This window comes from Corvus hawaiiensis, chromosome 27 (assembly GCF_020740725.1).
Source record: "Corvus hawaiiensis isolate bCorHaw1 chromosome 27, bCorHaw1.pri.cur, whole genome shotgun sequence".
Classification (NCBI taxonomy): Eukaryota; Metazoa; Chordata; class Aves; order Passeriformes; family Corvidae; genus Corvus; species Corvus hawaiiensis.
The window spans coordinates 3,701,361-3,771,053 of NC_063239.1; the positions used below are offsets into that span (position 1 = coordinate 3,701,361).

General features: G+C 50.9%; 2 protein-coding genes and 3 pseudogenes across 2 annotated transcripts; 2 read left to right on the plus strand and 3 right to left on the minus strand.

Annotated features, from left to right (window-relative positions):
* Positions 1-1,552: 1,552 nt before the first annotated feature.
* LOC125317501 lies at positions 1,553-9,356 on the minus strand (annotated as a pseudogene).
* Positions 9,357-13,322: 3,966 nt separating this feature from the next.
* LOC125317641 (spermatogenesis-associated protein 16-like) lies at positions 13,323-23,957 on the plus strand. The gene is made up of 11 exons (XM_048287517.1): positions 13,323-13,341; positions 13,728-14,114; positions 15,185-15,330; positions 16,035-16,124; positions 16,525-16,609; positions 16,776-16,923; positions 17,289-17,429; positions 17,663-17,775; positions 20,479-20,643; positions 21,920-21,997; positions 23,678-23,957. Exons 1-11 carry the CDS (start codon positions 13,339-13,341, stop codon positions 23,882-23,884), a joined length of 1,563 nt encoding a protein of 520 aa, XP_048143474.1. The 5' UTR covers positions 13,323-13,338; the 3' UTR covers positions 23,885-23,957.
* Positions 23,958-32,362: 8,405 nt separating this feature from the next.
* On the minus strand, positions 32,363-33,391 carry LOC125317607 (annotated as a pseudogene).
* A 10,742-nt stretch (positions 33,392-44,133) lies between these two features.
* Positions 44,134-54,778, plus strand: LOC125317637 (spermatogenesis-associated protein 16-like). Its single transcript, XM_048287513.1, has 11 exons — positions 44,134-44,152; positions 44,539-44,925; positions 45,996-46,141; positions 46,846-46,935; positions 47,347-47,431; positions 47,598-47,745; positions 48,111-48,251; positions 48,485-48,597; positions 51,300-51,464; positions 52,741-52,818; positions 54,499-54,778. Exons 1-11 carry the CDS (start codon positions 44,150-44,152, stop codon positions 54,703-54,705), a joined length of 1,563 nt encoding a protein of 520 aa, XP_048143470.1. The 5' UTR covers positions 44,134-44,149; the 3' UTR covers positions 54,706-54,778.
* Positions 54,779-63,183: 8,405 nt separating this feature from the next.
* Positions 63,184-64,212, minus strand: LOC125317612 (annotated as a pseudogene).
* Positions 64,213-69,693: the final 5,481 nt, after the last annotated feature.

A 69,693-nucleotide genomic window follows, 5' to 3' on the forward strand; every position in this document is an offset into this window, starting at 1 on the left:
CTTTATTTTTGTTCGGTTTTTTTCCTTTTCTTTAATTTCCCCATTAAATTGTTATTCTGACTTGGTGTCTCCCACTAGTTTCTTTTCAAACTAGTACACCTTCCCCGAGTATAAAATCCCTGGACCCTCTTCAAAAATCGGCTCTTCGTCCCTAGTCCCTTCACCTGTGAATAAACCTGCACGCGGAACCTATACGAAGAGTCCCCTCCTTCCTTCTCTGCCTCTGCTGTTGCACCGCGACAGCTTGCCCAGGACAAGCTCCTTTGGGTGAGGAGCTCCCTCTCTTCCTTGGAGCTGCGGACACAGAGGATGCAGCCAGACCTCTGGGCTTCTTGTTACCTGGCTAGCACGCCCCTCACCCGCCTGCCTGGGGAGCTGCTGCCTCCTGAGCCAGGGGCTCTGCTCTGCTGCCCTGGGTGCCCCGGGGCTCCTGAAACACCCCAGGGGCAGGGCAGGGCCCAGAGGTCACAATGTCCCCTTGGTTCCATGGGGCCCCGCAGTGTCACAGTGCTCCCTGCGCACCCTGAGGCCCCACATCAGCCAGCGCAGGCCATTGCCATGAAGACTCCCATGCCCAGACCCAGCTGGAACCAGCCTGAAGCAGCCCCTTCCAGCACAGCCACTCACGGCAACAGCCCCAAGTCTGGGCAGGGCACCTGGGCAGCCCCAAATGCCTGTCCCAGACTGGACAGAGCCCGTGTGTGTGTGCCCGCGGGTCTGTGCTGCAGGAGACACCTGCAGCACTTGTGACCTGCACACCAGAGCAGCCGCAGAGGGAACAGGAGGGGGCCATTAGTGTTGCTCCTGGGTTTGTGGGGGGTGATCTGCAGGTGTGCGGTGGCTGTCAAGGTTCCTTTCCCTGTTGGAGCTGCTCTGGGTATGGTTTGCTGTGTCCATCTGTGTTTCCTTGCAGATGCAGGGATTTAGTGCTTTCCCTCTGGGGGTCAATACCTTGGCTGATCTGTGCCTTGGTGGGGCTCCAGTCACTGCCCAGCCCAGGCTCACACAGGCCTGCAGATACTCTGGGCTGTCCAGGCAGCTCCAGTTTCTTGTCCTGGAGAACATTCTGTGCCCTGTGCCATGGGGGACAGTCTTGGGTATGTTCCTCAGTGACCTGTCACCATCTCCACTGTCACCATACAACAGTGGGTTTGTCCAAATCAAATTCTTGGGCTTTAGCAGCTACTCATGTGAGCACTTTCCCTCTCCAAAATCCATGGAGCTACAGAGCCTTGAGGTGGGGAAATTCTCTTGGCTTAAATTGACATGAGCTTGGAAGAAGAGCCAAACCTTCAGTCAGTGCACTGGGGAGATCCCACTTTATTCCCAAGATGCTATGAAAGCATCAGCTCTGGGCCCTTTTAGACACACTCTAAAGGCTCCAGGTGATGCAGAGCTGGTTCATCCTAAATCTAAATAGTCTAAATCTAAATAGTCATTTAGGAAAATAATAAACACAAATAACAATACAGTGAATGATAATAGTAATAAAAACCCAACAAACCCGGAGGTTCAGGTCTCCAGGGCCCTACTATGAGAGTCATTTGTGAAAAGAGATTAAAAGCTACCAGAAGAGGTTCCTAAAATCAGTTTCCTAATTGCCTCCTTGACTCCTGGTTCCTCAGGCTGTAGATGAGGGGGTTCAGTGCTGGAAGCACCACTGAGTACAGAACTGCCACCAGCAGATCCAGGCATGGCGAGGAGATGCAGGGGAGCTTCAGATGGGCAGACACAGTAGTGCTGACAAACAGAGAGACCACGGCCACACGAGGGATGCACATGGAAGAGGCTCCTGCTCAGAGGGGACCCTCAGCACAGCCCTGAAGATCTGCACATGGACACCACAGTGAACACAAAACAGCCAAAGTCTAAACAGGCACTAACCACAATAAGCCAAACTTCCCACAGGTAATGTGAGTGTGAGCAGGAGAGCTTGAAGATGTGTGGGATTTCACAGAAGAGCTGGCCCAGGGCATTGCCCTGGCCCAGGGGCAGGGAAAATGTATTGGCCGTGTGCATGAGAGCGTAGAGAAAGGCACTGGCCCAGGCAGCTGCTGCCATGTGGGCACAAGCTCTGCTGCCCAGGAGGGTCCCGTAGTGCAGGGCTTTGCAGATGGACACGTAGCGCTCGTAGCACATGATGGTGAGGAGGGAAACCTCTACTCCCATGAAGAAGACAAACAGAAACACCTGAGCAGCACATGCTGAGTAGGAGATGTGCCTGGTGCCCCAGAGGGAATTGTGCATGGCCTTGGGGACAGTGGTGCAGATGGAGCCCAGGTCGGGGAGGGCCAGGTTGAGCAGGAAGAAGAACATGGGGCTGTGCAGGTGCTGGCCGCAGGCTCCGGCGCTGATGATGAGGCCGTTGCCCAGGAGGGCAGCCAGGGAGATGCCCAGGAAGAGGCAGAAGTGCAGGAGCTGCAGCTGCCGCGTGTCTGCCAATGCCAGGACAAGTAACTGTCTGATGGAGCTGCTGTTGAACTTTTTGTCCCTCTTGGTAGGAAGGAGAAAAAACAGGGACAAGTTCCAGAGATTTCTCTGAGGAAAATGAGAGGCATTTCTCAGAGACCGTCCCCCTGCTACTCAGACCCACTTTCCCTTCGTAGGACTGCTGCCTTCAGCTCTGTGCCTGGAGCTCTGCTTGGTGCTGGATGAGTGTCCTGTGAGGAGCAGATCCTCTGCCCACAGCTGCTGAGGAATCAGCCCAGCTCTGCAGCATTGACTTCAGGGGAATTTGGGGAATAGCAGACAGTGCTCTGGCTTCACATTTGCACTTGCAACTGCTCCTAGCACAGAAGGGCTGGTCAGCACCTGCAATCCCAATGCTAAGCAAAGGGGATGGATGGGAAATTTGGATTTTTCTGCAGTTCTTCCCCCTCTACCTGAGTGTCCTTGCATGTCAGAAACACTCAGCATTTCTAGTGCAAAGAACAAAGTGAGTCCTGCAAGACAAGAGCATTATTGCCTGAGGCTCAGCATGCAGTGAGAGCTGCTCTGTCCCTCTGTCCTATCCCCAGATGCCTCACGGCTGCACCTTTCTTAAATGGAGTGCGATTATGCTCCCATGTCACACTGAAAAGCCACCAGACACTGCTGGGAGCAGAGAGGTCCACTGCAGACCAGGAAATGTCTCACCCTTCCTCAAGGTCTCAGCACCCCACTTCCAGCCAAGGACACACCCGGCTCAATTCACCAACCCACCACCACCTCCTCCATCACAGCGTCTCTGCTTCTTCGTGAGCCTTTCAGAGAACACAAAGATACTTGAGACAGGTTTGCACCTTGCAGGGCAGTTCAGAGCTTGGAAGGACACCCAAGAAGGATGTACAGGATTGCATCTCAGTAAGGGAGAATTGCTCATTCCCAAACAACAAACAGAATGATTGCCTACAGCCCCACAGTGTAGAAGAAAGTTGGGAAGCTTGTTGCCATGGACATGGCTGTAGAAAAGGACGGAAAGAATCAGAGTTGACTGTGCAGCTGAAAATCCCAACCCCAAGGAGAATGGGAGCGAGAACTCAGTAACAACAGCAAAGCCACAGACAGGTGGAGGAGCAAGGAAACACAAAGAGAGGTTGTGTGGCTACAAAAATGCTGCTAGCAAGAATTTTTCTTGCTATTTTCTAAGCCCGTGAGAGACTTTTCTCTCTCACAGAAGATAGTAGCAGAGTTCTATAAACTATGAACACCTGTGACCTTGCAAAAGCCTTGTTTATGGTACAGTAGAAAAATATTTTGACAACGGATGTTTTAGGATTTTAGCCAGTCACCCCCAAGGGGTGGCTGATCCTTTGTCCAATTAGACTCTGAAGAAAAGTCTATAAAAGAGTTTGTAAAATAATTAAATAAATCAATCTTGCTGCACAATTCCTGCCTGCTGGATCTCTCTCCTCTCCTTCCTACGGCTGTGGGATACAGTGGAGGAGCAAGGAAACACAAAGAGAGGTTGTGGCTGAGAGAGGCCAGGGCAGGGGCAGCCGGGCAGTGAGGGCAGCAAAAGCCTCACCCAGCTGTGCCACCACCGGTGCTGGGCGGCTGCTCCCAGCCCCGTGCTCTGCAGAAGGAACTGGGCCCGGGGCTGCAGAGCTGCCCCATGGCTCTGCTGCAGCTCTGCCTGCCCAGGAGGGGGATCTTGGCCTTGGCCCCACGGTATTGAGGGCAGAGGCTTGGCTGGGTGCAAGAGGAGGAGGCAAAGGGGGCTTGCTCAGAGGAAGGGCTCGGCATTGGAGTGGGTCACACAGAGTTCTCTGAAGTCTCCCCCACACAGCATTTCTGGTTATAGTTTCCCCTCACTCCATGATCTCTGCTGCCTGGGGTTTTTCCTCCAGGGAAGCTTTTTTCCCCTGTCAGCGTTCAGAGAACCCAGCACAAGATCCCTGCACTCACCGTGGCCCTCCGGAAACCTGCGTGTTGGCAGGGCGCTGGCTGGACACGTCTTCCCGTTTGCAGGTGGGAAAGGGCAGGACACAGCAACCTGATGGGCCCAGCAGAGGTGATGCCTGTGCTTCTATCAGCAGAGGAATGGCTGAAGGCACTTTCAGAGGCTTCAATCAGACCTACTGGTCACTCAAAGTTACAGCTCAGGGCTCTCAGTGACTTGTTCCAGAAGGAGAGCCCCTTTTGTATTTTCCATCCCCAATTCCCCAAGAATATGAAACTGAAATCACAGACTCAGGGAAGCTCCTTATCTTTATAGTAAACCCTCCCTTGACCTTTCCCTTGCAAAGTGCCCTCAGCAATGTCCTGGGGGTGATGTAGAGCTGGGAGAAGACCTCCTGAAAGCAGAAGCCCCCTCTCCTGCCTGGGCACCGCTGGCAGCACACGAAGCTCCACAGCCTGCAGCCGTGCCCACGCCAGGGAGCCCACACGCCCTGTGCCTCTGGCAGTGCAGCAGCGAAGCCGAAGGCTGGGGGCTGTGCCAGCTCTGGGATAGCATTCCAGGCAGCTGCACTGCCCTGCAGCCAGACACTGACCCTGGCAGGGGCTGCAAAGCCTTGGCTCCAAGGGAGCTCTTCTCTGTACTCCCAGCCCAGCCTGCCCTTCCCCTCTCTGTGCCTCCCTCCCGTGCCCTGGGTGCCTGCCGGCTGTGCCCCAGCCCTGCTGGGCTGTGCGGAGCAGCTGCTCCTGGGCAGAGCTGTCTCTCTGCGGCGCTGCTCTTGCCAGGAGCTGCCTCCAGCCCCGAGCCCAGCCCAGCTCGGCAGCGCAGCAACAGCCCCAGGCAGCACTTTCCCCTCACCTTCGAGGCTCCCGCCAGGTGTCCCTGGGGCTCCAGGGGAACCTGCTGTCAAACGGCCTGAAGCGAGCACTGAGGTCTCACTGCCTGCACTGGGGAGACTAACTTATTTCCAGAGGCATCATTCCTCCTCTCAGAGGCGAAGTTGCAACTCAATATCCTTTTTCATCTTGTTATTGCACAGGACACCCAGGCAGTGATCTCCCCAGGATGGGATCTCCTTTACCCCTGCTGAGGGAAGGGATCCAGACGGGCCAGTGGAGGCATCTCATCCTGGGTTTGTGTTCCCAGCATTTGAGGGACACCCAGTTCCCATCCTACACCTTCCACTAAGCCACAGCAGGTGAGTTTCTTCTTGCCTCTGTACATGTGTGCACGGAATAGACACCTGGGTGTGAGTGTCTTCTCTCAACTCCCGTAATTGCAATTGATGCAGACAGAAGGCAGGAGTGAGCTGGTCAGAGGTCAGGCACAAATGCCAGAGGTGGTCCCACATCTCCAGGAAAAGGAGCAGGTTCCTATGGAGGACTAGAATTGTCCTGGCATTCCCTGGCCAGGCAAAGCAATGGGGTGCCAACAGCCCTGAAGGAGTTTTGGACAGCTCCTTGGATGGGCTGCCAGGTGGGCTAAAAAAGGTGATACTCACTGGGACTTGGAGCTGACCAACAGGAGAAGCTGCTCAGGAATGGGGTCAGCAGTGTCCACCTTGGCTGACATGACAATGAAATCGGGGCGTCTCACATGCCAAAGGGCAGGGAGCAAGGGCAGCAGCAGGGCGTGGGCCAGGGCACTCCAGAGGAGAAGAATTCGATGTACTGGGAGACTGATCCAAGAGGTGCCATGGTAAAGGCAGCTCTGAAGGCTGAAGGAGCTCAGGAGATCTTACAGGCCTTGCAGGAAAGCTTCCTGCCAGGACAAGAAGGATTTCTCCACGTTCCCGTGAAATAAGCATCCTTCTCTGCTGGCTGAACAGACAGAACTCCAGCACAAAGAGGCAGCAAACAGGACATGGAAACAGGGCAAGTTGCAAAGCAGGAATTTAGCAAACCTTGCCCCAGGATGTACGGATAAAGCCAAAAGCAAAGCTCCCAGCATTTTGGGAGCCGCTGGGAAGGGTAGAGGAAGCCCAAGGAGCTGTTGCAGGAATAGAGGGTCCTGCTGAATGAGTCGCACCCATCCTGGAGGCCTGGCACAAGTGGGCACTGGGGCTGGTGGCCTCCTATGTGCATGTCAGCCTAGGAGATGGTCATACACCCTTCCTCTGGGAGGGACTGTGCCTGTCCATGCACATGGCTCTAGACTCTGCAGAATCTACTTGAAGACAGGCTGAGGAGCTAAATACGTTGGCATGAATGCAGAATTGGGTCTCCAAAACCCATGTGGTTGAATTTGTCTCTTTAGGTTGAAACCTCTTCATTTTGACTACATTCCTGAAGTCTCAGCTTAAGAGTTGAGGGATTAGGGAAAATCATCAGGATGTTTACATTGGCCAAATCCCTGAGCATGTCAAGGTCCCTCTGCACTCAAGGTCCCTTGTGCCAGCTGCCCAGGGATGGGTGAGGATGGCTCATCCTGAAGCGCAGTCGCTCACGGGATCATGGAATGATGGAATCATAGGATGGGCCGGGTTGGAAAGGGCCTTTAAAGGCCATCTAGTCCAACCAGCTGCCATGGGCAGGGACATCTTCAAGCAAAGCAAGCAGCTCAAAGCCCTGTCCAACATGGCTCTGGATGTTCCCAAGGATGAGGCACCCAACACCTCCCTGGGCAGCCTGTTCCTTGCTGTCACCACCCTCTGTGTAAAAAATCTCTTCCTCATGGTGGGATCTCTTGGATGACAGTGTGAGGAGCAGCAGGCCAGCAGAGCTCATGGAAGGAAGAGACTCATTTCATGGCACTGCTGGCCTGGGCAGAATTACCATGGCTCAGAAAGGCAGCAGCTGGTGCAAAGGAATCCAAACCTGGGGTGGTGGTGAAAGAGCAAACAGGACTGGGCTGAGTGCTTGAGAGAGGATGAGGCTTGTGGTGATGCGATACCTTTATTGTAGTTTTATGTAAGTTTTCTGTACCCCAATGGTTCATCCCTACCTTCCCCACTCCTATTTCCAGTTGGTTTCCCCCAGACCCAAGCCTCTCCCCTGGTGCTCCCTACATGGTTGTTCTCCTCCCCTTGTTCTAGCTCTTTCCCTATCAATCACCCAAACCCCTCCTGTTGTTCCCCAAGGTCCAGTGTCCATCATGTGAAACCTCCCAATTTACCCTTATATGGTCCCCATCAATCCCCCGAGACCCTACCCCTCTAGACACCTCCCCCTTTGGAAATCCCCTAAACCTCGCTGCCCCATTGGGGCATGTGATCCCTTTCCCCTCCTCCCCTTGGGGCTATTGGCCCAAGGAAATGTCTATCCTCGTCCACATCCCTCCCTTAGAGATTTCTATTGGTCCCCAGTTAAGCCATCCCCATTGTACCACCTCCCTTTATAAGGGGTTCCCTGGAGCTGCTGGAGGCTTGTCTCCAGGGGGTTGCCTGCAATAAACTTGGATTATCCCGTGTGGCAAGCCTCCTTGCTACTTTTTATCCTCTCCCTCGTCGGGACTGCTGACAGCCACTGTGCCGGGAGCTTCAGCTCCCGTGGGCAGAGCTGAGCTCCTGAGGAGCAGCTTTAAAGCCGAGAGCCTCCAGCTGCTCCCCACTCCTGTCGCACACCGCAGGAGCTAGCCTGGGCAGTGGTCAGTGGCGGTCATTGCGACAAGGCTGATGAGGAAAGAGGACTCCCCGTCCTGGCCTTCCCAGAGGGTCCTTCCCCAAGAGCTTTGAAGCTGCCTGCAAGGGCCTGAGCTCTTGGTGCCCTTGGCCATGGCAGTTGTCTGCACCAGTGAGGTCTGTGAGGAGACAAGTTGTCCTCGTGGCACTGGGGCTGTGTCCAGGCAGCCCTGGGGACGCTGGGCACCGTTACACTGCTGTCCTTCCCTGGGCACTGCCCTTCACAGCCCAGGCTGCCTCCAGGGAGAGCCCTGGGCTCAGAGAGGGACGGGATCTCCCGTCCCAGAGGCCGGGATTCAGGCCTTGGCCCTTCTGCTCCATCAAACAAAGGCTTTGCTCAGCACCAGAGCCACCTGCCCAGTGCCTCTGCCTGCCTGCAATCACAGCCTCCAGTGACTGGCTCGAACGAGGCCCTTGGGAGGCTCCATCAGAAAGGGCTTTCAGTGGCAACTCTGAATGCTCCAAGACACTTTGAGTTTCTCTTCTGACTTGGATTTCTTGAGGGACTGCTGCTATCTCCTCTCAGGACCTGAGGATCCTGGACTCAGAACACCAAATACACTGCAGGGCTCATTAAAATGAAGAAAGGCCTAATGAGTCGTTGCCTTCCCACCCACCCCCTTTGTCAAGTCCTCAAGGATTATACAGCTAATTAGACATTGGAGGATTAGAGAGAAAGATTCCAATGACCCCTTTGAAGACATGATAGCAGCACTGTGCAGCTGACCTTGATCCAGGGTTTCCTAAGGAGATCATGACCAATGGAGAAACAGTTCCTCGTGGCCCAACACAGGATGGACAGCTGTGCCCATCACCTCCAGCCCCCAGCCCTTTCTCTCAGTGGCTACCTGGGACCTGCCTCACTTTCTGTCACATGAGACTTCTGAATTCTGTAGTGAGGTCACAGCTCCTTTGCACCAACTTCCACCTCCTTTCACCCTAGATCTGGCTGCAAACAGGCAGGGAAGGGTTTCTGCTAATTAAAAACCTGCAAAGATATTAATTAAAAATAATAACAAAAGAACCACCTCCCCTCTACCCCTCCCAAAACTCAAAACTAAACCCACCAGCAATAAAATAAGTAAACAAATAACCACAAACCAAAAGCCCCACCAAACTCCGGAGGTGAAACACGATAAACAGTAAAACACAATAAATGAGTCCCACATCCTCCACGACCTCTGCAGACGGTGCCCGCTCGGGCAGGGAGGTGCTGCACAGGGCCAGGTCGGCCTGGTGCCCTGCCCAGGGCCCCCTCACAGCCCCACGGCTCCCGGTCCCGCTGAGGTTTCGGGGAGTGTCGGCTGTCTCTGCCTCGCCGTCCCGCAGCTGCCGGCACACCACGCTGGCCCTGCACATCCCCCTGCTCGTCCAGGACTCTGCCCCATGTCCAGCACTGCAGGATCTCCACGTGCCCATCGCACCAGCTCCCGCTGCCCACTAGCCACAGGGATACAGAGACAGCGGGGCCTGGGGACGGCAGAGATGTCACCAGCTGGCTCCACACTGAGCACTGGGGGTTCTGCAATGGGCGGGATATTCAGTTCGTGGCTTCCTGTTACCTTAGTTCAGATGTGCAAAACAGCTGCTGCTGAGAGAATCCTATCTCAGACTGACGGGTTCCCTCCCAAAATGCTGCGTTCAGTTCTGAGCCAGCACTAAGAAATCCAAGAGCAAAAGAGCAAGCTGATTACAGAATCTTGCAAAATGACATCCAAGAACATTTTGTTATAAAATCACAAATACTAACAGAAGCTGAGAAAACCAACAACATTAGAAAACAAGCTTCAAGCACCTGGACTGGAAGAGCTCAGGCAATAAATTTAATTGGAATGAAGTCTTCTTTCTAAAATGTGAGCACTGCCATCAAATTTCCAAAACCAGTGAAAGAGGGAACCCCAGAAGCAGAAGCCCAGAGGCTTCACACACAGCAATGACATAGAACAGGGCAGGGCAAGCAGCTGCAAAATTTGTAACTTCTCCATTGCAATGAAGGCCTTATTTTAATTTTACTGTAGCCACTATTAATAAAGTGCAAGATTTGAGAGTCTTGAAAAATAAAAATAAATAAATAATAAAAGACTCCCACCATACCAAAAAGACAAACCTCATTTTTTTTTACTGTCATTAGGCTGCTGAAAAAAGCAATCAAATTATCCTGCAAGTTCAGAGGTACAAAAGAAATCTGACTTGCATTTCTGCACCAAACCACAGGAGGGTTTGTCCAGTTGGACATTCAGATTAGGAACAAAAAAATTCATATTTTCTAAGATATTTTTCATGGTCATCCTCAATTTTTTCTAAGGCAGATTGAACCAAAGACCTATTATATTCTTGCTGGGAAGAAAGATGCTTTGAGTTATTTAAGCTTTGAGGTGCATTTAAAAATGACTTTAATGAAAGGCAGATACTCCCAGGCTTGAAAGTAAGGCACAAGTAAAATTGGTCACTTGCCTGCAATACTTGCAGGAAGAACACATTGAAACGCCCTTTCACACGAAAATCTAAAAAAATCTTCAATCTAATTATGGACAACAGCAGGCGGAGACAAGAGGAGAACTGTTACAAATTCTGAGTTTGGTTTTCAAAGTGATTGACAGCAAAGCCTGTGTTTAACTTCAGCAGAGTTGTGTTCAGCGGCTCTGAAAACCAGAGACACGCTGTCTGAAGTGACAGAGACATGTCCGCACCTGGGTCACATCCCTTTCAGCCACCAATTGCACAGTGACAGCTGCTCCCCCACAGGAAAATGGTCTTTGGGATCATTTTAAGCACAAGCACAAGCACAAGCCCAGCGCAGTGTCAGCCCCTGCCCAGCTGCAGGTGAAGCCCAGGAGGGGAAGGAGGGATTGATTTGGGAGCTCCTGACTGCCCTCAGTGGACCTGGGCCTGGAGCCGTTCCCCCCTTGCCGAGCAGCAGCTGCGGAGCAGGAGCGGTGCCCCATGTGCCCCATCGTGTTTGGGGTGGCCAGGCCGTGGGGCCTGGGGGGCTGGGGAAGGGCTGGGGGGGCAGGTGCTGGGGCAGGGAGCAGTTGGGCTGGGGCGGGGACTCTCCAACCGCCCTGGATGTGGAACTGGAGCCCAGCAACTGCCAGAACGGCTGATGGAGCCCCAGCAGGTGAGTGGGGAAGGGGCAGCTCTCCCTGGGCCAGGCCCAGAGGGGCTCTGCGTGGGCCAGGGCTGTCCCATGGGGAACAGTTCCCTTTGGGAACAACAGGGCATTCCCAGGGGGCTGTTCCAGAGCTGGCGGCAGCTTTGGTGCTGGCCTGGGGACAGGCCTGGCAGGGGACGGGGACTCCTGGCCATGCCAGGGCACACCCACATCTCCTCCTCCCATCACCACGGCCACTAACGAGGGAGCAGCTTTTCACTGCATTGCCAGCACCCCAGTTTACAGCCAGCCTCAGCACCTGCCAGAGGCTGCAATGGGTTTCTCCCAGTCCCCTCCCAGATGATTCCTTGCGGCCCAGAGGAGCCCACAGGAAGGATCAGAGGGTGCTCAGGGGGCTGGAGCACTTCTGCTATGGGAAAGGCTGGGACAGCTGGGACCACTCTGCCTGAAGAAGGCTTGGGAGAGACCTTAGAGCTCCTTCCAGCACCTGAAGGGACTCGGGAAGAGCCCGGGAGGGACTTTGCAAGGACCTGCAGGGACAGCACAAGGGGGAATGGCTTCCAACTGACAAAGGGCAGGGTTCAGTTGGATAGTGAGAAGAAATTCCTCCCTGGAGGAGGAATGGTGAGGAGGGTGGAGAGGCCCTGGCACAGGTTGCCCACAGCAAACAGGGGTCGCCCTGGAAATATTCAAGGTCAGGCTGGATGGGGCTCTGAACAACTTCCCTTCTGGTGTTCTAATCAGGTAAGACAGTTCCTGCAGGTTGTTTCATTTTCCAACTCTGGGGCTGAAAGGATTCCTAAGGAGGGGAGGAAGAGCTAAGCTGGAATTCCAAGCTGAGGAAGGCTGGGAAAACATTTAGGACCAACTGCCTCAGGGACAGCCATGCAAACGTGAGTGTGCTCATCCCTGTATTCTTCCAGGTGGTCCAGGAGCTTGGAGTGAGCCAGCAGTTCCCTTCTCACATGTCTTCTCAACAGGGATCTTCCTCAACAGCCTCTGAGGTGAGTACAACTCTGCTGAGCTGACTCAGGACCGTTTTGCAATGGGACTTAAGGGAAAGGAACTGCAGGAACCCTGCAAAGGGGAAGCTGCTCAGCCATGGCTCTCCTGTCCCTGAGTGGGGTTCATTTCTCCGTGCCTGACTTCTGGATCCCCACTGTACCTCAGAGGAGACTTCTTTCCTCTGCTTGGTCAGTTTAACAACGTCTTTGACAGTGAACATGTACAACTATAAGAGGAATCTGATCTCAGATGGCACTGTTTAATTCTGCTGTGGTCACAGGAATCCATGTCCTAAGCATATTCAACGTGCTCAGTGCAGAAATAGATTTCATAGGTTTAAGTAGATTTTGAAATTGGTTCTCCATCAGGGAACACCCATTCTTGTTGGGATCAGAAGAGGCATCTCAGGTGGTACTTTGGAATAGGTGAAAGGGTTAAGATCACGGTACTTGTGAAAGCATTATGAAAACATAAGATACGGTGCTAAAAGTTAGCAAATGTTAGCCATAAGCTTAAGACACGGAATGTAACTTGGCAAGACAAAACTTGCAAGAATGAAGGACAAAGCTTGCTAAAACCAGTGAAGAAACTGCTGAAACAGCAGAGACTGTGCATGCCTAGAGGAGAAAGGTGAAAAGCGCACAGTGGAGAAGACACACGGCCTTCATCAAGACACCCCCTGAGGAAGACTTGAAGCCTTCCTCAGCACAACCACCAGGGAGCCCTGTGCTCTGCGTGTGCTAATGATAATGATGAGTTCCAAAAAATAGTTTGCATAACCACACCTTTTCTAAAGCAAATAATGAATATACATAAAATGTAACCGTACATGGTAATCTGCCGTGTGCCTGGGGTGGGTGTGTGCTAGGAGGAGCGATCCCCGCACAGCCGGCACCGAATAAAGCAAACGCCTGCTCTTGGACGCCGTCTCACAAGTGTGCCTAGGCTCGGTTTGGAGCGATTCATAGGACGGAATGCCTGCCCTCCTTTTAGCAGGATAAGGCAGAGAAGGAACATTAGATCTCCACTCAGGACTATGAAAAGACATTTTTTTCCCAGATACTTGCATTTTATTTCATTCTGTTTTCTTTTCTTCATTCAATTTAATTCAATAATATGTTCCAAATCTATTTATCCCAATGCATCCAGTAAAGTTAAAAGAATGAAAGGCAACTAATTTTAACATAGTGCCCCTTCATGTCACCCTATTTGGTGCTAAAATCCATGGTAAAGTGTTTTCCGAAATCACTTCTGGAAACAAAAGAAAGCTTTCCTGGGACATTTTGCAAAGGCAAGTTGTGACAAAGGGGAATGGCTTTAAGGTGAAAGAGATTTAGATTGGATTTTAGGAAGAAACTCTTGGCTGTGAGGGTGCTGAGGCCCTGGCACAGGCTGTCCAGAGAAGCAGGGGCTGCCCCATCCCTGTAAGTGTCCAAGGCCAGGCTGGACGGGGCTTGGAGTGACCTGGGATAGTGGAAGGTGACCCTGCCCATGGCAGGGGGGTGGAATGAGATGATCCTTGAGGTCCCTTCCAACCCAAACCATGCTGGGGTTCTCTGAAATGACTTTAAATCCCACGATTCTCCTCTCACCTCCTGCTCCTTCTCTTGCAGGAGGCAGAAGAGCACAAACAACGACCGCAGAGTGGCGCAGATAAAGCAGAAAGCCATGGAAATCTGTCCGGGACAAACGCAGAAACGCCAGCAGAGAGCGGCACAGAGACATTCCCGGGCCCTCCGCTTCCCATTCCTCTCTCCAGACTCAGGGAAATAGAAGCGGAGCTGATCGGCGCTGATGAGGCGGACACTGAGGCGGAGCCTGGCGAGCCGCTGATGTCTGCAGTGGCAGCAGCAGCGGGCCAGGCTCCTGCCCCAGCCGCAGGGGACAGCGTGTGGCACCGCGCTGGCGCTGCGCTCCAGGCCGCCCTGCGGGACGGCAGCGCTCGGTACACGCAGCGCGATTTCGCAGCAGCCGCGGCCAAGTTCTCCACGGCACTGGAGGTACGGGGCTAAAGGGGTGTGACCCCCCGGTAAAGCCACGGCGGGGCTGTCCCGGCGCTCCCTGGGGCAGGAATAGCAAAGGGAACCAGGAGCACCAAGCTGGAATGCTTAGGGTTGAAGAGAAATCCCGAGATGCAATTTCACCTGAGATGTGAAAATTAGGAGTTCTAAATAAACCGCAGAAGGGGGGAAGTGTTGGACTGAACCAGAGAATCTCGGGTAATTTTGTATTTTTCTCCAAGTTCTGAACTGTATTAATGTGTAGAGGAAATGGAAGTCCCATAGCATGAAAAAAATGCTCCTCTTTTTAATCCCAGCATTGTTTAATCAGCAACAAATGCTCTCTCAATACTTGGGAGTTTTCACTCTGCCCTAGATAATGTTTTCTCTCCACTCTGACTCCAATCTCTTCAGCCAGGCACTTGAAACCCTGAGAAAGGGACCGCCTGCACTTCTTTTAGCACTGTTCTGCCAAACTTCATTCAAAAGCAGTTGTCAAATACTAGGGGCTTTCCAGTTCACAAGCAACTATCCTATCCTCAAATATCCTATCCCTAACTGGCTTTTTCTACAATACTGAAGTAATTTTTTTAAAGTGATAAATATGACAGCAGCTAGTGAGTAAAATGATAAAGTATCGTCATTTTTAAGTGCTTTGTTGCCCCCTATATTCTGAAATGAGCTGTGGTAGGGACAGCACCACGGGTCACTTAAGAGGAAAGGAGGGCTTGTCTCCTCCTAAGAGGAAAGGCTGGTGAATGGACATAGCAGGAAAAGGGATGAAGAAATGAATCCCTGGGATTGCGGACAGAGTGATTGGGACATCACAGAATTGTAGGGCTGGGGCTTCTCAGCAGTCTCTTAATCCAGCTTTCCCCAGAAGCAAAAAACAAAACATCCCTGAAAGACCTTTCTGTCCTCTGTACTGATTTTTGTAATGCTGACTTTAGTTAGAGCCACAGTCTATGAGACTTGAGTTTTCTCCACTGATCAGCCACAAAAAGTATTTCCACCTAGCAGCACATGGTGTATTCTAATATTTGGAAATCATGGTTTTGTTTCATGTGCAGCTTTGCAGTAAAGGCTTTGCTACAGAGGACCCCTTGAAGTCCTCTCCAGATGATATTTCCAGGCTTGCCAGTTGGATTGAGTCAAAGCTTGTCATCTGCTACTTAAAACTGGGGCAGCCTGACCTTGCTCTGCAACATTCACACAGGTGAGAGAAAATATGGATTAGAGTCACTGCTAAGACTGAAATCCACCATGAAACAAAGACTAGGAATAACTGCAGTGCAGGAAGAACCAGTCTAATGGTGAGAAAAGAAGGATCAGGAAAACACACCTTACATGGGGCACTGGCGTTTCGATTGGACTAATGGCATCTGTTGAAGTGAAGGGTCTAATACACGGGCCAAGGTTCACCCACATTGCACCTATGCCTTGTACAAAGAGTATTTCAAAATAACTCAGGTTCACCTTCTGAAACATTCCAGATGCACAATGTTTCCAGGGAGATGGGCCAGACACCTGCTGCTCCTGCCTGGGGAGCTGGGGGTTAACAAGAACTTGTGCTGTAGCAGTTTTACTTATGCTACCTACACGCCGAAGGCAAGAGAGAATATTGCCCCTGAAACATTTCTTCTAGAATACACAAACCCCTAATGAAATTGCATTTAGGATAAAACCACAATGAAATTAACCTTTAAGTAATATTTTTAGTACTATTTTCTTCATCGACCACAGCTGGAGAGAGAGGGAGAGGGAGAGGGAGAGAGAGTTCCCCTGACATTGGAGATGTAGCATGGAGTTGTAGAGCAGAAGTGCATACAGTGTCTGCCTCAGTCACCGTTTGATTCTTAGAAGCTTTAATGACGTAAGAAACCTCAGTCTAAGCTTGTCCATTCCTCTTCTGTCTCCAAGGAGCATCATTCAGAACCCCTCTCACTTCCGCAGTCACCTGCGCCAAGCCGCTTGCTTTCGGTGCCTGCACAGATACTCGGAGGCTGCAAGGTACTTCTGCTGCTCGGGCTTCCACAGGGCTCCTCTGCATCCCTTTCCTTGCAGCTCTCGGCAGTGACGCATCCTCCGAGAGCCAGGCTTTTCCAAAATCCGTCGGAACTTTGCACTGGCTTTGTGTGTGTGATCTCAGGGGCAGCAGAGCTCCAGTCTTCCCAGTTCATGTTAACGTGAATAATCCCACTTGCGGCCCATCCAGGGCTATTTGCTGGCAAGAGTTTAGCGAGCTAAAAATGTGTTTGCTGGTACTTTTCTAAAAGTTGGACAAGGACTTGGAGTTCTGTGTAACCTTTGGTATCAACCTCACGTGACACTCTGTGAATAGGACCTCCTTTCAGTCTGGCCACAGACCCCCTTCTCTGCCTGCACACTCCTCTGCTGCTTTTGTCCTCAGGAGCGCCATGGTCGCGCAGTATCTGTACGTCTTGGCTGAAGGAGCTGGGCTGGAGACCAGTGACCTCATCCAGCTGTACTGGCAGGTAACAACTGACAGCCTGGGAAGGAATCACAGGATATGCCAAGCTGGGAGGGACCCCCAAGGACCACTGAGACCAACTCCTGGCTCATGGAGTCTCCATCCAAACGACCTGGTTGTTTTGTTTGGGTTTTTTTCACTAAGTGTCTAATTTTTTTGCCCTTTTCTAGGCTATGACTCAAGAAGCCCTTAGTGGAGAAGTCTCTTTTTCTGTTCTGTACACACCTTTTGAGAAAGAGAACAAGACTGACAAAATAAAGGAGGCCAACAAAAGCTTTGCTGAGAAGCACCCTGATTACGTGCAGCACATATTTACAGGTAACAGCAGTTTTCAGCTGCCCTTAAGCACTGTGGACTCCGTTTGTGTGGCTGAATTCAAAAGAGTTGGAGACAGTTGGAAAGTTTGAGCTGCTTGGGCTCCAGACACTGTGGGGTATTGGGCAGAATATGCTTTATCTCAGGCATCAGAAAAATGAAAGCAGTTGATGCAAAAGGCTGCAGAGCCCTAAGATTCAAAGCCCAGTGAGAGCTGGATGTGTTGGTTTTGTCATCTGTGTTTTGCAAGGTTGCTGGAGACCATTTCACTCCTTCTTTGACTTCCCTTATTTTTCTCCAAAAAAGTAACTTCTCTTACAGCTGAAAAGAAATAGGACAGTGGAAATTATTTTCCTTTCCCTATGCAGATCCTCACGGAATTCACCTGTTGCCAGAGAGGGCTGAATCTCACCCTGACCAGCAGTACTTACTGACTCTGGGCTTCAGAAACAAAGAGATTGGAAAAACCGTGGAAATGTCTGTAACTCGAAAACTGCCAGTCTTTCGAGGTATGCCAACTTGCTTAAGAACTGGCCTGGCTCAGGGGTGACCCCCACAATCCTTACTAAATGAGAGGGTGAGAGGTGTCTCAGGACCCATTCCTCCATGCCAGCCGCCTTGATGGCCCAGCTCTTCCCATCCCCTCCACTCCTCCTCCAGTTCACCCAACATCCTGCCAGATGCCCTAAAGAAAAGGGAGATGAATAAACAGCCTCTGTGGTTCTGTAATTTTGCTTCATAGGCCGGAAAAGAGCTTTCAGTCCCAGCATGGAGGAAGAAGAAGAAACATTTTGGCAGAACACTGGGAAAAGGATCGTGGCAGCCATGGCTTTTATAGGAAGCACTAAAATAAAGGTGAGTATCCCATTCCCTTTCTGGTATGTGGTGTGTGGGAAGGACGTGTGCTGTTGGGGGGTAATTCCTGCTGCACATGCTCCTCCAGTGTCCACAAATGCTCCGTGAATTGCATTAGGAACAGAGCTCCAGTGGCTTTAGACACTTTTGAAAAGGAGTCCTAATGATTTAACTGTGACCACTTGAGAATCCCTCCACATGCAATTTTTGCCAATCTTTATGGCCTTTATTAACTCCATCAAGAGTTAATCATTGCTACTTGAAACACTTCTCGTGATTGAGATCTGGATCTCTGTGGAATGAAGGATGTGAAATAATCCTCCCATCTGTTACAACCATAAGCCAGGTGATGGTAGTTACCTCTGCTCCATCCTTTCGGCCATAATGGACACAGCTTTTAGCACCCTGGCTGACAATTAGCACAAAGGTCAACAATCAAATTTGCACATAGACGAGACTGTTTTCATGCAATTCTTAAATTATTCTCCTGAAAAAAGAAACATGAGCCAGAGATCTGGGGAGGCTCTGACTTCTCTCCTCCTAGAGGGCAGTTGCTGGAGCAGCAGCAAGCACCGGAACTCAGGCACTCAGCAGAGGGAAAGGTGTGCGGGGCTTGGCCAAAAGCATCCACGCTGGGGTGAGGGAAGTGGAGTGGATGGAGGGCAGATGTCCCTGAGGAAACACAGCTGCTTCTTTCCAGTGCTTTCCTGAAGCCCTTTGCTCTTGGCTTTGGATGACCAAAAGCCCCAGTTCCCAATGTGCAGAGTAATGCAAGTGGCAGCTTTGGGAAAGGGGAGGATCTGTTCCTGCTGGGGGCATTCCCTTCGATGCACTTGGAGAAGTTACAACTACAAACAGAGTGTGGGTTGGATACTGGATACACAATAAAATCCTGGTCTTTCTGAAAGCCCCAGAAAAACTGGGGCTTTAAAATTTTTTTTTGACCCCCCACTTCTCTCTTTGCTTTTGGAGCTGAGATTTCTCTATTGCAACTACTGCAGCCTCAAGAGAGTTAACAGGAAGAGAAAAAACTTTGAAATCAGGCAGGTTTTGCACTCCTCATGACTCCCCTCTTCTGTAAATTAATTTGGAGGAACAGGAACACACAGTTCAAGCGGAGATAAGCAGTGAGGTCTGGTTTCCAGGGCACAGGGAAAAGAAATTCATCCTGTCAGAGATGAGAACAGAGTGCTGCCTTAGGACTGCCCAAGCCAGTCCCCACTGTAGGCATTTACACTGCTGCCACACACCAGTATTTTCTATGAGCTTTACACCTTTACATTTAAATATTCTTGCTGAAACACAAGTGCATTCCCAGAAAAGCCAGGGTAAAACTCCAGCACCACTGAAGGCAGCAGCCAAGTGACTTTTTTTTTCAAGGAGGCTGGCACAGCAGCCCCGTGGTTTAGGCAAGGGCTACCCTGGTGCCACCTCCACAGCAGGAAGGACAGGGAACTGGGCTGAAACATGGGCCTACAGGTTCATAACCAGTCCCAGAGGTCGGTGTGGGACCTGCCATGGAGAGGAGGAAAGCCCCAGGAAAGAAGAGAGAGTCACTGAGTTGGAACAGCTGCCAGGTCCACATCCATCATCAGGGGAAACATATTCCCTTCCCCTTCAGTTTACAGAGCGTTCAGTGATCCCAGCGAGACCGAACCTCTGACTCAAGGAGCAGATGGCAGTGCCAGTTCTACCTGGGAAGAGAGATGGGCACAAAGCCAGAGCTGCTCTGCTGCTGGGGACTCGTCTCTCTTTATGGCACTGACAGAGACTGGGCCACTTTTGTTTTCTTTAATGTATTCCACAATTGTCTTCAAGCTACAAACATGATGCTGTTTTATTTCCATCACACGTAAGCTAAATTAAAAACGGCCAAACTTCAGCTACAGACTCAAGCATTACAACTTACTTGGAGAGGAAAAAATAATATATTTGGGATTTAACAGAACAAACGTTTCTTTCTGCCGCCCTCTTCCTCTTTTGCGGATGCAAACGTGCAATCCAACTTCTTGTTCTGCTCAGGTTGGTTTTGACCAAACCATCTCAGTGCTAAAGCCAAGCTCATTAAACCATGGCAACAGTTAAGAGAAGTCAATTCTGCCCCCTCGGTTTTGCAGCCACACAGCCTGGAGTTCACTACGTCATTTATACACACACTGCTCTGGCTCAGATGTGAAGGGAAAGCCTGAACATGCTTCAAGCCTGACATGTTCCTGGCTGCCTGGAGGTCAGAGACCACCTCTGTAGGTTTTAGTTCCTCCAGGGTCTGTCTTTGAAACCATAGATTGGCCTGTCTGTGCCCAAACCATGAGCTGACACCCTGCACCCTTTCCTCAGCCTCCTTCCTGAGACTGGAAAAGCCATCCAGGAAAGTCAGGTGATGTTCAGTGGAGGGGGTGATGGAAAAGCCCTTTCCAAAGGAGAAAACTGCATTCGTCTTTGTCACCTATTGTCTCCCCTTCCCATGTATCATGATGACATCTTTGTTCTCCTAGTCCTACTAGAGAGGTTATAGCAAGAAAGTCTTTTTGTTCCCTCTCTAAAGCCTGTCCCAGCAGCGTGGCCTGAAAGGTGCTGGATGGCACACTGCTGAGAGCAGGACCAGCACAAACACTGATGAGAAGCCTTGAGGCACAGGAGTCCAAGGATCAGGGTGCTCCCTGTGCCTCTCCTCTCACCTCCTCTCTTTTCCCGGGCAAACAGGATGAGCGTGGCCCATGTGCACGGGCCATCGAGCAGTTCCACCACGCCAGCCTGCTCAGCCGCCTGCAGAGACGGGAGGAACAGGCCCAGGTGATGACTCAGGCAATGGCTGAGCTGGCGACTGCTCCCTACCTGCAGAGAGTCTCTCAGGAGGATGACAAGCTGGTAGGTTTGGATTTCCAACACTTGTTTTGGCCTCTGCAAGCTGGGAGACAGAGCAGGAAGGGCCAGGGCAGAGTTCTGTATTTCCACCCTGTGCTCTGGAAGTCGTTTGTCCAATGTGGGGACCTGAAAGAGTTCTCAAATCCTCCTTCAGTGCTTTGACAGAGGAGGTGCTGATCACCTGCAAGGGTGATTGATAGAGCCACCAGGACTCACCTGTCAGTATCTATGGAAAATCCCTTCTCTGCCCCCAGAACCTCCCCAGATCAGTCTGGAAAAATGATTGCAATGATTCAGATCATGCTGCCTTGACATCTCTGACCTCAGAAGGCACCTGCAGCAAAACAGCCTGAATCCGGCTAGAGCTGAGAAGGAGAGGGGGAAAGGAGGGAAAATTGATTTTCTGTGCTGGGTCCATGCACCACATACTCCCTGTCTCAGAACAAACCTGTCTGCCTGCTCATGGTAACTTGTCAGACTTGCTGCAGAGGTGCCCCAAGACAGTGAAGAACCCATGAGAAACATGGACTGGGCCCTTGGCTGAGCCAACCCAGCTCCAGCAAGGGTCAGCAGTGGGATGATGGCTGGAGCCAACGAGGCCAAAAGTGATGGTATCCAAGGGGGTTGGGGAAAAAAGAGGGGGGGAAACATCTCCTTCTTGCTCTGCATCAGTGGCAGATGGTGTCTCTCTTCCTCCCCCAAAGGGACGCCTTTGGGGAAGCCTTGTGCCTCCAACTGTGTTGGAGCACACCCGGGAATGTTGATATCTACAGACATAGTCCCAGTAGATCTTAATTCCTTGTCATGAGTAAAATGCTTGGGAAGAGACTCCAAAACCTTTTGTTTGGATTCACTTTAACTAACTCAACATTTTGGAAGAGAATTTTTTAAAAGAGTGCAGCAATAGCACAGGTCTCAAGTACCAGCTTTTCCCAGTTTGTTCCTCAACACTGATGCTGAGGCCAGGACAGCCTGGATCCAATCCTTGCCTCTCTGTCTCTGAATTAAGAGTATCTGAACCATCTTCCAGGAGTTGGGAAGGCTGCAGGGTGAGGCAATGCCAGGACTACCCTGGAAGGGGACTGTGGGGAGTATTTTAGATCCACAAGGACGCAGTGCAAGGGCTGAAGCAAAGATGAGTTGGCTGTGCTCACTGTGTGAAAGATGAGTCACAAAATCATCAGCGTGCAAATGATTTTAATTGGGATATAATTTGTGTATGCAGAGAAATGATTTCTCTGTGAATTCCACACCAATTGTTTGTATCTCGGTGCCACAGCTGCAGTCACTGATGGCAGATGCTGTGGACATCCTCGCAGGAAGAACTGGAGAGCGTGTGTGGACTAAAATACAGAAGGTAACAGCCTGCAGCAAAGGGCAGGAGAGCAGATTGTTCCTTGGGCAGGAAATGTCCCTAACTCCGGTCTGTTCAAAAGGCAGAAAAGAGAGGATGTGCCAGGTGAAACCTGATCCCGTGCCTTGACCTCTGTCCATGCTCAGGCTTGGGAGTCAGCGAGGGTCTGAGTGCATCCCTGCTGTGCAAACAGCATCCCAGCTGTTCAGCTGCACCAGGCACTGGTGTCAGTGCAGTGTCAGGCACTGATGTCAGCAACTGATGTGCCAGATTAGTTCTTATTTGGGGGGCTGGAGCCAACACCTATTCTATAAATATGAGAAGCACAGGCAGACCATGCCAAACCACAGTTGCAGGTAGGAACATCATTCCTCTGCTGCTTCCGGGTGGCATCCCCAGCAGGGCAGACACTGCTGGATGGTCCTAAAGGAGCTGCTGTAAATCCTGCTGCTGTTCCAGTGTCCCCTTTGCCCTCACTCCACACCCCACCCATCACCTGGGACACGTTTTCCTTCCTCTTTCTGCCCTTTGTGCTCACCCAGACACCAACACTACCCCCAAAATAGAACAGGCGGAGGAATGTTGTGCAGACATTTTAATTTGGTCTCTGGCTGAAGAGTCCTGGGGGCTCAGTGGTTATGGTTAATAGCGCCAAGCCCTGCACTGGACCTTTCTATTACGGGATCAGTCTTCCCCAGACTTCCCATATGCTTTTGGCCAGTGCACGATTTCCTAGGCTTTTACTTCAACTTGTTCAAAATGAGGCTGGCACCCGGAATCCTCTCTCTGATCCTCTGCATGTTTTTATGCCAAGCACATGACAGCAAAGGCAATCCCTGAGGTTCTTTGGAGAGCCCAAAGCTTCCTGTGCACCTGTGGCCATGGATCTCTTGGCAGCAAAGGAGCCACAGCCCAGGCACGAGTGCCCATCAAGCTTCAGCAGCACTGCAGAAAACTCTTTTCCATGGCATCATGCACGGTGCTATGTGCAGCCCATCCCCTGAACAGGTCCCCTTTGCCAGCCCTGTGGGCATGAGGAGGAGGCAGAGCTTCTCTGCCAGACTCCTTGTGCCCTCAGCACCCCAGGGCAGCAGATGGAATTGTGCATCAACTTTCCTGCTTGCCTCTCTCAAAAACACATCCCCCTCACCGACCCAAACCATGGCCAGAGCGTGTGGCACAGCTCCAATCCAAGGCCAGGGCTGAGGAGCACTTTAGGGACAACTCAGGACACGGATCAATACAAGAGGAAGCCATGCTTGGATTAATTCCCAGTCCGTTCTTCTGTGCTGTGCCTGAAGAAGGCACACTGCACTGGATGCCTGTCAGCACGGCCGAGCAGGAGTTTGTTTTGGTTTTTTTTTAATTATTTCAGCTTAAAATGCAATGGGCAGATTGATTCTTTAGATTCTCCCATGATGCAGGGTTTGCATCTTGAGTGGAGCTCCGTGTGAAGGGAGTCTATTCCAGAGCAATGAAGTAACTGAATCCAAACAGAAATGGAGAAAACAAAAATAATGACAAAGTCAGGTACCACTGCTGCAGCCAGTTGCCCAAGAGGAGGCTTCATGTGTTTCTGTTTCTAATGACTATTAGTTTTGAAATAAACTAATTGCAGAAGCTTTTAAAGTTTTTATAGAGGCGAATGGAGTTGCTTGTGACACCACTTCTTTCTAATTGCAGGTGGCACTAATTGAAGAGTACTTGAGGGAAGGAGAAGAGCATTACTTAAGGACCCCACACATGCAAATACCTGGAATGGAAAACATGAACTGGACTCCAAGGGGACAGGGATATTTGAGACTGAAAAATACAAACATGTTCATTCCCAACCCACGAAGCTTGGCCACAGGGCCAAAAAAAAGACGCATAGCTTTTGCAAAAAGTTGATTTTGTAGGTATTTTGTAGCTATTGATATCAATTTGATAGATGTTAATCTTATTTTAAATTATATTAACTTGAAAAACCGTTGAAGTTGTATTAATTTAAATTATATTTATTATTTATTATATATGTGTTATATATTATATATTACATATTATATATTATATATTATATATTATATATTATATATTATATATTTTATATATTATATATATTCAATTATTATTAATTTAAATTATATTCAATTGTATTTAACTATATAAATTGAACTTGTATTAATTTAAATTAAAGTGGTATTAAGTAGTATTTACTTGCATTAACTTGAAGTTGTATTAAATTCAGATTGCATTCATTTGTATTTACTTTTATTAATTTTATGTTGTATGAATTTAAACATATTGTATTAAACTGTATTTAACTGTATAAATTTAAGTTGTATTAGTTTAAATGTAAGTGGTATTAAATAGTATTTCCTTGCATTAAGTTGTATGAATTTAAATTCAGATTGCATTTATTTGTATTTACTTGTATTCAAATTGTATGAATCTAAACTTGTATTTAACTGTATTTAGGTGCATAAATTTAAGTTATACTAATTAAAATGGTATCAAATAGTATTTACTTGCATTAACTTTAGTTGTATGAATTTAAATTGTACTAAATTATTTATTTATCCATTGCATAAAACTAAGTTGTATCAGTTTAAATTTAAATGACGTTAAATAGTATTTACTTGCATTAACTGTTAGATATGAAATAAGGTTTACATTGCATTAAATTGGATTTACTTGTATTAAAGTTGTATGAATTTCAATTTCAATTGTATTTAATGTTGCAAACTTTTAAGCTGTATTTGTTTAAATGTCAGTTGTATTAAATTGTACTTTATGGTATAAAATGTGAGTTGTAGGAATTTCAATTTAAATTCCATTCAGTTGTGATCAATTTTACTACACTGTATTTACTCTAACATTGTAAGCAACACCAACCTTCTGCTCTGAGCGTATCCTGTGTCCAAGCTCTGTCACATCCTGCCCGAGCAGCTCTGGACACAGGGATCCCGCACCCTCAGCCGGGCGAACGGAGCCTCCCTTGCCTTCCCTGCAGCCGCCGGGACGCTCCCAAGGGGAAAAGCGGCAGCCGGGCCCTGGAGGCGGCGGAAGCTGCGAGGGCAGAAACACAACAGCAGGGCAACGGGCGAAAGCGAAACGGAGCCACGCTGCTGGGCCGGGATTAAGGGTGGGAAGCCCTTTGTTCTCCTGCGTGCCCCAGGGGCGGTGTTTTCCCCCACTGGATGGGAACTGGTTCCGAGCAGGGCACAAACCCTGCAGGGAGGAGCGGAGCTGCCCCTGCCTCCTCCAGAGCCCCTCTCGGGCTCAGGGCTCAGCCCCACGTCTCGCCCTCCCTCGGCAGCGCCTGTCCCGGGGGCACATCTGGCACCGCTGGGGCTGCCCGGGCACACAGGTTCCCAGAGCCGCCGGAGCTGTCAGTGGGAGCAGAGGACAGCCCTGCTTCTCCCCAGAGACCGCCCGAGCAGCTGATGCTCCACCGGCGGCTCCAGCTCATGGGCGCGGTCCCTGCTGAGGCTCAGGTTCCTCCCTTCTGGCCCCTGAAGTTTCTGCAATTTACGTCTGATATCTCCTGTGGATTGTCCTAGAAACAAAGATACCAGCTGTTGTAGCCCTAGCTCGGTCTCAGGATCCAGCGATGTGTTACGGCGCATTGCATCCCTCAGACGATCCAGGAATTCGGATGGTGACTCGGAAGGACCCTGTCTTATTGCGTACAAAGCTGACCAGTTTAGGGTCTTGGGAATAGCCCTTTCCACCCCTTTTGCTATCCATTCTTGATAACCTTTTAATTTCTTGAATTCAGCTGTTCTATTTGGATTCCAGTGTGGTTCCTGGAGTGGGAAGTAATCTTTTACATCTAATTGTTGTGTTTTGTAATAGTCCTCTGCCAGGTCTCGAGCTGTTTTCAAAACTAACTGTCTTTCTGTCTCTGTTAGTCCACCCACTAGTAATTGTATATCAGCCCAATCTGGATTATACTGTTTGATTATAAGTCACAAGCGCTCAGCAGTGCCTGCCGGATCACTTCGGTAATTTTTGGCAACGTTATACCATGCATCTAGGTCAGCAGTAGAGAAAGGTATTCTAATTAACATTGTATCCCCATCAGGTGCCACTGCCTCTCTCAGGGGTGCCATCAGTACCTGTTTCCTGGTTCGGGACGAGACAGGACTGCCCGGGGGAGAGGAGGTTGGCGTTGGTGCTCCTTCCGAGTCCGCATCCTCTTCCTGTCTCCTAAGGGGAGGCTTAAGCAAATTGGTTAATCCATCATCATCTTGTCCCTGGGCTGCTGCTTGATAGACTTTGTCTGACCTTGTACATCTCTGACCTATACTGCATGACAAGCAGCATCGTTTAATTCTTCTTCGGCCCTTATTATTTTCTTTTTCCAGAGCTAACACCATAGGATCACTGGGGGGTTTGATTCCACAATCTCTCTGCCATTCAGGGTGTTTTCGGAGAGAAAAAAATGCGTCAGCGTAGGAAACTTCTTCCCATTTACCTTCCCACCTCAGAAACAGCATTAATTGAAGCAAGTTCCATTAGATGGCCATTTGGCTTCATTTCCTAATTTATACAGTGGCCACCACTGGGTACAGTATTTTATAAGGGTTCTTTTATTTTCTGTGCCTCCAGCTCCTACTATCTCCTTCCAATGTGCCAGAATACAGCCGAGTGGGCTTGCTCTGGGGATTTCCTTACTTTGTCTGGTTCCCATCCTATTCAGAGTTGGAGTTCACTCAAATACTGTGCCACCCCCTTCGGGCCACCTGTATAGTGTATAGGTCACTCTTTATAAGTTCTCTTGTGCCTTCTGCCAAGCCTGCTTTGCTGCTGCTGTTTCTACCTCTGTCCCCTAGTTTTATCTCGATTCCACCCAAAAAAAATTTATTTTTTTTTTTTCTCACACTCTCTCACAGTTCTTTCCCAATTTTCTTCCCAAACCTCCCAAATCTCAGGTACCAAATGCGACTTCCCACACACAATCCTTAAAATCTCAGGCTCAAAATCAGCTTCAGAGTACCTCTAATAGCACTGAGAACACAGGCTCTGCCGTCTGGCAGAAGAGCAGTATCACTTCCTCGTACAAACTTTACACTGTATTAATACCCATGCAACCTGCCATCCTCCCATTGAATAAAAGGTTCTGATACATCCACAAGAACTAGTTATTCCACGTACTCTTTCAAACTCTAAATTCTCTGCCACTAATCTTTCTGCAGAGGTTCTCCCAGCCACGATTCCAAATTCAACAAGCAAGCACTCCCCCCCAAACAAATGTCTCAATATCACACTCTCAAACGACACACGGCAACACGCACGCTCCTGTTTTACAAACGAATAGGCGACCTAATACACATCTACACACATAAAAGCAGTCCGACAACAACCAATATCCACACAGACATATAAGCAACACAACAACATTCAAACCAGCTACTAGTAGCAAAAATGTTCGCAACTCTCGCTTGTAGTAGTTTCAGGGTCCCGCTTATATTTTTCGACACGGTAACAAGTTCCGGTGGGACCCCTCTGGAATCACCCGATCCGCTCCCAGGATCACTAGCGGCCGCCCTATCGGTCGGCGATTCCCCCTTGCCGGCTCCGGTAGCCGGTTGCTTGCAAGTCCCACCTTGACCCTCACAGGGACTGCGCTGAACGCGGGACGTCTCCTCGCGGCTTACCAGCAGCCCTGGCCACGCGTACGACTTATAGGCAACCTAAATGCAAAACATACCGTTTATCCGCAGTTCCAGGTCGTTGTCTGTCAGCCGCAGTGAGCGAGCCAAGGGGTGGAGATCCTCCAGGAAAGCCCTGGGGCGCGCCTAGGACGTCCGCTCCTCAGCCGATCCTGCAGCCGGACAGAGTTTCTCCTGGCTGCTCGCCAAATGAAGAGCGGACAGAACTCCACTACTAAAGAAGTAGTAAAGTAGGTATGTTTATTTCCAGCGCTGGGACGCACGGGGGATCGCTCCTCCAAAATCATGTGTGCCGACAGCTGCATTCGGCTCGGTATTTATCCGGTTACAAGTTCCATATTCATTAAGTTTCCCAACACGCCTATACATATTCATCACCTAGCCCCGCCCAGCCTCGCTTCGTATTATAATGAACCCAAAAGTCATTTACATCCGCGTTGCGCTTGCGCAGTGTTGTTTGGTGTTTTTTGGTAGGGGTCTCCGAGGGTCTTTTTGATGAAGGCCGAAGGTCTTCCTCGTCCTGAACTTTTCACCTTTCTCCCCCGCGCATGCTCTTTTGTACCCCTGGCCTTTGAGACTGGTTTGAGCTAGTTCACAGGATATCTGTCGGAGACTCCCCCTGGTTTTATCAGAGGTCTCTTATCTTTTCTTCCTGCCCTGGTATGCTGGCCAAGCTGGATGCATTGTTCCTGACAAACTAATTCTCCTGCTTCCCATCCCCCTGATTCACTGGAGCGTATTCCCTTCTCCTCAAGGGAGCTGAGATCCCAAGAGCAGCTCCAGATTCACCCAAGGGAATTACCCAAGGTGATTTTTCTTTTCTTGTGCATCCTGAATCTTCCAGGATCCATGTGAGTCCCCCCCCAGGCACCTCCTGGAGTTTTTTCATATCCATTCTAAGGAGCTGAGATCCCAGGCAGAAGCCCCAGCAGAGCTGCCTCAGGTGCTTTCTTCCCCCTTGCAAGAAACTACATCCTTCTGGGTTCACCTGACATTCCTCCCAGGATTCTCTTGGAGTCTTTCGATCTTTAATTTTGAGACCTGAGTTTATAACCACGGGCCCACAATCTTCCAGGGAAGGTTTCCAATATGTTTTTTCTCCTTTGGAGAAATCCACCCAAGACTTCTCCCAGGTAGGTCCCAGAGTCTTCACATCTCCTTGAAGAAGCTCCAGGAAGCAGCACCAGATTTCTCCAGGGAAGATTCCCAAGATGTTTTTGCTCATTTGGAAGTTTTCTCTAGACCGGGATCCACTGGAGACTCCTCCTGGCATCTGCCAGGGTCTTTTCATCTCTGGTTTAGGCACTTGAAATCCTGGGTAGAACCCTTAGACTCCTCCAAGGCAAGTACCAGAGCTGATTTTTCATGGTTCCGGGATCTTCCGGATCTACCTGACATTGTTCCCAGACACCTCTGAGAATCCTGACCTCCAAGTTCAGAACAAAAAATCCTGTCTGGCAGCCCCAGATTGTTCCAGGGAAGCTGACATTGATACATCTTTACTTTTGCAGTGAACCTGCATCTTCCAGAATCTCCCTGAGACTTCCCAGGCATCTCTTGGAGTCATTTGCCACAAGGAGGACTAAGGAACTGAAATCCTGGGTATCAGCCTGAAGGGCTTTTGTGCCAGGAAAGAGGGAGCTGTGCAGGCCTGGAGGAGTCCAGGGGCAGCCGCGCTGTGCTGCTGAGGAGCAGCTGAATGTGCCTCCTCTTGTGCCGGGGCTGCGTCCGTGTGCGCCGGTGGGCACGCTGAGGAGCAGCTGAATGTGCCTCCTCTTGTGCCGGGGCTGCGTCCGTGTGCCCCGCTGGGCACGCTGAGGAGCAGCTGAATGTGCCTCTGGCTGCAGGCTCTGTGTGCGGGCTGCTGCTGGACACAGAGGCCGCCTTGGCCTCCTGGTGCGGGGCGGGTGCAGGGCTGGGCAGTGCCCCTGCTGCTGCCGAGCGCCGGGCAGGGCTGGCTGGGGCTGTGGCGCTGGCCAGGCTGCCCGGCTGCAAGGGCCGGCCAGGACAGCAGCTGCCCCACTGCGGCCCTTGTCCCCGCCAGGGCCCCCGGGCCAGGCCACGATGGCTCCCACTGCTGCTGGAAGGACAAGGCCTGGCCCTGGTTGCCCCGAGGCTGCTGCTGCTGCAGGCTGACCAAGAGCAGGAGGTGTGGGATGGAGGCACGGCCTTGGCACACTGCTGGGCAGCCCTGGCGCAGTCCCAGCACCGGCCTCTCCCTCCCTGCCCGGCCCTCAGCTGGTGCTGCCCTTGGGGCGCTGGGCCTTGGCCTTCCTCTTCTCCATGGGCACCTCCTGCCACCCGCCTGTGGCAGTGCAAGTGGCTGCAGCCACCCCAACCCCAGATGAAACACTAGAACCCACTGTTTGGTGGTCAGGCACCAATGTATAAAGACTATCTGGTTAGGGTGAGATGCCATCACCCCTTGGTGCGGTTATTTACATGTTCTAAATTGGTTGGTTCTTGTTCTCCCCTCCCTGTTTTATGTATAAGTCTGTAAATATTAATTTCCCTTAGGTAAATATGTATCAGCTCTAGAAGTTTCTGTGTTACTCGATACCCCATTGGCTGTCCCCTGTAGTCCCTCCTCTGAGTTCTTCCCATTGCCTACTTCATTGTTAATCCTGCCTCCTTAGCCGTACCCTATTGGCGGTATCCCTTATCCCCGCCTTTCCTGCTGTCCTGGGTTGCAGGGTTTTCTATTACCATCCTCGTGAGCTGTTGAAATCAGGTGGGGCAGTGTTTCCTTGTCTCCTGCCCCCAGACTATCTTTCTGTTAATGGCCCATCATTGTCCTGCCGCATGACTCAGAGATAACTCCCTCCGGGCTATCTTCTGTTAATGAGCCTAATCAACACTTGGCCTCATGACTCATTACCCCATTGTGAGATGCTCCACCCAGAAGGAAGAACCAAGCATCCCATCGTGGATATAAGCTGAGATTCTGAACACCAGAGACAACCCTTCCACTGGATTTCCAGTGGACAGGAGCTACACAGCCACCACGTGACCTTCTGAGGAAGAGCAGCCCCTTTTTTCTACAGGATCACCACTTCAGGAGGACTGCAGCCACCATTCTACCACACTGCTACCACCACCCTGATTGACAGGGTGTCTGGTTGTATTCTGACTCTGTCAGTTTAACCCAGTGTTTTCTGCCTTTATTTTTGTTCGGTTTTTTTCCTTTTCTTTAATTTCCCCATTAAATTGTTATTCTGACTTGGTGTCTCCCACTAGTTTCTTTTCAAACTAGTACACCTTCCCCGAGTATAAAATCCCTGGACCCTCTTCAAAAATCGGCTCTTCGTCCCTAGTCCCTTCACCTGTGAATAAACCTGCACGCGGAACCTATACGAAGAGTCCCCTCCTTCCTTCTCTGCCTCTGCTGTTGCACCGCGACAGCTTGCCCAGGACAAGCTCCTTTGGGTGAGGAGCTCCCTCTCTTCCTTGGAGCTGCGGACACAGAGGATGCAGCCAGACCTCTGGGCTTCTTGTTACCTGGCTAGCACGCCCCTCACCCGCCTGCCTGGGGAGCTGCTGCCTCCTGAGCCAGGGGCTCTGCTCTGCTGCCCTGGGTGCCCCGGGGCTCCTGAAACACCCCAGGGGCAGGGCAGGGCCCAGAGGTCACAATGTCCCCTTGGTTCCATGGGGCCCCGCAGTGTCACAGTGCTCCCTGCGCACCCTGAGGCCCCACATCAGCCAGCGCAGGCCATTGCCATGAAGACTCCCATGCCCAGACCCAGCTGGAACCAGCCTGAAGCAGCCCCTTCCAGCACAGCCACTCACGGCAACAGCCCCAAGTCTGGGCAGGGCACCTGGGCAGCCCCAAATGCCTGTCCCAGACTGGACAGAGCCCGTGTGTGTGTGCCCGCGGGTCTGTGCTGCAGGAGACACCTGCAGCACTTGTGACCTGCACACCAGAGCAGCCGCAGAGGGAACAGGAGGGGGCCATTAGTGTTGCTCCTGGGTTTGTGGGGGGTGATCTGCAGGTGTGCGGTGGCTGTCAAGGTTCCTTTCCCTGTTGGAGCTGCTCTGGGTATGGTTTGCTGTGTCCATCTGTGTTTCCTTGCAGATGCAGGGATTTAGTGCTTTCCCTCTGGGGGTCAATACCTTGGCTGATCTGTGCCTTGGTGGGGCTCCAGTCACTGCCCAGCCCAGGCTCACACAGGCCTGCAGATACTCTGGGCTGTCCAGGCAGCTCCAGTTTCTTGTCCTGGAGAACATTCTGTGCCCTGTGCCATGGGGGACAGTCTTGGGTATGTTCCTCAGTGACCTGTCACCATCTCCACTGTCACCATACAACAGTGGGTTTGTCCAAATCAAATTCTTGGGCTTTAGCAGCTACTGATGTGAGCACTTTCCCTCTCCAAAATCCATGGAGCTACAGAGCCTTGAGGTGGGGAAATTCTCTTGGCTTAAATTGACATGAGCTTGGAAGAAGAGCCAAACCTTCAGTCAGTGCACTGGGGAGATCCCACTTTATTCCCAAGATGCTATGAAAGCATCAGCTCTGGGCCCTTTTAGACACACTCTAAAGGCTCCAGGTGATGCAGAGCTGGTTCATCCTAAATCTAAATAGTCTAAATCTAAATAGTCATTTAGGAAAATAATAAACACAAATAACAATACAGTGAATGATAATAGTAATAAAAACCCAACAAACCCGGAGGTTCAGGTCTCCAGGGCCCTACTATGAGAGTCATTTGTGAAAAGAGATTAAAAGCTACCAGAAGAGGTTCCTAAAATCAGTTTCCTAATTGCCTCCTTGACTCCTGGTTCCTCAGGCTGTAGATGAGGGGGTTCAGTGCTGGAAGCACCACTGAGTACAGAACTGCCACCAGCAGATCCAGGCATGGCGAGGAGATGCAGGGGAGCTTCAGATGGGCAGACACAGTAGTGCTGACAAACAGAGAGACCACGGCCACACGAGGGATGCACATGGAAGAGGCTCCTGCTCAGAGGGGACCCTCAGCACAGCCCTGAAGATCTGCACATGGACACCACAGTGAACACAAAACAGCCAAAGTCTAAACAGGCACTAACCACAATAAGCCAAACTTCCCACAGGTAATGTGAGTGTGAGCAGGAGAGCTTGAAGATGTGTGGGATTTCACAGAAGAGCTGGCCCAGGGCATTGCCCTGGCCCAGGGGCAGGGAAAATGTATTGGCCGTGTGCATGAGAGCGTAGAGAAAGGCACTGGCCCAGGCAGCTGCTGCCATGTGGGCACAAGCTCTGCTGCCCAGGAGGGTCCCGTAGTGCAGGGCTTTGCAGATGGACACGTAGCGCTCGTAGCACATGATGGTGAGGAGGGAAACCTCTACTCCCATGAAGAAGACAAACAGAAACACCTGAGCAGCACATGCTGAGTAGGAGATGTGCCTGGTGCCCCAGAGGGAATTGTGCATGGCCTTGGGGACAGTGGTGCAGATGGAGCCCAGGTCGGGGAGGGCCAGGTTGAGCAGGAAGAAGAACATGGGGCTGTGCAGGTGCTGGCCGCAGGCTCCGACGCTGATGATGAGGCCGTTGCCCAGGAGGGCAGCCAGGGAGATGCCCAGGAAGAGGCAGAAGTGCAGGAGCTGCAGCTGCCGCGTGTCTGCCAATGCCAGGACAAGTAACTGTCTGATGGAGCTGCTGTTGAACTTTTTGTCCCTCTTGGTAGGAAGGAGAAAAAACAGGGACAAGTTCCAGAGATTTCTCTGAGGAAAATGAGAGGCATTTCTCAGAGACCATCCCCCTGCTACTCAGACCCACTTTCCCTTCGTAGGACTGCTGCCTTCAGCTCTGTGCCTGGAGCTCTGCTTGGTGCTGGATGAGTGTCCTGTGAGGAGCAGATCCTCTGCCCACAGCTGCTGAGGAATCAGCCCAGCTCTGCAGCATTGACTTCAGGGGAATTTGGGGAATAGCAGACAGTGCTCTGGCTTCACATTTGCACTTGCAACTGCTCCTAGCACAGAAGGGCTGGTCAGCACCTGCAATCCCAATGCTAAGCAAAGGGGATGGATGGGAAATTTGGATTTTTCTGCAGTTCTTCCCCCTCTACCTGAGTGTCCTTGCATGTCAGAAACACTCAGCATTTCTAGTGCAAAGAACAAAGTGAGTCCTGCAAGACAAGAGCATTATTGCCTGAGGCTCAGCATGCAGTGAGAGCTGCTCTGTCCCTCTGTCCTATCCCCAGATGCCTCACGGCTGCACCTTTCTTAAATGGAGTGCGATTATGCTCCCATGTCACACTGAAAAGCCACCAGACACTGCTGGGAGCAGAGAGGTCCACTGCAGACCAGGAAATGTCTCACCCTTCCTCAAGGTCTCAGCACCCCACTTCCAGCCAAGGACACACCCGGCTCAATTCACCAACCCACCACCACCTCCTCCATCACAGCGTCTCTGCTTCTTCGTGAGCCTTTCAGAGAACACAAAGATACTTGAGACAGGTTTGCACCTTGCAGGGCAGTTCAGAGCTTGGAAGGACACCCAAGAAGGATGTACAGGATTGCATCTCAGTAAGGGAGAATTGCTCATTCCCAAACAACAAACAGAATGATTGCCTACAGCCCCACAGTGTAGAAGAAAGTTGGGAAGCTTGTTGCCATGGACATGGCTGTAGAAAAGGACGGAAAGAATCAGAGTTGACTGTGCAGCTGAAAATCCCAACCCCAAGGAGAATGGGAGCGAGAACTCAGTAACAACAGCAAAGCCACAGACAGGTGGAGGAGCAAGGAAACACAAAGAGAGGTTGTGTGGCTACAAAAATGCTGCTAGCAAGAATTTTTCTTGCTATTTTCTAAGCCCGTGAGAGACTTTTCTCTCTCACAGAAGACAGTAGCAGAGTTCTATAAACTATGAACACCTGTGACCTTGCAAAAGCCTTGTTTATGGTACAGTAGAAAAATATTTTGACAACGGATGTTTTAGGATTTTAGCCAGTCACCCCCAAGGGGTGGCTGATCCTTTGTCCAATTAGACTCTGAAGAAAAGTCTATAAAAGAGTTTGTAAAATAATTAAATAAATCAATCTTGCTGCACAATTCCTGCCTGCTGGATCTCTCTCCTCTCCTTCCTACGGCTGTGGGATACAGTGGAGGAGCAAGGAAACACAAAGAGAGGTTGTGGCTGAGAGAGGCCAGGGCAGGGGCAGCCGGGCAGTGAGGGCAGCAAAAGCCTCACCCAGCTGTGCCACCACCGGTGCTGGGCGGCTGCTCCCAGCCCCGTGCTCTGCAGAAGGAACTGGGCCCGGGGCTGCAGAGCTGCCCCATGGCTCTGCTGCAGCTCTGCCTGCCCAGGAGGGGGATCTTGGCCTTGGCCCCACGGTATTGAGGGCAGAGGCTTGGCTGGGTGCAAGAGGAGGAGGCAAAGGGGGCTTGCTCAGAGGAAGGGCTCGGCATTGGAGTGGGTCACACAGAGTTCTCTGAAGTCTCCCCCACACAGCATTTCTGGTTATAGTTTCCCCTCACTCCATGATCTCTGCTGCCTGGGGTTTTTCCTCCAGGGAAGCTTTTTTCCCCTGTCAGCGTTCAGAGAACCCAGCACAAGATCCCTGCACTCACCGTGGCCCTCCGGAAACCTGCGTGTTGGCAGGGCGCTGGCTGGACACGTCTTCCCGTTTGCAGGTGGGAAAGGGCAGGACACAGCAACCTGATGGGCCCAGCAGAGGTGATGCCTGTGCTTCTATCAGCAGAGGAATGGCTGAAGGCACTTTCAGAGGCTTCAATCAGACCTACTGGTCACTCAAAGTTACAGCTCAGGGCTCTCAGTGACTTGTTCCAGAAGGAGAGCCCCTTTTGTATTTTCCATCCCCAATTCCCCAAGAATATGAAACTGAAATCACAGACTCAGGGAAGCTCCTTATCTTTATAGTAAACCCTCCCTTGACCTTTCCCTTGCAAAGTGCCCTCAGCAATGTCCTGGGGGTGATGTAGAGCTGGGAGAAGACCTCCTGAAAGCAGAAGCCCCCTCTCCTGCCTGGGCACCGCTGGCAGCACACGAAGCTCCACAGCCTGCAGCCGTGCCCACGCCAGGGAGCCCACACGCCCTGTGCCTCTGGCAGTGCAGCAGCGAAGCCGAAGGCTGGGGGCTGTGCCAGCTCTGGGATAGCATTCCAGGCAGCTGCACTGCCCTGCAGCCAGACACTGACCCTGGCAGGGGCTGCAAAGCCTTGGCTCCAAGGGAGCTCTTCTCTGTACTCCCAGCCCAGCCTGCCCTTCCCCTCTCTGTGCCTCCCTCCCGTGCCCTGGGTGCCTGCCGGCTGTGCCCCAGCCCTGCTGGGCTGTGCGGAGCAGCTGCTCCTGGGCAGAGCTGTCTCTCTGCGGCGCTGCTCTTGCCAGGAGCTGCCTCCAGCCCCGAGCCCAGCCCAGCTCGGCAGCGCAGCAACAGCCCCAGGCAGCACTTTCCCCTCACCTTCGAGGCTCCCGCCAGGTGTCCCTGGGGCTCCAGGGGAACCTGCTGTCAAACGGCCTGAAGCGAGCACTGAGGTCTCACTGCCTGCACTGGGGAGACTAACTTATTTCCAGAGGCATCATTCCTCCTCTCAGAGGCGAAGTTGCAACTCAATATCCTTTTTCATCTTGTTATTGCACAGGACACCCAGGCAGTGATCTCCCCAGGATGGGATCTCCTTTACCCCTGCTGAGGGAAGGGATCCAGACGGGCCAGTGGAGGCATCTCATCCTGGGTTTGTGTTCCCAGCATTTGAGGGACACCCAGTTCCCATCCTACACCTTCCACTAAGCCACAGCAGGTGAGTTTCTTCTTGCCTCTGTACATGTGTGCACGGAATAGACACCTGGGTGTGAGTGTCTTCTCTCAACTCCCGTAATTGCAATTGATGCAGACAGAAGGCAGGAGTGAGCTGGTCAGAGGTCAGGCACAAATGCCAGAGGTGGTCCCACATCTCCAGGAAAAGGAGCAGGTTCCTATGGAGGACTAGAATTGTCCTGGCATTCCCTGGCCAGGCAAAGCAATGGGGTGCCAACAGCCCTGAAGGAGTTTTGGACAGCTCCTTGGATGGGCTGCCAGGTGGGCTAAAAAAGGTGATACTCACTGGGACTTGGAGCTGACCAACAGGAGAAGCTGCTCAGGAATGGGGTCAGCAGTGTCCACCTTGGCTGACATGACAATGAAATCGGGGCGTCTCACATGCCAAAGGGCAGGGAGCAAGGGCAGCAGCAGGGCGTGGGCCAGGGCACTCCAGAGGAGAAGAATTCGATGTACTGGGAGACTGATCCAAGAGGTGCCATGGTAAAGGCAGCTCTGAAGGCTGAAGGAGCTCAGGAGATCTTACAGGCCTTGCAGGAAAGCTTCCTGCCAGGACAAGAAGGATTTCTCCACGTTCCCGTGAAATAAGCATCCTTCTCTGCTGGCTGAACAGACAGAACTCCAGCACAAAGAGGCAGCAAACAGGACATGGAAACAGGGCAAGTTGCAAAGCAGGAATTTAGCAAACCTTGCCCCAGGATGTACGGATAAAGCCAAAAGCAAAGCTCCCAGCATTTTGGGAGCCGCTGGGAAGGGTAGAGGAAGCCCAAGGAGCTGTTGCAGGAATAGAGGGTCCTGCTGAATGAGTCGCACCCATCCTGGAGGCCTGGCACAAGTGGGCACTGGGGCTGGTGGCCTCCTATGTGCATGTCAGCCTAGGAGATGGTCATACACCCTTCCTCTGGGAGGGACTGTGCCTGTCCATGCACATGGCTCTAGACTCTGCAGAATCTACTTGAAGACAGGCTGAGGAGCTAAATACGTTGGCATGAATGCAGAATTGGGTCTCCAAAACCCATGTGGTTGAATTTGTCTCTTTAGGTTGAAACCTCTTCATTTTGACTACATTCCTGAAGTCTCAGCTTAAGAGTTGAGGGATTAGGGAAAATCATCAGGATGTTTACATTGGCCAAATCCCTGAGCATGTCAAGGTCCCTCTGCACTCAAGGTCCCTTGTGCCAGCTGCCCAGGGATGGGTGAGGATGGCTCATCCTGAAGCGCAGTCGCTCACGGGATCATGGAATGATGGAATCATAGGATGGGCCGGGTTGGAAAGGGCCTTTAAAGGCCATCTAGTCCAACCAGCTGCCATGGGCAGGGACATCTTCAAGCAAAGCAAGCAGCTCAAAGCCCTGTCCAACATGGCTCTGGATGTTCCCAAGGATGAGGCACCCAACACCTCCCTGGGCAGCCTGTTCCTTGCTGTCACCACCCTCTGTGTAAAAAATCTCTTCCTCATGGTGGGATCTCTTGGATGACAGTGTGAGGAGCAGCAGGCCAGCAGAGCTCATGGAAGGAAGAGACTCATTTCATGGCACTGCTGGCCTGGGCAGAATTACCATGGCTCAGAAAGGCAGCAGCTGGTGCAAAGGAATCCAAACCTGGGGTGGTGGTGAAAGAGCAAACAGGACTGGGCTGAGTGCTTGAGAGAGGATGAGGCTTGTGGTGATGCGATACCTTTATTGTAGTTTTATGTAAGTTTTCTGTACCCCAATGGTTCATCCCTACCTTCCCCACTCCTATTTCCAGTTGGTTTCCCCCAGACCCAAGCCTCTCCCCTGGTGCTCCCTACATGGTTGTTCTCCTCCCCTTGTTCTAGCTCTTTCCCTATCAATCACCCAAACCCCTCCTGTTGTTCCCCAAGGTCCAGTGTCCATCATGTGAAACCTCCCAATTTACCCTTATATGGTCCCCATCAATCCCCCGAGACCCTACCCCTCTAGACACCTCCCCCTTTGGAAATCCCCTAAACCTCGCTGCCCCATTGGGGCATGTGATCCCTTTCCCCTCCTCCCCTTGGGGCTATTGGCCCAAGGAAATGTCTATCCTCGTCCACATCCCTCCCTTAGAGATTTCTATTGGTCCCCAGTTAAGCCATCCCCATTGTACCACCTCCCTTTATAAGGGGTTCCCTGGAGCTGCTGGAGGCTTGTCTCCAGGGGGTTGCCTGCAATAAACTTGGATTATCCCGTGTGGCAAGCCTCCTTGCTACTTTTTATCCTCTCCCTCGTCGGGACTGCTGACAGCCACTGTGCCTGGAGCTTCAGCTCCCGTGGGCAGAGCTGAGCTCCTGAGGAGCAGCTTTAAAGCCGAGAGCCTCCAGCTGCTCCCCACTCCTGTCGCACACCGCAGGAGCTAGCCTGGGCAGTGGTCAGTGGCGGTCATTGCGACAAGGCTGATGAGGAAAGAGGACTCCCCGTCCTGGCCTTCCCAGAGGGTCCTTCCCCAAGAGCTTTGAAGCTGCCTGCAAGGGCCTGAGCTCTTGGTGCCCTTGGCCATGGCAGTTGTCTGCACCAGTGAGGTCTGTGAGGAGACAAGTTGTCCTCGTGGCACGGGGGCTGTGTCCAGGCAGCCCTGGGGACGCTGGGCACCGTTACACTGCTGTCCTTCCCTGGGCACTGCCCTTCACAGCCCAGGCTGCCTCCAGGGAGAGCCCTGGGCTCAGAGAGGGACAGGATCTCCCGTCCCAGAGGCCGGGATTCAGGCCTTGGCCCTTCTGCTCCATCAAACAAAGGCTTTGCTCAGCACCAGAGCCACCTGCCCAGTGCCTCTGCCTGCCTGCAATCACAGCCTCCAGTGACTGGCTCGAACGAGGCCCTTGGGAGGCTCCATCAGAAAGGGCTTTCAGTGGCAACTCTGAATGCTCCAAGACACTTTGGGTTTCTCTTCTGACTTGGATTTCTTGAGGGACTGCTGCTATCTCATCTCAGGACCTGAGGATCCTGGACTCAGAACACCAAATACACTGCAGGGCTCATTAAAATGAAGAAAGGCCTAATGAGTCGTTGCCTTCCCACCCACCCCCTTTGTCAAGTCCTCAAGGATTATACAGCTAATTAGACATTGGAGGATTAGAGAGAAAGATTCCAATGACCCCTTTGAAGACATGATAGCAGCACTGTGCAGCTGACCTTGATCCAGGGTTTCCTAAGGAGATCGTGACCAATGGAGAAACAGTTCCTCGTGGCCCAACACAGGATGGACAGCTGTGCCCATCACCTCCAGCCCCCAGCCCTTTCTCTCAGTGGCTACCTGGGACCTGCCTCACTTTCTGTCACATGAGACTTCTGAATTCTGTAGTGAGGTCACAGCTCCTTTGCACCAACTTCCACCTCCTTTCACCCTAGATCTGGCTGCAAACAGGCAGGGAAGGGTTTCTGCTAATTAAAAACCTGCAAAGATATTAATTAAAAATAATAACAAAAGAACCACCTCCCCTCTACCCCTCCCAAAACTCCAAACTAAACCCACCAGCAATAAAATAAGTAAACAAATAACTACAAACCAAAAGCCCCACCAAACTCCGGAGGTGAAACACGATAAACAGTAAAACACAATAAATGAGTCCCACATCCTCCACGACCTCTGCAGACGGTGCCCGCTCGGGCAGGGAGGTGCTGCACAGGGCCAGGTCGGCCTGGTGCCCTGCCCAGGGCCCCCTCACAGCCCCACGGCTCCCGGTCCCGCTGAGGTTTCGGGGAGTGTCGGCTGTCTCTGCCTCGCCGTCCCGCAGCTGCCGGCACACCACGCTGGCCCTGCACGTCCCCCTGCTCGTCCAGGACTCTGCCCCATGTCCAGCACTGCAGGATCTCCACGTGCCCATCGCACCAGCTCCCGCTGCCCACTAGCCACAGGGATACAGAGACAGCGGGGCCTGGGGACGGCAGAGATGTCACCAGCTGGCTCCACACTGAGCACTGGGGGTTCTGCAATGGGCGGGATATTCAGTTCGTGGCTTCCTGTTACCTTAGTTCAGATGTGCAAAACAGCTGCTGCTGAGAGAATCCTATCTCAGACTGATGGGTTCCCTCCCAAAATGCTGCGTTCAGTTCTGAGCCAGCATTAAGAAATCCAAGAGCAAAAGAGCAAGCTGATTACAGAATCTTGCAAAATGACATCCAAGAACATTTTGTTATAAAATCACAAATACTAACAGAAGCTGAGAAAACCAACAACATTAGAAAACAAGCTTCAAGCACCTGGACTGGAAGAGCTCAGGCAATAAATTTAATTGGAATGAAGTCTTCTTTCTAAAATGTGAGCACTGCCATCAAATTTCCAAAACCAGTGAAAGAGGGAACCCCAGAAGCAGAAGCCCAGAGGCTTCACACACAGCAATGACATAGAACAGGGCAGGGCAAGCAGCTGCAAAATTTGTAACTTCTCCATTGCAATGAAGGTCTTATTTTAATTTTACTGTAGCCACTATTAATAAAGTGTAAGATTTGAGAGTCTTGAAAAATAAAAATAAATAAATAATAAAAGACTCCCACCATACCAAAAAGACAAACCTCATTTTTTTTTTACTGTCATTAGGCTGCTGAAAAAAGCAATCAAATTATCCTGCAAGTTCAGAGGTACAAAAGAAATCTGACTTGCATTTCTGCACCAAACCACAGGAGGGTTTGTCCAGTTGGACATTCAGATTAGGAACAAAAAAATTCATATTTTCTAAGATACTTTTCATGGTCATCCTCAATTTTTTCTAAGGCAGATTGAACCAAAGACCTATTATATTCTTGCTGGGAAGAAAGATGCTTTGAGTTATTTAAGCTTTGAGGTGCATTTAAAAATGACTTTAATGAAAGGCAGATACTCCCAGGCTTGAAAGTAAGGCACAGGTAAAATTGGTCACTTGCCTGCAATACTTGCAGGAAGAACACATTGAAACGCCCTTTCACACGAAAATCTAAAAAAATCTTCAATCTAATTATGGACAACAGCAGGCGGAGACAAGAGGAGAGCTGTTACAAATTCTGAGTTTGGTTTTCAAAGTGATTGACAGCAAAGCCTGTGTTTAACTTCAGCAGAGTTGTGTTCAGCGGCTCTGAAAACCAGAGACACGCTGTCTGAAGTGACAGAGACATGTCCGCACCTGGGTCACATCCCTTTCAGCCACCAATTGCACAGTGACAGCTGCTCCCCCACAGGAAAATGGTCTTTGGGATCATTTTAAGCACAAGCACAAGCACAAGCCCAGCGCAGTGTCAGCCCCTGCCCAGCTGCAGGTGAAGCCCAGGAGGGGAAGGAGGGATTGATTTGGGAGCTCCTGACTGCCCTCAGTGGACCTGGGCCTGGAGCCGTTCCCCCCTTGCCGAGCAGCAGCTGCGGAGCAGGAGCGGTGCCCCATGTGCCCCATCGTGTTTGGGGTGGCCAGGCCGTGGGGCCTGGGGGGCTGGGGAAGGGCTGGGGGGGCAGGTGCTGGGGCAGGGAGCAGTTGGGCTGGGGCGGGGACTCTCCAACCGCCCTGGATGTGGAACTGGAGCCCAGCAACTGCCAGAACGGCTGATGGAGCCCCAGCAGGTGAGTGGGGAAGGGGCAGCTCTCCCTGGGCCAGGCCCAGAGGGGCTCTGCGTGGGCCAGGGCTGTCCCATGGGGAACAGTTCCCTTTGGGAACAACAGGGCATTCCCGGGGGGCTGTTCCAGAGCTGGCGGCAGCTTTGGTGCTGGCCTGGGGACAGGCCTGGCAGGGGACGGGGACTCCTGGCCATGCCAGGGCACACCCACATCTCCTCCTCCCATCACCACGGCCACTAACGAGGGAGCAGCTTTTCACTGCATTGCCAGCACCCCAGTTTACAGCCAGCCTCAGCACCTGCCAGAGGCTGCAATGGGTTTCTCCCAGTCCCCTCCCAGATGATTCCTTGCGGCCCAGAGGAGCCCACAGGAAGGATCAGAGGGTGCTCAGGGGGCTGGAGCACTTCTGCTATGGGAAAGGCTGGGACAGCTGGGACCACTCTGCCTGAAGAAGGCTTGGGAGAGACCTTAGAGCTCCTTCCAGCACCTGAAGGGACTCGGGAAGAGCCCGGGAGGGACTTTGCAAGGACCTGCAGGGACAGCACAAGGGGGAATGGCTTCCAACTGACAAAGGGCAGGGTTCAGTTGGATAGTGAGAAGAAATTCCTCCCTGGAGGAGGAATGGTGAGGAGGGTGGAGAGGCCCTGGCACAGGTTGCCCACAGCAAACAGGGGTCGCCCTGGAAATATTCAAGGTCAGGCTGGATGGGGCTCTGAACAACTTCCCTTCTGGTGTTCTAATCAGGTAAGACAGTTCCTGCAGGTTGTTTCATTTTCCAACTCTGGGGCTGAAAGGATTCCTAAGGAGGGGAGGAAGAGCTAAGCTGGAATTCCAAGCTGAGGAAGGCTGGGAAAACATTTAGGACCAACTGCCTCAGGGACAGCCATGCAAACGTGAGTGTGCTCATCCCTGTATTCTTCCAGGTGGTCCAGGAGCTTGGAGTGAGCCAGCAGTTCCCTTCTCACATGTCTTCTCAACAGGGATCTTCCTCAACAGCCTCTGAGGTGAGTACAACTCTGCTGAGCTGACTCAGGACCGTTTTGCAATGGGACTTAAGGGAAAGGAACTGCAGGAACCCTGCAAAGGGGAAGCTGCTCAGCCATGGCTCTCCTGTCCCTGAGTGGGGTTCATTTCTCCGTGCCTGACTTCTGGATCCCCACTGTACCTCAGAGGAGACTTCTTTCCTCTGCTTGGTCAGTTTAACAACGTCTTTGACAGTGAACATGTACAACTATAAGAGGAATCTGATCTCAGATGGCACTGTTTAATTCTGCTGTGGTCACAGGAATCCATGTCCTAAGCATATTCAACGTGCTCAGTGCAGAAATAGATTTCATAGGTTTAAGTAGATTTTGAAATTGGTTCTCCATCAGGGAACACCCATTCTTGTTGGGATCAGAAGAGGCATCTCAGGTGGTACTTTGGAATAGGTGAAAGGGTTAAGATCACGGTACTTGTGAAAGCATTATGAAAACATAAGATACGGTGCTAAAAGTTAGCAAATGTTAGCCATAAGCTTAAGACACGGAATGTAACTTGGCAAGACAAAACTTGCAAGAATGAAGGACAAAGCTTGCTAAAACCAGTGAAGAAACTGCTGAAACAGCAGAGACTGTGCATGCCTAGAGGAGAAAGGTGAAAAGCGCACAGTGGAGAAGACACACGGCCTTCATCAAGACACCCCCTGAGGAAGACTTGAAGCCTTCCTCAGCACAACCACCAGGGAGCCCTGTGCTCTGCGTGTGCTAATGATAATGATGAGTTCCAAAAAATAGTTTGCATAACCACACCTTTTCTAAAGCAAATAATGAATATACATAAAATGTAACCGTACATGGTAATCTGCCGTGTGCCTGGGGTGGGTGTGTGCTAGGAGGAGCGATCCCCGCACAGCCGGCACCGAATAAAGCAAACGCCTGCTCTTGGACGCCGTCTCACAAGTGTGCCTAGGCTCGGTTTGGAGCGATTCATAGGACGGAATGCCTGCCCTCCTTTTAGCAGGATAAGGCAGAGAAGGAACATTAGATCTCCACTCAGGACTATGAAAAGACATTTTTTTCCCAGATACTTGCATTTTATTTCATTCTGTTTTCTTTTCTTCATTCAAGTTAATTCAATAATATGTTCCAAATCTATTTATCCCAATGCATCCAGTAAAGTTAAAAGAATGAAAGGCAACTAATTTTAACATAGTGCCCCTTCATGTCACCCTATTTGGTGCTAAAATCCATGGTAAAGTGTTTTCCGAAATCACTTCTGGAAACAAAAGAAAGCTTTCCTGGGACATTTTGCAAAGGCAAGTTGTGACAAAGGGGAATGGCTTTAAGGTGAAAGAGATTTAGATTGGATTTTAGGAAGAAACTCTTGGCTGTGAGGGTGCTGAGGCCCTGGCACAGGCTGTCCAGAGAAGCAGGGGCTGCCCCATCCCTGTAAGTGTCCAAGGCCAGGCTGGACGGGGCTTGGAGTGACCTGGGATAGTGGAAGGTGACCCTGCCCATGGCAGGGGGGTGGAATGAGATGATCCTTGAGGTCCCTTCCAACCCAAACCATGCTGGGGTTCTCTGAAATGACTTTAAATCCCACGATTCTCCTCTCACCTCCTGCTCCTTCTCTTGCAGGAGGCAGAAGAGCACAAACAACGACCGCAGAGTGGCGCAGATAAAGCAGAAAGCCATGGAAATCTGTCCGGGACAAACGCAGAAACGCCAGCAGAGAGCGGCACAGGGACATTCCCGGGCCCTCCGCTTCCCATTCCTCTCTCCAGACTCAGGGAAATAGAAGCGGAGCTGATCGGCGCTGATGAGGCGGACACTGAGGCGGAGCCTGGCGAGCCGCTGATGTCTGCAGTGGCAGCAGCAGCGGGCCAGGCTCCTGCCCCAGCCGCAGGGGACAGCGTGTGGCACCGCGCTGGCGCTGCGCTCCAGGCCGCCCTGCGGGACGGCAGCGCTCGGTACACGCAGCGCGATTTCGCAGCAGCCGCGGCCAAGTTCTCCACGGCACTGGAGGTACGGGGCTAAAGGGGTGTGACCCCCCGGTAAAGCCACGGCGGGGCTGTCCCGGCGCTCCCTGGGGCAGGAATAGCAAAGGGAACCAGGAGCACCAAGCTGGAATGCTTAGGGTTGAAGAGAAATCCCGAGATGCAATTTCACCTGAGATGTGAAAATTAGGAGTTCTAAATAAACCGCAGAAGAGGGGAAGTGTTGGACTGAACCAGAGAATCTCGGGTAATTTTGTATTTTTCTCCAAGTTCTGAACTGTATTAATGTGTAGAGGAAATGGAAGTCCCATAGCATGAAAAAAATGCTCCTCTTTTTAATCCCAGCATTGTTTAATCAGCAACAAATGCCCTCTCAATACTTGGGAGTTTTCACTCTGCCCTAGATAATGTTTTCTCTCCACTCTGACTCCAATCTCTTCAGCCAGGCACTTGAAACCCTGAGAAAGGGACCGCCTGCACTTCTTTTAGCACTGTTCTGCCAAACTTCATTCAAAAGCAGTTGTCAAATACTAGGGGCTTTCCAGTTCACAAGCAACTATCCTATCCTCAAATATCCTATCCCTAACTGGCTTTTTCTACAATACTGAAGTAATTTTTTTTAAGTGATAAATATGACAGCAGCTAGTGAGTAAAATGATAAAGTATCGTCATTTTTAAGTGCTTTGTTGCCCCCTATATTCTGAAATGAGCTGTGGTAGGGACAGCACCACGGGTCACTTAAGAGGAAAGGAGGGCTTGTCTCCTCCTAAGAGGAAAGGCTGGTGAATGGACATAGCAGGAAAAGGGATGAAGAAATGAATCCCTGGGATTGCGGACAGAGTGATTGGGACATCACAGAATTGTAGGGCTGGGGCTTCTCAGCAGTCTCTTAATCCAGCTTTCCCCAGAAGCAAAAAACAAAACATCCCTGAAAGACCTTTCTGTCCTCTGTACTGATTTTTGTAATGCTGACTTTAGTTAGAGCCACAGTCTATGAGACTTGAGTTTTCTCCACTGATCAGTCACAAAAAGTATTTCCACCTAGCAGCACATGGTGTATTCTAATATTTGGAAATCATGGTTTTGTTTCATGTGCAGCTTTGCAGTAAAGGCTTTGCTACAGAGGACCCCTTGAAGTCCTCTCCAGATGATATTTCCAGGCTTGCCAGTTGGATTGAGTCAAAGCTCGTCATCTGCTACTTAAAACTGGGGCAGCCTGACCTTGCTCTGCAACATTCACACAGGTGAGAGAAAATATGGATTAGAGTCACTGCTAAGACTGAAATCCACCATGAAACAAAGACTAGGAATAACTGCAGTGCAGGAAGAACCAGTCTAATGGTGAGAAAAGAAGGATCAGGAAAACACACCTTACATGGGGCACTGGTGTTTCGATTGGACTAATGGCATCTGTTGAAGTGAAGGGTCTAATACACGGGCCAAGGTTCACCCACATTGCACCTATGCCTTGTACAAAGAGTATTTCAAAATAACTCAGGTTCACCTTCTGAAACATTCCAGATGCACAATGTTTCCAGGGAGATGGGCCAGACACCTGCTGCTCCTGCCTGGGGAGCTGGGGGTTAACAAGAACTTGTGCTGTAGCAGTTTTACTTATGCTACCTACACGCCGAAGGCAAGAGAGAATATTGCCCCTGAAACATTTCTTCTAGAATACACAAACCCCTAATGAAATTGCATTTAGGATAAAACCACAATGAAATTAACCTTTAAGTAATATTTTTAGTACTATTTTCTTCATCGACCACAGCTGGAGAGAGAGGGAGAGGGAGAGGGAGAGAGAGTTCCCCTGACATTGGAGATGTAGCATGGAGTTGTAGAGCAGAAGTGCATACAGTGTCTGCCTCAGTCACCGTTTGATTCTTAGAAGCTTTAATGACGTAAGAAACCTCAGTCTAAGCTTGTCCATTCCTCTTCTGTCTCCAAGGAGCATCATTCAGAACCCCTCTCACTTCCGCAGTCACCTGCGCCAAGCCGCTTGCTTTCGGTGCCTGCACAGATACTCGGAGGCTGCAAGGTACTTCTGCTGCTCGGGCTTCCACAGGGCTCCTCTGTATCCCTTTCCTTGCAGCTCTCGGCAGTGACGCATCCTCCGAGAGCCAGGCTTTTCCAAAATCCGTCGGAACTTTGCACTGGCTTTGTGTGTGTGATCTCAGGGGCAGCAGAGCTCCAGTCTTCCCAGTTCATGTTAACGTGAATAATCCCACTTGCGGCCCTAAATGACATCATCCAGGGCTATTTGCTGGCAAGAGTTTAGCGAGCTAAAAATGTGTTTGCTGGTACTTTTCTAAAAGTTGGACAAGGACTTGGAGTTCTGTGTAACCTTTGGTATCAACCTCACGTGACACTCTGTGAATAGGACCTCCTTTCAGTCTGGCCACAGATCCCCTTCTCTGCCTGCACACTCCTCTGCTGCTTTTGTCCTCAGGAGCGCCATGGTCGCGCAGTATCTGTACGTCTTGGCTGAAGGAGCTGGGCTGGAGACCAGTGACCTCATCCAGCTGTACTGGCAGGTAACAACTGACAGCCTGGGAAGGAATCACAGGATATGCCAAGCTGGGAGGGACCCCCAAGGACCACTGAGACCAACTCCTGGCTCATGGAGTCTCCATCCAAACGACCTGGTTGTTTTGTTTGGGTTTTTTTCACTAAGTGTCTAATTTTTTTGCCCTTTTCTAGGCTATGACTCAAGAAGCCCTTAGTGGAGAAGTCTCTTTTTCTGTTCTGTACACACCTTTTGAGAAAGAGAACAAGACTGACAAAATAAAGGAGGCCAACAAAAGCTTTGCTGAGAAGCACCCTGATTACGTGCAGCACATATTTACAGGTAACAGCAGTTTTCAGCTGCCCTTAAGCACTGTGGACTCCGTTTGTGTGGCTGAATTCAAAAGAGTTGGAGACAGTTGGAAAGTTTGAGCTGCTTGGGCTCCAGACACTGTGGGGTATTGGGCAGAATATGCTTTATCTCAGGCATCAGAAAAATGAAAGCAGTTGATGCAAAAGGCTGCAGAGCCCTAAGATTCAAAGCCCAGTGAGAGCTGGATGTGTTGGTTTTGTCATCTGTGTTTTGCAAGGTTGCTGGAGACCATTTCACTCCTTCTTTGACTTCCCTTATTTTTCTCCAAAAAAGTAACTTCTCTTACAGCTGAAAAGAAATAGGACAGTGGAAATTATTTTCCTTTCCCTATGCAGATCCTCATGGAATTCACCTGTTGCCAGAGAGGGCTGAATCTCACCCTGACCAGCAGTACTTACTGACTCTGGGCTTCAGAAACAAAGAGATTGGAAAAACCGTGGAAATGTCTGTAACTCGAAAACTGCCAGTCTTTCGAGGTATGCCAACTTGCTTAAGAACTGGCCTGGCTCAGGGGTGACCCCCACAATCCTTACTAAATGAGAGGGTGAGAGGTGTCTCAGGACCCATTCCTCCATGCCAGCCGCCTTGATGGCCCAGCTCTTCCCATCCCCTCCACTCCTCCTCCAGTTCACCCAACATCCTGCCAGATGCCCTAAAGAAAAGGGAGATGAATAAACAGCCTCTGTGGTTCTGTAATTTTGCTTCATAGGCCGGAAAAGAGCTTTCAGTCCCAGCATGGAGGAAGAAGAAGAAACATTTTGGCAGAACACTGGGAAAAGGATCGTGGCAGCCATGGCTTTTATAGGAAGCACTAAAATAAAGGTGAGTATCCCATTCCCTTTCTGGTATGTGGTGTGTGGGAAGGACGTGTGCTGTTGGGGGGTAATTCCTGCTGCACATGCTCCTCCAGTGTCCACAAATGCTCCGTGAATTGCATTAGGAACAGAGCTCCAGTGGCTTTAGACACTTTTGAAAAGGAGTCCTAATGATTTAACTGTGACCACTTGAGAATCCCTCCACATGCAATTTTTGCCAATCTTTATGGCCTTTATTAACTCCATCAAGAGTTAATCATTGCTACTTGAAACACTTCTCGTGATTGAGATCTGGATCTCTGTGGAATGAAGGATGTGAAATAATCCTCCCATCTGTTACAACCATAAGCCAGGTGATGGTAGTTACCTCTGCTCCATCCTTTCGGCCATAATGGACACAGCTTTTAGCACCCTGGCTGACAATTAGCACAAAGGTCAACAATCAAATTTGCACATAGACGAGACTGTTTTCATGCAATTCTTAAATTATTCTCTTGAAAAAAGAAACATGAGCTAGAGATCTGGGGAGGCTCTGACTTCTCTCCTCCTAGAGGGCAGTTGCTGGAGCAGCAGCAAGCACCGGAACTCAGGCACTCAGCAGAGGGAAAGGTGTGCGGGGCTTGGCCAAAAGCATCCACGCTGGGGTGAGGGAAGTGGAGTGGATGGAGGGCAGATGTCCCTGAGGAAACACAGCTGCTTCTTTCCAGTGCTTTCCTGAAGCCCTTTGCTCTTGGCTTTGGATGACCAAAAGCCCCAGTTCCCAATGTGCAGAGTAATGCAAGTGGCAGCTTTGGGAAAGGGGAGGATCTGTTCCTGCTGGGGGCATTCCCTTCGATGCACTTGGAGAAGTTACAACTACAAACAGAGTGTGGGTTGGATACTGGATACACAATAAAATCCTGGTCTTTCTGAAAGCCCCAGAAAAACTGGGGCTTTTTAATTTTTTTTTGACCCCCCACTTCTCTCTTTGCTTTTGGAGCTGAGATTTCTCTATTGCAACTACTGCAGCCTCAAAAGAGTAACAGGAAGAGAAAAAACTTTGAAATCAGGCAGGTTTTGCACTCCTCATGACTCCCCTCTTCTGTAAATTAATTTGGAGGAACAGGAACACACAGTTCAAGTGGAGATAAGCAGTGAGGTCTGGTTTCCAGGGCACAGGGAAAAGAAATTCATCCTGTCAGAGATGAGAACAGAGTGCTGCCTTAGGACTGCCCAAGCCAGTCCCCACTGTAGGCATTTACACTGCTGCCACACACCAGTATTTTCTATGAGCTTTACACCTTTACATTTAAATATTCTTGCTGAAACACAAGTGCATTCCCAGAAAAGCCAGGGTAAAACTCCAGCACCACTGAAGGCAGCAGCCAAGTGACTTTTTTTTTCAAGGAGGCTGGCACAGCAGCCCCGTGGTTTAGGCAAGGGCTACCCTGGTGCCACCTCCACAGCAGGAAGGACAGGGAACTGGGCTGAAACATGGGCCTACAGGTTCATAACCAGTCCCAGAGGTCGGTGTGGGACCTGCCATGGAGAGGAGGAAAGCCCCAGGAAAGAAGAGAGAGTCACTGAGTTGGAACAGCTGCCAGGTCCACATCCATCATCAGGGGAAACATATTCCCTTCCCCTTCAGTTTACAGAGCGTTCAGTGATCCCAGCGAGACCGAACCTCTGACTCAAGGAGCAGATGGCAGTGCCAGTTCTACCTGGGAAGAGAGATGGGCACAAAGCCAGAGCTGCTCTGCTGCTGGGGACTCGTCTCTCTTTATGGCACTGACAGAGACTGGGCCACTTTTGTTTTCTTTAATGTATTCCACAATTGTCTTCAAGCTACAAACATGATGCTGTTTTATTTCCATCACACGTAAGCTAAATTAAAAACGGCCAAACTTCAGCTACAGACTCAAGCATTACAACTTACTTGGAGAGGAAAAAATAATATATTTGGGATTTAACAGAACAAACGTTTCTTTCTGCCGCCCTCTTCCTCTTTTGCGGATGCAAACGTGCAATCCAACTTCTTGTTCTGCTCAGGTTGGTTTTGACCAAACCATCTCAGTGCTAAAGCCAAGCTCATTAAACCATGGCAACAGTTAAGAGAAGTCAATTCTGCCCCCTCGGTTTTGCAGCCACACAGCCTGGAGTTCACTACGTCATTTATACACACACTGCTCTGGCTCAGATGTGAAGGGAAAGCCTGAACATGCTTCAAGCCTGACATGTTCCTGGCTGCCTGGAGGTCAGAGACCACCTCTGTAGGTTTTAGTTCCTCCAGGGTCTGTCTTTGAAACCATAGATTGGCCTGTCTGTGCCCAAACCATGAGCTGACACCCTGCACCCTTTCCTCAGCCTCCTTCCTGAGACTGGAAAAGCCATCCAGGAAAGTCAGGTGATGTTCAGTGGAGGGGGTGATGGAAAAGCCCTTTCCAAAGGAGAAAACTGCATTCGTCTTTGTCACCTATTGTCTCCCCTTCCCATGTATCATGATGACATCTTTGTTCTCCTAGTCCTACTAGAGAGGTTATAGCAAGAAAGTCTTTTTGTTCCCTCTCTAAAGCCCGTCCCAGCAGCGTGGCCTGAAAGGTGCTGGATGGCACACTGCTGAGAGCAGGACCAGCACAAACACTGATGAGAAGCCTTGAGGCACAGGAGTCCAAGGATCAGGGTGCTCCCTGTGCCTCTCCTCTCACCTCCTCTCTTTTCCCGGGCAAACAGGATGAGCGTGGCCCATGTGCACGGGCCATCGAGCAGTTCCACCACGCCAGCCTGCTCAGCCGCCTGCAGAGACGGGAGGAACAGGCCCAGGTGATGACCCAGGCAATGGCTGAGCTGGCGACTGCTCCCTACCTGCAGAGAGTCTCTCAGGAGGATGACAAGCTGGTAGGTTTGGATTTCCAACACTTGTTTTGGCCTCTGCAAGCTGGGAGACAGAGCAGGAAGGGCCAGGGCAGAGTTCTGTATTTCCACCCTGTGCTCTGGAAGTCGTTTGTCCAATGTGGGGACCTGAAAGAGTTCTCAAATCCTCCTTCAGTGCTTTGACAGAGGAGGTGCTGATCACCTGCAAGGGTGATTGATAGAGCCACCAGGACTCACCTGTCAGTATCTATGGAAAATCCCTTCTCTGCCCCCAGAACCTCCCCAGATCAGTCTGGAAAAATGATTGCAATGATTCAGATCATGCTGCCTTGACATCTCTGACCTCAGAAGGCACCTGCAGCAAAACAGCCTGAATCCGGCTAGAGCTGAGAAGGAGAGGGGGAAAGGAGGGAAAATTGATTTTCTGTGCTGGGTCCATGCACCACATACTCCCTGTCTCAGAACAAACCTGTCTGCCTGCTCATGGTAACTTGTCAGACTTGCTGCAGAGGTGCCCCAAGACAGTGAAGAACCCATGAGAAACATGGACTGGGCCCTTGGCTGAGCCAACCCAGCTCCAGCAAGGGTCAGCAGTGGGATGATGGCTGGAGCCAACGAGGCCAAAAGTGATGGTATCCAAGGGGGTTGGGGAAAAAAGAGGGGGGGAAACATCTCCTTCTTGCTCTGCATCAGTGGCAGATGGTGTCTCTCTTCCTCCCCCAAAGGGACGCCTTTGGGGAAGCCTTGTGCCTCCAACTGTGTTGGAGCACACCCGGGAATGTTGATATCTACAGACATAGTCCCAGTAGATCTTAATTCCTTGTCATGAGTAAAATGCTTGGGAAGAGACTCCAAAACCTTTTGTTTGGATTCACTTTAACTAACTCAACATTTTGGAAGAGAATTTTTTAAAAGAGTGCAGCAATAGCACAGGTCTCAAGTACCAGCTTTTCCCAGTTTGTTCCTCAACACTGATGCTGAGGCCAGGACAGCCTGGATCCAATCCTTGCCTCTCTGTCTCTGAATTAAGAGTATCTGAACCATCTTCCAGGAGTTGGGAAGGCTGCAGGGTGAGGCAATGCCAGGACTACCCTGGAAGGGGACTGTGGGGAGTATTTTAGATCCACAAGGACGCAGTGCAAGGGCTGAAGCAAAGATGAGTTGGCTGTGCTCACTGTGTGAAAGATGAGTCACAAAATCATCAGCGTGCAAATGATTTTAATTGGGATATAATTTGTGTATGCAGAGAAATGATTTCTCTGTGAATTCCACACCAATTGTTTGTATCTCGGTGCCACAGCTGCAGTCACTGATGGCAGATGCTGTGGACATCCTCGCAGGAAGAACTGGAGAGCGTGTGTGGACTAAAATACAGAAGGTAACAGCCTGCAGCAAAGGGCAGGAGAGCAGATTGTTCCTTGGGCAGGAAATGTCCCTAACTCCGGTCTGTTCAAAAGGCAGAAAAGAGAGGATGTGCCAGGTGAAACCTGATCCCGTGCCTTGACCTCTGTCCATGCTCAGGCTTGGGAGTCAGCGAGGGTCTGAGTGCATCCCTGCTGTGCAAACAGCATCCCAGCTGTTCAGCTGCACCAGGCACTGGTGTCAGTGCAGTGTCAGGCACTGATGTCAGCAACTGATGTGCCAGATTAGTTCTTATTTGGGGGGCTGGAGCCAACACCTATTCTATAAATATGAGAAGCACAGGCAGACCATGCCAAACCACAGTTGCAGGTAGGAACATCATTCCTCTGCTGCTTCCGGGTGGCATCCCCAGCAGGGCAGACACTGCTGGATGGTCCTAAAGGAGCTGCTGTAAATCCTGCTGCTGTTCCAGTGTCCCCTTTGCCCTCACTCCACACCCCACCCATCACCTGGGACACGTTTTCCTTCCTCTTTCTGCCCTTTGTGCTCACCCAGACACCAACACTACCCCCAAAATAGAACAGGCAGAGGAATGTTGTGCAGACATTTTAATTTGGTCTCTGGCTGAAGAGTCCTGGGGGCTCAGTGGTTATGGTTAATAGCGCCAAGCCCTGCACTGGACCTTTCTATTACGGGATCAGTCTTCCCCAGACTTCCCATATGCTTTTGGCCAGTGCACGATTTCCTAGGCTTTTACTTCAACTTGTTCAAAATGAGGCTGGCACCCGGAATCCTCTCTCTGATCCTCTGCATGTTTTTATGCCAAGCACATGACAGCAAAGGCAATCCCTGAGGTTCTTTGGAGAGCCCAAAGCTTCCTGTGCACCTGTGGCCATGGATCTCTTGGCAGCAAAGGAGCCACAGCCCAGGCACGAGTGCCCATCAAGCTTCAGCAGCACTGCAGAAAACTCTTTTCCATGGCATCATGCACGGTGCTATGTGCAGCCCATCCCCTGAACAGGTCCCCTTTGCCAGCCCTGTGGGCATGAGGAGGAGGCAGAGCTTCTCTGCCAGACTCCTTGTGCCCTCAGCACCCCAGGGCAGCAGATGGAATTGTGCATCAACTTTCCTGCTTGCCTCTCTCAAAAACACATCCCCCTCACCGACCCAAACCATGGCCAGAGCGTGTGGCACAGCTCCAATCCAAGGCCAGGGCTGAGGAGCACTTTAGGGACAACTCAGGACACGGATCAATACAAGAGGAAGCCATGCTTGGATTAATTCCCAGTCCGTTCTTCTGTGCTGTGCCTGAAGAAGGCACACTGCACTGGATGCCTGTCAGCACGGCCGAGCAGGAGTTTGTTTTGGTTTTTTTTTAATTATTTCAGCTTAAAATGCAATGGGCAGATTGATTCTTTAGATTCTCCCATGATGCAGGGTTTGCATCTTGAGTGGAGCTCCGTGTGAAGGGAGTCTATTCCAGAGCAATGAAGTAACTGAATCCAAACAGAAATGGAGAAAACAAAAATAATGACAAAGTCAGGTACCACTGCTGCAGCCAGTTGCCCAAGAGGAGGCTTCATGTGTTTCTGTTTCTAATGACTATTAGTTTTGAAATAAACTAATTGCAGAAGCTTTTAAAGTTTTTATAGAGGCGAATGGAGTTGCTTGTGACACCACTTCTTTCTAATTGCAGGTGGCACTAATTGAAGAGTACTTGAGGGAAGGAGAAGAGCATTACTTAAGGACCCCACACATGCAAATACCTGGAATGGAAAACATGAACTGGACTCCAAGGGGACAGGGATATTTGAGACTGAAAAATACAAACATGTTCATTCCCAACCCACGAAGCTTGGCCACAGGGCCAAAAAAAAGACGCATAGCTTTTGCAAAAAGTTGATTTTGTAGGTATTTTGTAGCTATTGATATCAATTTGATAGATGTTAATCTTATTTTAAATTATATTAACTTGAAAAACCGTTGAAGTTGTATTAATTTAAATTATATTTATTATTTATTATATATGTGTTATATATTATATATTACATATTATATATTATATATTATATATTATATATTATATATTATATATTTTATATATTATATATATTCAATTATTATTAATTTAAATTATATTCAATTGTATTTAACTATATAAATTGAACTTGTATTAATTTAAATTAAAGTGGTATTAAGTAGTATTTACTTGCATTAACTTGAAGTTGTATTAAATTCAGATTGCATTCATTTGTATTTACTTTTATTAATTTTATGTTGTATGAATTTAAACATATTGTATTAAACTGTATTTAACTGTATAAATTTAAGTTGTATTAGTTTAAATGTAAGTGGTATTAAATAGTATTTCCTTGCATTAAGTTGTATGAATTTAAATTCAGATTGCATTTATTTGTATTTACTTGTATTCAAATTGTATGAATCTAAACTTGTATTTAACTGTATTTAGGTGCATAAATTTAAGTTATACTAATTAAAATGGTATCAAATAGTATTTACTTGCATTAACTTTAGTTGTATGAATTTAAATTGTACTAAATTATTTATTTATCCATTGCATAAAACTAAGTTGTATCAGTTTAAATTTAAATGACGTTAAATAGTATTTACTTGCATTAACTGTTAGATATGAAATAAGGTTTACATTGCATTAAATTGGATTTACTTGTATTAAAGTTGTATGAATTTCAATTTCAATTGTATTTAATGTTGCAAACTTTTAAGCTGTATTTGTTTAAATGTCAGTTGTATTAAATTGTACTTTATGGTATAAAATGTGAGTTGTAGGAATTTCAATTTAAATTCCATTCAGTTGTGATCAATTTTACTACACTGTATTTACTCTAACATTGTAAGCAACACCAACCTTCTGCTCTGAGCGTATCCTGTGTCCAAGCTCTGTCACATCCTGCCCGAGCAGCTCTGGACACAGGGATCCCGCACCCTCAGCCGGGCGAACGGAGCCTCCCTTGCCTTCCCTGCAGCCGCCGGGACGCTCCCAAGGGGAAAAGCGGCAGCCGGGCCCTGGAGGCGGCGGAAGCTGCGAGGGCAGAAACACAACAGCAGGGCAACGGGCGAAAGCGAAACGGAGCCACGCTGCTGGGCCGGGATTAAGGGTGGGAAGCCCTTTGTTCTCCTGCGTGCCCCAGGGGCGGTGTTTTCCCCCACTGGATGGGAACTGGTTCCGAGCAGGGCACAAACCCTGCAGGGAGGAGCGGAGCTGCCCCTGCCTCCTCCAGAGCCCCTCTCGGGCTCAGGGCTCAGCCCCACGTCTCGCCCTCCCTCGGCAGCGCCTGTCCCGGGGGCACATCTGGCACCGCTGGGGCTGCCCGGGCACACAGGTTCCCAGAGCCGCCGGAGCTGTCAGTGGGAGCAGAGGACAGCCCTGCTTCTCCCCAGAGACCGCCCGAGCAGCTGATGCTCCACCGGCGGCTCCAGCTCATGGGCGCGGTCCCTGCTGAGGCTCAGGTTCCTCCCTTCTGGCCCCTGAAGTTTCTGCAATTTACGTCTGATATCTCCTGTGGATTGTCCTAGAAACAAAGATACCAGCTGTTGTAGCCCTAGCTCGGTCTCAGGATCCAGCGATGTGTTACGGCGCATTGCATCCCTCAGACGATCCAGGAATTCGGATGGTGACTCGGAAGGACCCTGTCTTATTGCGTACAAAGCTGACCAGTTTAGGGTCTTGGGAATAGCCCTTTCCACCCCTTTTGCTATCCATTCTTGATAACCTTTTAATTTCTTGAATTCAGCTGTTCTATTTGGATTCCAGTGTGGTTCCTGGAGTGGGAAGTAATCTTTTACATCTAATTGTTGTGTTTTGTAATAGTCCTCTGCCAGGTCTCGAGCTGTTTTCAAAACTAACTGTCTTTCTGTCTCTGTTAGTCCACCCACTAGTAATTGTATATCAGCCCAATCTGGATTATACTGTTTGATTATAAGTCACAAGCGCTCAGCAGTGCCTGCCGGATCACTTCGGTAATTTTTGGCAACGTTATACCATGCATCTAGGTCAGCAGTAGAGAAAGGTATTCTAATTAACATTGTATCCCCATCAGGTGCCACTGCCTCTCTCAGGGGTGCCATCAGTACCTGTTTCCTGGTTCGGGACGAGACAGGACTGCCCGGGGGAGAGGAGGTTGGCGTTGGTGCTCCTTCCGAGTCCGCATCCTCTTCCTGTCTCCTAAGGGGAGGCTTAAGCAAATTGGTTAATCCATCATCATCTTGTCCCTGGGCTGCTGCTTGATAGACTTTGTCTGACCTTGTACATCTCTGACCTATACTGCATGACAAGCAGCATCGTTTAATTCTTCTTCGGCCCTTATTATTTTCTTTTTCCAGAGCTAACACCATAGGATCACTGGGGGGTTTGATTCCACAATCTCTCTGCCATTCAGGGTGTTTTCGGAGAGAAAAAAATGCGTCAGCGTAGGAAACTTCTTCCCATTTACCTTCCCACCTCAGAAACAGCATTAATTGAAGCAAGTTCCATTAGATGGCCATTTGGCTTCATTTCCTAATTTATACAGTGGCCACCACTGGGTACAGTATTTTATAAGGGTTCTTTTATTTTCTGTGCCTCCAGCTCCTACTATCTCCTTCCAATGTGCCAGAATACAGCCGAGTGGGCTTGCTCTGGGGATTTCCTTACTTTGTCTGGTTCCCATCCTATTCAGAGTTGGAGTTCACTCAAATACTGTGCCACCCCCTTCGGGCCACCTGTATAGTGTATAGGTCACTCTTTATAAGTTCTCTTGTGCCTTCTGCCAAGCCTGCTTTGCTGCTGCTGTTTCTACCTCTGTCCCCTAGTTTTATCTCGATTCCACCCAAAAAAAATTTATTTTTTTTTTTTCTCACACTCTCTCACAGTTCTTTCCCAATTTTCTTCCCAAACCTCCCAAATCTCAGGTACCAAATGCGACTTCCCACACACAATCCTTAAAATCTCAGGCTCAAAATCAGCTTCAGAGTACCTCTAATAGCACTGAGAACACAGGCTCTGCCGTCTGGCAGAAGAGCAGTATCACTTCCTCGTACAAACTTTACACTGTATTAATACCCATGCAACCTGCCATCCTCCCATTGAATAAAAGGTTCTGATACATCCACAAGAACTAGTTATTCCACGTACTCTTTCAAACTCTAAATTCTCTGCCACTAATCTTTCTGCAGAGGTTCTCCCAGCCACGATTCCAAATTCAACAAGCAAGCACTCCCCCCCAAACAAATGTCTCAATATCACACTCTCAAACGACACACGGCAACACGCACGCTCCTGTTTTACAAACGAATAGGCGACCTAATACACATCTACACACATAAAAGCAGTCCGACAACAACCAATATCCACACAGACATATAAGCAACACAACAACATTCAAACCAGCTACTAGTAGCAAAAATGTTCGCAACTCTCGCTTGTAGTAGTTTCAGGGTCCCGCTTATATTTTTCGACACGGTAACAAGTTCCGGTGGGACCCCTCTGGAATCACCCGATCCGCTCCCAGGATCACTAGCGGCCGCCCTATCGGTCGGCGATTCCCCCTTGCCGGCTCCGGTAGCCGGTTGCTTGCAAGTCCCACCTTGACCCTCACAGGGACTGCGCTGAACGCGGGACGTCTCCTCGCGGCTTACCAGCAGCCCTGGCCACGCGTACGACTTATAGGCAACCTAAATGCAAAACATACCGTTTATCCGCAGTTCCAGGTCGTTGTCTGTCAGCCGCAGTGAGCGAGCCAAGGGGTGGAGATCCTCCAGGAAAGCCCTGGGGCGCGCCTAGGACGTCCGCTCCTCAGCCGATCCTGCAGCCGGACAGAGTTTCTCCTGGCTGCTCGCCAAATGAAGAGCGGACAGAACTCCACTACTAAAGAAGTAGTAAAGTAGGTATGTTTATTTCCAGCGCTGGGACGCACGGGGGATCGCTCCTCCAAAATCATGTGTGCCGACAGCTGCATTCGGCTCGGTATTTATCCGGTTACAAGTTCCATATTCATTAAGTTTCCCAACACGCCTATACATATTCATCACCTAGCCCCGCCCAGCCTCGCTTCGTATTATAATGAACCCAAAAGTCATTTACATCCGCGTTGCGCTTGCGCAGTGTTGTTTGGTGTTTTTTGGTAGGGGTCTCCGAGGGTCTTTTTGATGAAGGCCGAAGGTCTTCCTCGTCCTGAACTTTTCACCTTTCTCCCCCGCGCATGCTCTTTTGTACCCCTGGCCTTTGAGACTGGTTTGAGCTAGTTCACAGGATATCTGTCGGAGACTCCCCCTGGTTTTATCAGAGGTCTCTTATCTTTTCTTCCTGCCCTGGTATGCTGGCCAAGCTGGATGCATTGTTCCTGACAAACTAATTCTCCTGCTTCCCATCCCCCTGATTCACTGGAGCGTATTCCCTTCTCCTCAAGGGAGCTGAGATCCCAAGAGCAGCTCCAGATTCACCCAAGGGAATTACCCAAGGTGATTTTTCTTTTCTTGTGCATCCTGAATCTTCCAGGATCCATGTGAGTCCCCCCCCAGGCACCTCCTGGAGTTTTTTCATATCCATTCTAAGGAGCTGAGATCCCAGGCAGAAGCCCCAGCAGAGCTGCCTCAGGTGCTTTCTTCCCCCTTGCAAGAAACTACATCCTTCTGGGTTCACCTGACATTCCTCCCAGGATTCTCTTGGAGTCTTTCGATCTTTAATTTTGAGACCTGAGTTTATAACCACGGGCCCACAATCTTCCAGGGAAGGTTTCCAATATGTTTTTTCTCCTTTGGAGAAATCCACCCAAGACTTCTCCCAGGTAGGTCCCAGAGTCTTCACATCTCCTTGAAGAAGCTCCAGGAAGCAGCACCAGATTTCTCCAGGGAAGATTCCCAAGATGTTTTTGCTCATTTGGAAGTTTTCTCTAGACCGGGATCCACTGGAGACTCCTCCTGGCATCTGCCAGGGTCTTTTCATCTCTGGTTTAGGCACTTGAAATCCTGGGTAGAACCCTTAGACTCCTCCAAGGCAAGTACCAGAGCTGATTTTTCATGGTTCCGGGATCTTCCGGATCTACCTGACATTGTTCCCAGACACCTCTGAGAATCCTGACCTCCAAGTTCAGAACAAAAAATCCTGTCTGGCAGCCCCAGATTGTTCCAGGGAAGCTGACATTGATACATCTTTACTTTTGCAGTGAACCTGCATCTTCCAGAATCTCCCTGAGACTTCCCAGGCATCTCTTGGAGTCATTTGCCACAAGGAGGACTAAGGAACTGAAATCCTGGGTATCAGCCTGAAGGGCTTTTGTGCCAGGAAAGAGGGAGCTGTGCAGGCCTGGAGGAGTCCAGGGGCAGCCGCGCTGTGCTGCTGAGGAGCAGCTGAATGTGCCTCCTCTTGTGCCGGGGCTGCGTCCGTGTGCGCCGGTGGGCACGCTGAGGAGCAGCTGAATGTGCCTCCTCTTGTGCCGGGGCTGCGTCCGTGTGCCCCGCTGGGCACGCTGAGGAGCAGCTGAATGTGCCTCTGGCTGCAGGCTCTGTGTGCGGGCTGCTGCTGGACACAGAGGCCGCCTTGGCCTCCTGGTGCGGGGCGGGTGCAGGGCTGGGCAGTGCCCCTGCTGCTGCCGAGCGCCGGGCAGGGCTGGCTGGGGCTGTGGCGCTGGCCGGGCTGCCCGGCTGCAAGGGCCGGCCAGGACAGCAGCTGCCCCACTGCGGCCCTTGTCCCCGCCAGGGCCCCCGGGCCAGGCCACGATGGCTCCCACTGCTGCTGGAAGGACAAGGCCTGGCCCTGGTTGCCCCGAGGCTGCTGCTGCTGCAGGCTGACCAAGAGCAGGAGGTGTGGGATGGAGGCACGGCCTTGGCACACTGCTGGGCAGCCCTGGCGCAGTCCCAGCACCGGCCTCTCCCTCCCTGCCCGGCCCTCAGCTGGTGCTGCCCTTGGGGCGCTGGGCCTTGGCCTTCCTCTTCTCCATGGGCACCTCCTGCCACCCGCCTGTGGCAGTGCAAGTGGCTGCAGCCACCCCAACCCCAGATGAAACACTAGAACCCACTGTTTGGTGGTCAGGCACCAATGTATAAAGACTATCTGGTTAGGGTGAGATGCCATCACCCCTTGGTGCGGTTATTTACATGTTCTAAATTGGTTGGTTCTTGTTCTCCCCTCCCTGTTTTATGTATAAGTCTGTAAATATTAATTTCCCTTAGGTAAATATGTATCAGCTCTAGAAGTTTCTATGTTACTCGATACCCCATTGGCTGTCCCCTGTAGTCCCTCCTCTGAGTTCTTCCCATTGCCTACTTCATTGTTAATCCTGCCTCCTTAGCCGTACCCTATTGGCGGTATCCCTTATCCCCGCCTTTCCTGCTGTCCTGGGTTGCAGGGTTTTCTATTACCATCCTCGTGAGCTGTTGAAATCAGGTGGGGCAGTGTTTCCTTGTCTCCTGCCCCCAGACTATCTTTCTGTTAATGGCCCATCATTGTCCTGCCGCATGACTCAGAGATAACTCCCTCCGGGCTATCTTCTGTTAATGAGCCTAATCAACACTTGGCCTCATGACTCATTACCCCATTGTGAGATGCTCCACCCAGAAGGAAGAACCAAGCATCCCATCGTGGATATAAGCTGAGATTCTGAACACCAGAGACAACCCTTCCACTGGATTTCCAGTGGACAGGAGCTACACAGCCACCACGTGACCTTCTGAGGAAGAGCAGCCCCTTTTTTCTACAGGATCACCACTTCAGGAGGACTGCAGCCACCATTCTACCACACTGCTACCACCACCCTGATTGACAGGGTGTCTGGTTGTATTCTGACTCTGTCAGTTTAACCCAGTGTTTTCTGCCTTTATTTTTGTTCGGTTTTTTTCCTTTTCTTTAATTTCCCCATTAAATTGTTATTCTGACTTGGTGTCTCCCACTAGTTTCTTTTCAAACTAGTACACCTTCCCCGAGTATAAAATCCCTGGACCCTCTTCAAAAATCGGCTCTTCGTCCCTAGTCCCTTCACCTGTGAATAAACCTGCACGCGGAACCTATACGAAGAGTCCCCTCCTTCCTTCTCTGCCTCTGCTGTTGCACCGCGACAGCTTGCCCAGGACAAGCTCCTTTGGGTGAGGAGCTCCCTCTCTTCCTTGGAGCTGCGGACACAGAGGATGCAGCCAGACCTCTGGGCTTCTTGTTACCTGGCTAGCACGCCCCTCACCCGCCTGCCTGGGGAGCTGCTGCCTCCTGAGCCAGGGGCTCTGCTCTGCTGCCCTGGGTGCCCCGGGGCTCCTGAAACACCCCAGGGGCAGGGCAGGGCCCAGAGGTCACAATGTCCCCTTGGTTCCATGGGGCCCCGCAGTGTCACAGTGCTCCCTGCGCACCCTGAGGCCCCACATCAGCCAGCGCAGGCCATTGCCATGAAGACTCCCATGCCCAGACCCAGCTGGAACCAGCCTGAAGCAGCCCCTTCCAGCACAGCCACTCACGGCAACAGCCCCAAGTCTGGGCAGGGCACCTGGGCAGCCCCAAATGCCTGTCCCAGACTGGACAGAGCCCGTGTGTGTGTGCCCGCGGGTCTGTGCTGCAGGAGACACCTGCAGCACTTGTGACCTGCACACCAGAGCAGCCGCAGAGGGAACAGGAGGGGGCCATTAGTGTTGCTCCTGGGTTTGTGGGGGGTGATCTGCAGGTGTGCGGTGGCTGTCAAGGTTCCTTTCCCTGTTGGAGCTGCTCTGGGTATGGTTTGCTGTGTCCATCTGTGTTTCCTTGCAGATGCAGGGATTTAGTGCTTTCCCTCTGGGGGTCAATACCTTGGCTGATCTGTGCCTTGGTGGGGCTCCAGTCACTGCCCAGCCCAGGCTCACACAGGCCTGCAGATACTCTGGGCTGTCCAGGCAGCTCCAGTTTCTTGTCCTGGAGAACATTCTGTGCCCTGTGCCATGGGGGACAGTCTTGGGTATGTTCCTCAGTGACCTGTCACCATCTCCACTGTCACCATACAACAGTGGGTTTGTCCAAATCAAATTCTTGGGCTTTAGCAGCTACTGATGTGAGCACTTTCCCTCTCCAAAATCCATGGAGCTACAGAGCCTTGAGGTGGGGAAATTCTCTTGGCTTAAATTGACATGAGCTTGGAAGAAGAGCCAAACCTTCAGTCAGTGCACTGGGGAGATCCCACTTTATTCCCAAGATGCTATGAAAGCATCAGCTCTGGGCCCTTTTAGACACACTCTAAAGGCTCCAGGTGATGCAGAGCTGGTTCATCCTAAATCTAAATAGTCTAAATCTAAATAGTCATTTAGGAAAATAATAAACACAAATAACAATACAGTGAATGATAATAGTAATAAAAACCCAACAAACCCGGAGGTTCAGGTCTCCAGGGCCCTACTATGAGAGTCATTTGTGAAAAGAGATTAAAAGCTACCAGAAGAGGTTCCTAAAATCAGTTTCCTAATTGCCTCCTTGACTCCTGGTTCCTCAGGCTGTAGATGAGGGGGTTCAGTGCTGGAAGCACCACTGAGTACAGAACTGCCACCAGCAGATCCAGGCATGGCGAGGAGATGCAGGGGAGCTTCAGATGGGCAGACACAGTAGTGCTGACAAACAGAGAGACCACGGCCACATGAGGGATGCACATGGAAGAGGCTCCTGCTCAGAGGGGACCCTCAGCACAGCCCTGAAGATCTGCACATGGACACCACAGTGAACACAAAACAGCCAAAGTCTAAACAGGCACTAACCACAATAAGCCAAACTTCCCACAGGTAATGTGAGTGTGAGCAGGAGAGCTTGAAGATGTGTGGGATTTCACAGAAGAGCTGGCCCAGGGCATTGCCCTGGCCCAGGGGCAGGGAAAATGTATTGGCCGTGTGCATGAGAGCGTAGAGAAAGGCACTGGCCCAGGCAGCTGCTGCCATGTGGGCACAAGCTCTGCTGCCCAGGAGGGTCCCGTAGTGCAGGGCTTTGCAGATGGACACGTAGCGCTCGTAGCACATGATGGTGAGGAGGGAAACCTCTACTCCCATGAAGAAGACAAACAGAAACACCTGAGCAGCACATGCTGAGTAGGAGATGTGCCTGGTGCCCCAGAGGGAATTGTGCATGGCCTTGGGGACAGTGGTGCAGATGGAGCCCAGGTCGGGGAGGGCCAGGTTGAGCAGGAAGAAGAACATGGGGCTGTGCAGGTGCTGGCCGCAGGCTCCGACGCTGATGATGAGGCCGTTGCCCAGGAGGGCAGCCAGGGAGATGCCCAGGAAGAGGCAGAAGTGCAGGAGCTGCAGCTGCCGCGTGTCTGCCAATGCCAGGACAAGTAACTGTCTGATGGAGCTGCTGTTGAACTTTTTGTCCCTCTTGGTAGGAAGGAGAAAAAACAGGGACAAGTTCCAGAGATTTCTCTGAGGAAAATGAGAGGCATTTCTCAGAGACCATCCCCCTGCTACTCAGACCCACTTTCCCTTCGTAGGACTGCTGCCTTCAGCTCTGTGCCTGGAGCTCTGCTTGGTGCTGGATGAGTGTCCTGTGAGGAGCAGATCCTCTGCCCACAGCTGCTGAGGAATCAGCCCAGCTCTGCAGCATTGACTTCAGGGGAATTTGGGGAATAGCAGACAGTGCTCTGGCTTCACATTTGCACTTGCAACTGCTCCTAGCACAGAAGGGCTGGTCAGCACCTGCAATCCCAATGCTAAGCAAAGGGGATGGATGGGAAATTTGGATTTTTCTGCAGTTCTTCCCCCTCTACCTGAGTGTCCTTGCATGTCAGAAACACTCAGCATTTCTAGTGCAAAGAACAAAGTGAGTCCTGCAAGACAAGAGCATTATTGCCTGAGGCTCAGCATGCAGTGAGAGCTGCTCTGTCCCTCTGTCCTATCCCCAGATGCCTCACGGCTGCACCTTTCTTAAATGGAGTGCGATTATGCTCCCATGTCACACTGAAAAGCCACCAGACACTGCTGGGAGCAGAGAGGTCCACTGCAGACCAGGAAATGTCTCACCCTTCCTCAAGGTCTCAGCACCCCACTTCCAGCCAAGGACACACCCGGCTCAATTCACCAACCCACCACCACCTCCTCCATCACAGCGTCTCTGCTTCTTCGTGAGCCTTTCAGAGAACACAAAGATACTTGAGACAGGTTTGCACCTTGCAGGGCAGTTCAGAGCTTGGAAGGACACCCAAGAAGGATGTACAGGATTGCATCTCAGTAAGGGAGAATTGCTCATTCCCAAACAACAAACAGAATGATTGCCTACAGCCCCACAGTGTAGAAGAAAGTTGGGAAGCTTGTTGCCATGGACATGGCTGTAGAAAAGGACGGAAAGAATCAGAGTTGACTGTGCAGCTGAAAATCCCAACCCCAAGGAGAATGGGAGCGAGAACTCAGTAACAACAGCAAAACCACAGACAGGTGGAGGAGCAAGGAAACACAAAGAGAGGTTGTGTGGCTACAAAAATGCTGCTAGCAAGAATTTTTCTTGCTATTTTCTAAGCCCGTGAGAGACTTTTCTCTCTCACAGAAGATAGTAGCAGAGTTCTATAAACTATGAACACCTGTGACCTTGCAAAAGCCTTGTTTATGGTACAGTAGAAAAATATTTTGACAACGGATGTTTTAGGATTTTAGCCAGTCACCCCCAAGGGGTGGCTGATCCTTTGTCCAATTAGACTCTGAAGAAAAGTCTATAAAAGAGTTTGTAAAATAATTAAATAAATCAATCTTGCTGCACAATTCCTGCCTGCTGGATCTCTCTCCTCTCCTTCCTACGGCTGTGGGATACAGTGGAGGAGCAAGGAAACACAAAGAGAGGTTGTGGCTGAGAGAGGCCAGGGCAGGGGCAGCCGGGCAGTGAGGGCAGCAAAAGCCTCACCCAGCTGTGCCACCACCGGTGCTGGGCGGCTGCTCCCAGCCCCGTGCTCTGCAGAAGGAACTGGGCCCGGGGCTGCAGAGCTGCCCCATGGCTCTGCTGCAGCTCTGCCTGCCCAGGAGGGGGATCTTGGCCTTGGCCCCACGGTATTGAGGGCAGAGGCTTGGCTGGGTGCAAGAGGAGGAGGCAAAGGGGGCTTGCTCAGAGGAAGGGCTCGGCATTGGAGTGGGTCACACAGAGTTCTCTGAAGTCTCCCCCACACAGCATTTCTGGTTATAGTTTCCCCTCACTCCATGATCTCTGCTGCCTGGGGTTTTTCCTCCAGGGAAGCTTTTTTCCCCTGTCAGCGTTCAGAGAACCCAGCACAAGATCCCTGCACTCACCGTGGCCCTCCGGAAACCTGCGTGTTGGCAGGGCGCTGGCTGGACACGTCTTCCCGTTTGCAGGTGGGAAAGGGCAGGACACAGCAACCTGATGGGCCCAGCAGAGGTGATGCCTGTGCTTCTATCAGCAGAGGAATGGCTGAAGGCACTTTCAGAGGCTTCAATCAGACCTACTGGTCACTCAAAGTTACAGCTCAGGGCTCTCAGTGACTTGTTCCAGAAGGAGAGCCCCTTTTGTATTTTCCATCCCCAATTCCCCAAGAATATGAAACTGAAATCACAGACTCAGGGAAGCTCCTTATCTTTATAGTAAACCCTCCCTTGACCTTTCCCTTGCAAAGTGCCCTCAGCAATGTCCTGGGGGTGATGTAGAGCTGGGAGAAGACCTCCTGAAAGCAGAAGCCCCCTCTCCTGCCTGGGCACCGCTGGCAGCACACGAAGCTCCACAGCCTGCAGCCGTGCCCACGCCAGGGAGCCCACACGCCCTGTGCCTCTGGCAGTGCAGCAGCGAAGCCGAAGGCTGGGGGCTGTGCCAGCTCTGGGATAGCATTCCAGGCAGCTGCACTGCCCTGCAGCCAGACACTGACCCTGGCAGGGGCTGCAAAGCCTTGGCTCCAAGGGAGCTCTTCTCTGTACTCCCAGCCCAGCCTGCCCTTCCCCTCTCTGTGCCTCCCTCCCGTGCCCTGGGTGCCTGCCGGCTGTGCCCCAGCCCTGCTGGGCTGTGCGGAGCAGCTGCTCCTGGGCAGAGCTGTCTCTCTGCGGCGCTGCTCTTGCCAGGAGCTGCCTCCAGCCCCGAGCCCAGCCCAGCTCGGCAGCGCAGCAACAGCCCCAGGCAGCACTTTCCCCTCACCTTCGAGGCTCCCGCCAGGTGTCCCTGGGGCTCCAGGGGAACCTGCTGTCAAACGGCCTGAAGCGAGCACTGAGGTCTCACTGCCTGCACTGGGGAGACTAACTTATTTCCAGAGGCATCATTCCTCCTCTCAGAGGCGAAGTTGCAACTCAATATCCTTTTTCATCTTGTTATTGCACAGGACACCCAGGCAGTGATCTCCCCAGGATGGGATCTCCTTTACCCCTGCTGAGGGAAGGGATCCAGACGGGCCAGTGGAGGCATCTCATCCTGGGTTTGTGTTCCCAGCATTTGAGGGACACCCAGTTCCCATCCTACACCTTCCACTAAGCCACAGCAGGTGAGTTTCTTCTTGCCTCTGTACATGTGTGCACGGAATAGACACCTGGGTGTGAGTGTCTTCTCTCAACTCCCGTAATTGCAATTGATGCAGACAGAAGGCAGGAGTGAGCTGGTCAGAGGTCAGGCACAAATGCCAGAGGTGGTCCCACATCTCCAGGAAAAGGAGCAGGTTCCTATGGAGGACTAGAATTGTCCTGGCATTCCCTGGCCAGGCAAAGCAATGGGGTGCCAACAGCCCTGAAGGAGTTTTGGACAGCTCCTTGGATGGGCTGCCAGGTGGGCTAAAAAAGGTGATACTCACTGGGACTTGGAGCTGACCAACAGGAGAAGCTGCTCAGGAATGGGGTCAGCAGTGTCCACCTTGGCTGACATGACAATGAAATCGGGGCGTCTCACATGCCAAAGGGCAGGGAGCAAGGGCAGCAGCAGGGCGTGGGCCAGGGCACTCCAGAGGAGAAGAATTTGATGTACTGGGAGACTGATCCAAGAGGTGCCATGGTAAAGGCAGCTCTGAAGGCTGAAGGAGCTCAGGAGATCTTACAGGCCTTGCAGGAAAGCTTCCTGCCAGGACAAGAAGGATTTCTCCACGTTCCCGTGAAATAAGCATCCTTCTCTGCTGGCTGAACAGACAGAACTCCAGCACAAAGAGGCAGCAAACAGGACATGGAAACAGGGCAAGTTGCAAAGCAGGAATTTAGCAAACCTTGCCCCAGGATGTACGGATAAAGCCAAAAGCAAAGCTCCCAGCATTTTGGGAGCCGCTGGGAAGGGTAGAGGAAGCCCAAGGAGCTGTTGCAGGAATAGAGGGTCCTGCTGAATGAGTCGCACCCATCCTGGAGGCCTGGCACAAGTGGGCACTGGGGCTGGTGGCCTCCTATGTGCATGTCAGCCTAGGAGATGGTCATACACCCTTCCTCTGGGAAGGACTGTGCCTGTCCATGCACATGGCTCTAGACTCTGCAGAATCTACTTGAAGACAGGCTGAGGAGCTAAATACGTTGGCATGAATGCAGAATTGGGTCTCCAAAACCCATGTGGTTGAATTTGTCTCTTTAGGTTGAAACCTCTTCATTTTGACTACATTCCTGAAGTCTCAGCTTAAGAGTTGAGGGATTAGGGAAAATCATCAGGATGTTTACATTGGCCAAATCCCTGAGCATGTCAAGGTCCCTCTGCACTCAAGGTCCCTTGTGCCAGCTGCCCAGGGATGGGTGAGGATGGCTCATCCTGAAGCGCAGTCGCTCACGGGATCATGGAATGATGGAATCATAGGATGGGCCGGGTTGGAAAGGGCCTTTAAAGGCCATCTAGTCCAACCAGCTGCCATGGGCAGGGACATCTTCAAGCAGAGCAAGCTGCTCAAAGCCCTGTCCAACATGGCTCTGGATGTTCCCAAGGATGAGGCACCCAACACCTCCCTGGGCAGCCTGTTCCTTGCTGTCACCACCCTCTGTGTAAAAAATCTCTTCCTCATGGTGGGATCTCTTGGATGACAGTGTGAGGAGCAGCAGGCCAGCAGAGCTCATGGAAGGAAGAGACTCATTTCATGGCACTGCTGGCCTGGGCAGAATTACCATGGCTCAGAAAGGCAGCAGCTGGTGCAAAGGAATCCAAACCTGGGGTGGTGGTGAAAGAGCAAACAGGACTGGGCTGAGTGCTTGAGAGAGGATGAGGCTTGTGGTGATGCGATACCTTTATTGTAGTTTTATGTAAGTTTTCTGTACCCCAATGGTTCATCCCTACCTTCCCCACTCCTATTTCCAGTTGGTTTCCCCCAGACCCAAGCCTCTCCCCTGGTGCTCCCTACATGGTTGTTCTCCTCCCCTTGTTCTAGCTCTTTCCCTATCAATCACCCAAACCCCTCCTGTTGTTCCCCAAGGTCCAGTGTCCATCATGTGAAACCTCCCAATTTACCCTTATATGGTCCCCATCAATCCCCCGAGACCCTACCCCTCTAGACACCTCCCCCTTTGGAAATCCCCTAAACCTCGCTGCCCCATTGGGGCATGTGATCCCTTTCCCCTCCTCCCCTTGGGGCTATTGGCCCAAGGAAATGTCTATCCTCGTCCACATCCCTCCCTTAGAGATTTCTATTGGTCCCCAGTTAAGCCATCCCCATTGTACCACCTCCCTTTATAAGGGGTTCCCTGGAGCTGCTGGAGGCTTGTCTCCAGGGGGTTGCCTGCAATAAACTTGGGTTATCCCGTGTGGCAAGCCTCCTTGCTACTTTTTATCCTCTCCCTCGTCGGGACTGCTGACAGCCACTGTGCCTGGAGCTTCAGCTCCCGTGGGCAGAGCTGAGCTCCTGAGGAGCAGCTTTAAAGCCGAGAGCCTCCAGCTGCTCCCCACTCCTGTCGCACACCGCAGGAGCTAGCCTGGGCAGTGGTCAGTGGCGGTCATTGCGACAAGGCTGATGAGGAAAGAGGACTCCCCGTCCTGGCCTTCCCAGAGGGTCCTTCCCCAAGAGCTTTGAAGCTGCCTGCA

What these genes read in the sequence shown, in the direction of transcription:
- LOC125317641 (XM_048287517.1), top strand. An exon ending in AGTTCTCCACGGCACTGGAG is followed by an intron (nt 14,115 to 15,184) that starts GTACGGGGCTAA and finishes TTTCATGTGCAG; the next exon opens with CTTTGCAGTAAAGGCTTTGC. An exon ending in TCATCCAGCTGTACTGGCAG is followed by an intron (nt 16,610 to 16,775) that starts GTAACAACTGAC and finishes GCCCTTTTCTAG; the next exon opens with GCTATGACTCAAGAAGCCCT.
- LOC125317637 (XM_048287513.1), top strand. An exon ending in AGTTCTCCACGGCACTGGAG is followed by an intron (nt 44,926 to 45,995) that starts GTACGGGGCTAA and finishes TTTCATGTGCAG; the next exon opens with CTTTGCAGTAAAGGCTTTGC. An exon ending in TCATCCAGCTGTACTGGCAG is followed by an intron (nt 47,432 to 47,597) that starts GTAACAACTGAC and finishes GCCCTTTTCTAG; the next exon opens with GCTATGACTCAAGAAGCCCT.